Source organism: Schistocerca serialis, chromosome 9 (assembly GCF_023864345.2).
Source record: "Schistocerca serialis cubense isolate TAMUIC-IGC-003099 chromosome 9, iqSchSeri2.2, whole genome shotgun sequence".
Taxonomy (NCBI): domain Eukaryota; kingdom Metazoa; phylum Arthropoda; class Insecta; order Orthoptera; family Acrididae; genus Schistocerca; species Schistocerca serialis.
In genome coordinates this window covers 482,861,475-482,933,563 of record NC_064646.1, presented here as the reverse complement: position 1 = coordinate 482,933,563, position 72,089 = coordinate 482,861,475, and the positions used below count along the sequence as shown (strand labels likewise).

Here is a 72,089-nt window from a genome sequence, read left to right as displayed (position 1 = left end):
TACATTTCTGGTGTGTTACGACGCGTGGCTCTACCCTTCATTCGATCCCTGTGAAACCCTACATTTCAGCAGGATAATGCACGATCGCATGTTGCAAATTGTGTACGGGCCTTTCTGGATACAGAAAATGTTCGACTGCTGCCCTCGCCAGCACATTCTCCAGATCTCTCACCAATTGAAAACGTCTGGTCAATGGTGGCCGAGCAAGTGGCTTGTCACAATACGCCAGTCACTACTCTTGAGGAGCTGTGGTATCTTGTTGAAACTGCATGGTCAGCTGTACATGTACACGCCATCCAAGCTCTGTTTGACTCAATGCCCAGGCGTATCAAGGCTGTTATTACGGCCAGAGGTGGTTGTTCTGGGTACTGATTTCTCAGGATCTATGCACCCAAACTGCGTGAAAATGTAATCACATGTCAGTTCTAGTATAATACATTTGTCCAATGAATACCCGTTTATCATCTGCATTTCTTCTTGGTGTAGCAATTTTAATGGCCAGTAGTGTAATAATGTAAGTATGATTTATTCGGTTTTTTACCAAGTCACCCTGGTTTCTGTGAATCTGCCTTGTGACCAGAAAGAACTCTGTATGTGGAATAACCAAAACGTGCGACACACAGCACGGTCTAATGCAACAACCCTCAGATGCAAAACAAGTGTAACGTAGTTTCCGTCGGTGCGGTAACAGCTCAGCACGGCGTCGTTTTCTTGCTCTTCCATAGCCGAGTGTGCTCAGCACTCCGGCTTCCCCCACCACTGCGCTATTCCGAGCAGGTGTGTGAGTGAGCTGGCTATTTATGAAATGACAAAAGTCATGTGCTGAAACGTCCCCTTTGAACAATTATACACGACTGTCCTTAAACTGACACACAATATTTTGTTAGCGCGACGCAATCTGACTTTCAAAATTCCCTACAAAAGAATGGCCCTGATTAACATTAAACTATACCTTTCACAAATCACTTACCTCAAAAATCTTCGCTGCTCAAGCTACTGCAATACAGCGAGCGCCACTACTGCCAGCTAAATAAAAGATTCAAACTATGGAAGGCACTAACTACTGATAGGGATAGTTAGCAAATGAAAGATATTAATAGAGAACAAAGAATGTATTTACCTTGATATCATCATATATAAATATAGCAGTTCATGACAAATTACAAATCTCCGCCATCTCTCTCCCCACATCCACCACTGCTGGCTGCTCACCTCCAACTGCGCAACGCTACGCGCTGTTCACAGCCAGCTGCCTAACACTACAATGGCAGACAACAATGCAAACTAGCCACAGACTGCACACAGCACAGCCAGTGATTTCATTTTCATACAGAGAGCGCTACGTGGCGGCGGCGTTACCAATATAAGAACCTAAACAGCCTACTTACATAAAGAAAACATAAACAGCCTACTTACAGTGCTACCTCCTAAAATCGAGTCGGTCCTCCTTTTGCTCGGGGTAGTGCAGCAGCTTGACACAGCATGGACTCAACATCACGTTGGAAGTCCCCCGCAGAAATATTGACCCATACTGCCTCTGTCGCCGTCCATAACTGCGGAAGAACTGGCTGTACAGGGTTTTGATCATGAACTGACCTCTAGATTATGTCCCATCAACGTTCAATAGAGTCCATGTCGGGCGATCTGGGTGTCGAAATCATTCACTCAAACTGCCCAGAACGTTCTTCAAACCAGTCGAGAATAATTCTGGCCCAGCGACGTGTCACATAAATTCCGTGGTTGCTTGGCAACATGAAGTTCTCGAATAGCTGAAAATGGTCTCGAAGTAGACAAACATAACCATTTCCATTCAATGATCTGTTCAGTTGGACCAGAGGCCCCAGTCCTTTCCATCCGAAAACAGCCCATTCCATTATGGGCCCACCATACCAGTCCCCTGTTGACAGCTTGGGCCTGCACCACACTCGTACCCTATCGTCAGCCTTTACCAACTTAAATCGGGGCTCATCTGACCAGGCCACAGTTTTCCTGTCGTCTAGGGTCCAAATGATATGGTCATGAACCAGGGAGAAGCATTGCAGCCAATCTATTTGCTGTTATCAAAGGCTCTCGCATCGGTCGTCTGTTGCCATAGCCTGTTAATGCCAAATTTCGCTGCACTGTCATAACGCGTACGATATTCGTGCGTCCCACGTTCATTCTTGCCGTTACTTCACACATTGTTGCTTGTCTGACAACCGCACGCAAACATCGCTGTTCTCGGTCGTTAAGTGAAGGCTGTCCATGGTGAGACGTGATGCCTGAAATTTGGTATTCTCGGCACACTTTTGACGCTGAGGATCTCAGAATATTGCATACTCCAACGATTTCCGAAAAGAAATGTGCCACGTATCTAGCTCCAACTATCATTCCGCATTCAAAGGCTGTTAATTCGTGCTGCCATAATCATGTCAGACGCCTTTTCACATGAACCACCTGAGTTCAAATGACAGTTCCACTGATGCACTGCCCTTTTATACCTTGTGTATGCGATACCACCGCCATCTGTATAAATACATATCGCTATCCCATGATTTTAGTCACCCCAATGCATCACTTTTATAGAAGGATTTTGTTACGTCTGTGTGTGTGTGTGTGTGTGTGTGTGGCGTGTGTGTGTGTGTGTGTGTGTGTGTGTGTGTGCGTGCTTTTTTCAACTTTTTATTTTTCTGCCAAAGCAATAACTTTTATTTCTTGATTAATTAAGTACTCGTAGATAGCGCTGATGCAGTGATCCGAACAATGAAAAGCTTAACATACAGGCATTTAACACTAAGTTCTGATGTTTGTAAATTTATGCACAAAATTTGATTTTAGAATCAATACATATTACAAAAATGGATGTTCGTACTTATGTATGTATGTATCTGTGTTCCACATCTCAGCTTAACCCACTGGACAGATTTCAACCAAGCTTGGGACGCATATCAGTTAGAGTCTGGAAAAACCCACCTACCTATGAAACGGTCTGGTTGGGGATGAAAGAGCAGTGTTATGCACGACACGCGAATATCCATACTTTATTCACCCAGAACTTGAGAATAAGAGCACTTAACGATTTGCAATAAACTTTACACTTAGTTTGTAAACTTAAACAATATTATTGTCGCTAACAACCCCTGTTAAATGATGAAAGGAAAAAAATTTAGCACTTACTACTAATTCGGTGTTCAAGCAGTAAAACTGCCGCACGAAGCATATTTAATCGATTAGTTCTTTATTACTACTTGTATTCGCGACATATTTACCAGACATTATTCACACATACTAATGAAGGTACCTCCAGAATTACATCATTGTACGATACATAGTTCCAGAAATGTGACGTCGTAAACATTGAGCTGCATGAAAATGAAACTGCAGGGCGAAATTCGCTAGATATACAGGTAAATACGAGGGTCGTTCAATAAGAAATGCCCCACATGTTTCTTCTCAGAACATATTTATTGTTAAGAGTCAGAATTTGGTGACAATATACATCAACATGCCTCGTCCATGTCCTATTTTTCTACGTAGTCTCAATCACGCTCTATGGCCGTACGCCAAAGTTGTGGAAGACCATGTATTCCCTGTTGCTAAAAGCTCTTGTCCTGTAGGCGTAGCCATGTTTTCTCTGCATGACTGACATTCTCATCATCTTCAAAGTGTGTTCCCCGTAGACAATCTTTAAGTATCCCAAAGAGATGGAAGTCCGAGGGCGTCAGGTCTGGACTGTAGGGTGGATGAGGTAATGATATCCAACCCAATTTGGCGACGTGTTCCCGGGTTCTCCGAGGGCCTCGATCACTGCGGACGCACTTCCATTGCTGACAGACAACTGTAGAGCCCATTGCCGAGTTGTGATGCGCCGGTCGGCACGAATAAAGGCATCCGCACGATTCAGCATGTCTGGAGCAGTGGCTGTGACAGGACGTCCCGAGTGTGGCTGATCGTGGAGCTCTGTTCCTGTATTTCCTGAGGCTGTATCTTTCTTTACCCATCGCCCAGCTGTACTCCTATCGACTGCAGCATTGCCATACACTGCACACAAACGTTTATGGATGTTCACTTCGGTTTCTTTTCTGCACGCAAGAATTCAATAACAGCACGCTGCTTGTAACGTGAGTCGTGTGTGTAGATGCCGTTTTGACGCTGTACTACGGCTCTGTCATCTGCTAGAACGGTTCGAAACTTCACCGGCGCACAGAACAAACATCAAATGTGAAGTACCAACAAGGACGTTTGTCTATGTATATTAATAACTTTTTTTTTAATGTGGGCATTACTTATTGAACGACCCTCTTATGTGTAAACGCTTGAAATATGTTAAATATATGTGAAATATATTTTACATGTGCGTACACGGGTAAACTCACGGGTAAGCCCCTGTAATGATTTCAATCAACTTTGGTACACGTATTAGTTACGATCCGTTAAGGAATACTTTGGGCGTAAGAAACACAGGCCTCCTATTGGGGTCGGGGTGACAGCGTAGAGAGAGAAGGGGGAGGAACGAGATGGACAGGCAGGGAAAGGGAAAGGGAAAGGGTAGATGCACAGGGAGAGGTGGAGAGAAGAATCGACAGAGAGAGGGGAGAGGACAATGTGGAGGAATAGAATAAATATATTATAAGACAAAAAAACGTCGCACCGCAAAGGAGTTATGCAAACTGGTGAACTGATATTCATACATGTATAGAGGCACACTACATAATTGTAAACTTCGGCAGCCGATGGATAAATATATGATGCTGCAGCACAGTTTCACCGCGCAGTGGGCAAGGATAGTAAACAGAGAACATGTTGATGGCTTTGCGTTTTTCATTCCGTGTACTCAGTTGGACAGTAACTACGTGTACAATATACGCGGATGTCCGCATTTCTACATCTACATGATTACCCTGCAATTCACATTTAAGTGCTTGGCAGAGGGTTCATTGAACCACAATCATACTATCTCTCTACCATTCCACTCCCGAACAGCGCGCGGGAAAAACGAACACCTAAACCTTTCTGTTCAAGCTCTGATTTATCTTATTTTATTTTGATGATCATTCCTACCTATGTAGGTTGGGCTCAGCAAAATATTTTCGCATTCGGAAGAGAAAGTTGGTGACTGAAATATCGTAAATAGATCTCGCCGCGACGAAAAACGTCTTTGCTCTAATGACTTCCATCCCAATTCGCGTATCATATCTGCCACACTCTTTTCCCTATTACGTGATAATACAAAAACGAGCTGCCCTTTTTTGCACCCTTTCGATGTCCTCCGTCAATCCCACCTGGTGAGGATCGCACAGCGCGCAGCAATATTCTAACAGAGGACGAACGAGTGTAGTGTAAGCTGTCTCTTTAGTGGACTTGTTGCATCTTCTAAGTGTCCTGCCAATGAAACGCAACCTTTGGCTCGCCTTCCCCACAATATTATCTATGTGGTCTTTCCAACTGAAATTGTTCGTAATTTTAATACTCAGGTACTTAGTTGAATTGACAGCCTTGAGAATTGTACTATTTATCGAGTAATCGAATTCCAGCGGATTTCTTTTGGAACACATGTGCATCACCTCACACTTTTCGTTATTTAGTGTCAACTGCCACCTGCCACACCATACAGCAATCTTTTCTAAATCGCTTTGCAACTGATACTGGTCTTCGGATGACCTTACTAGACGGTAAATTACACCATCATCTGCGAACAACCTAAGAGAACTGCTCAGATTGTCACCCAGGTCATTTATATAGATCAGGAACAGCAGAGGTCCCAGGACCCTTCCCTGGAGAACACCTGATATCACTTCAGTTTTACTCGACGATTTGCCGTCTGTTACTACGAACTGCGACCTTCCTGACAGGAAATCACGAATCCAGTCGCACAACTGAGACGATACCCCATAGGCCCGCAGCTTGACTAGAAGTCGCTTGTGAGGAACGGTGTCAAAAGCTTTCCGGAAATCTAGAAATACGGAATCAACTTGAGATCCGCTGTCGATAGCGGCCATTGAAAGAGAACGTGTAGTTCAGCTCAAAGAAGCCGTTTGAAGTAAGCGTCGACATTTGAATAGGAGCGATGACACTATTCGACGACGTTGGCAGCAATGGGTGAACCATTGTCAGCGTCAAGAAGGAAGCAGTCGAGCCAGAGAGAGAGGGCAGAACGTGAGGACTGAGCAATCGTCAGAGAGGCACTCAGAACCCCGGATTCATCATTGTCATCGATCCGACGTGCAGATGGTGTTTCAGAGAGCACAGGGACCGTTAATAGGCGCTCACAGAAAGCGGACTGCGCTCACAGCGACCCTTACGCCAACTACCATTGACTTCAGTGCACCAAGAAGTCCGTTTGCAATAGTGTCGGGACATTCTGCCTGGAATCTCGTTGATTGGAGCAGAATTGTCTTCAGTCACGAGCATCGCTTCGAACTTATGTCCGATTACCAGCGAAGTGTCTGATGAAGCCTGAGACAGCGTTAGTAGTAAACCAACCTGATTGTTGCCATCATACGGCCCGACAATGGAGATGCCATTTCTGTTTTAGCAGGACCACTTCGGTTGTCATCCGCGGTATCATTACAGCACAGCGGTACGTCGACGACGATCTGCGCATCGTTTAGTTGCCCTTCGTGGTAAGCCATCCTGTGCTTACATTTCAGCAAGATAACGCACGCTCTGTCGAGAGTTTCTATTGTGTTTGCCAAACCCTTCTTTCACCAGCCACGTCACCGTATCTCATCCAACTTGAGAACGTTTGGAGCATTATGGGCAAGTTCCTCCAACCAGCTCCTGATTCTGACGATCTAACTCGCCAATTGGGCAGAATTTGGTACGATTTCCCTGAGGAGGACATCAAGAAACTCTAACAATCAAACCCAAACCGAATAACTGCTTGCATAAGGGTCACAAGTGGGTCAACGCGTTATTGACTTGCTCACTTTTTGAAGCTCTTTCTCTTGAATAAATTTTCTATTTTTTCTTAAATTGTGTTCATTTGTTTGTATGCACACATGCATCAGATCTATTAGTTCTCACCCCATTCCGAAAATTTCTGTGCGTTGCGTGTCTTTTGTGCTACAGTGTACATACCGAGGCAATGTCGGATACTTAGCTAGTATGTAATGTATCTGGAACTATCGTTCGTGATAGTGAGACACGTTGCTTTAAAAGAAGCAGTGTATTTAACACTAAATTCTTCTAGAATCTTCATACGGAAATGATGCTCTAAGCCCCCCCACCTTTTCTAACTCCGACTTTTGCTGTTGCACATGGATTAAGAAGAAACGCGAACTGACTGTAATCGACCCTGCAAGTGGAGTAGAAAAGAGTTTGGCACCTGCAATAATTTAATTTCATAGAGATTAACATGTTAAAGGGAAGTTTCATTAACGTAGTGAGAAATGAAAGGGTTGCTCTACCGATCAACAGAATGAAAGTTCTGTCCAAAATAACAATTTCATTTATTATGACTAAACTCAAAATAATAAACAAAACACATGGAACATTTACAATACGTCAAATTGGATACTCATTAAATGCTGTGAAGGTGAAGTTGTCCATAAACTAGATTGTGACATTTATGACCAAGTGGTATGTGAAGCCAATCCCTTGCAACTCAAATCTTAAGAGAAACACCCAGCCAACATTAATTGCTGCTACAGTAGTGAGAACTCAGACAATGAACACCCAAGACAGAACCACGTTAGAAAAGACAGGAACAGGCGCACGCTGCTGAGCTCTGTTAGCCACATAGCTGAATTCCCTAATCTGCCGGTGCTGCGGACATACATTATCAAGCTGTCTTCTTAAATGCAAGGACACGATCTGGTATACCGGAGGCGATGGCTGGTTGCTTCGACGTCCCGTCGTGGTGATGATGATGTCGCGAGTATAGCCCGAAACAAAGTATCCTGGTCTGGTTGTTCCAGACTAAAGACTTCCTAGCAACACAAATGCGCTTCTGAGGGAGACGAAGGAGGCTCGCTACACAATCACTGACGATACAGTGATTGATTTTAACAAGCAAAGTCACACAGTAACTCCGATACAGTCAACTTTAGCCAAAACTGTTCAAGACGGACAACTGTACTCGGAAAGTTACCTTGAAGTCGAAACTTCAGCAACTTTGTCAAACAGTTACAATTAAATGGATGTATATTAGACAGCCAGTGGAAGTCAGGCTGTCCAGAGCAGCGGGAGCTCAGTCTTGTAACCTACTCTGACCAAGAGGCGAGAGCCGACTCTCTTAAGAGCACCTGTACAAGCCGAACACAGAACATTCCCACCCCCACGACAGTGGTCGTGGTTAAAACGTGCCAATCAGCAACTCGAAAACCGGCGGAAAATTCCACTCTATTGCCGAAGCACTACTATTCCACCAATGGAGATACTTGGCGCCAATTTCTGCATCGATTTTGCTATGTCACGGAGCTATCCCCTGAGCAAGCCAATCACAGTTATGATTTTGCAGAAAACGCGGGAATTTGCCCACCAAGACTGCCTGGGAACACAACGTCATTCCCACGCCTCTCTGGTAGACCGTCAGAAAGTGTTTTCACTAAGTTTCTGCGAAGTAACGTAATCTCTAGCCCCAGCCGCTCCTTCTGGCCTCTGTGGGCGTGTCACCCCCGCTCTTACGACAATGTCGGCGTCTGGAAAGCATCCACTCAACTCCCTCACGGCCGCCGGTATAACCCTTTCAAGATCAACAGAACCCGACTGTCACCGGGCCACCCGGGTGACGAGAGATGCTGTGTGGGAAGTCTGCGTTGGGAAACAATAGCAACTTTTCACCACATGCAATTAGATAGGAAAGTATTTATATCTTCTGAGTTCTCAATGCTAGCATTGTAATGACAATACTCGGCCATACTTCCCCAAATCGAATTACTCAAAGATATAAATATGAGAGGGGCAAGTCACTGTGTGCATCTAAAGGCATGCCGCCTCTCAACTCTTAGAGTAGCATTTTATAAAAGTCTTGTAAATTCCTGGATGGGAGAAACTGTTCCTTGAGCTGGGTGCTACACTTTACGTCTATCAGATCAAGTTGAAAATAACGAGGCACATTACCAGACGAAAGGAGAGCGATATGACAAACAAACCGGATTCCCTCTTTAGTCGTGCAGTCTTTGAACTCACGACGAAGTGTTTCAATTACTGAAACGTCACAGTCAAGTCTGGTCCACAAATGACTACTTTTGATTACTGTAGTCTTGAGGCTGATTTTTCCACAGGATTTCTATTTTTTGATGGCATCAATCTTCTCCGCCATATCTGTTACCAGTTAATTCTCCCCTATTTTAAGACATTTGACGAATTCAAATCATTGGTGGTGTCGACCATAAAAGATTTTGTCACCACTCTACGTACCCTTAACTCAGTCTTTTCAGCAATGGCCGCCTTCAGGTCTGCCAGCATTCACTTTCGGTCGTCACAAGGCAAGTGTGTCACATCGTCTTTGAGGCTGGTGTCGTAATGACGTTCCAATAAGTTCCTTTTTTTGCAGCTTATAATCGTGCGACGGGATGTTAATCACTTTGCATGGCCTTTAAATGATACGAAAAGTAAGCTAAGGGAATTCCCATGCAGCATTGAACAGTGTGACTTCTCTATTTCTCTTATTTGTAGAATTGCGTAACGCTATAGTATTCCTAATGCACAACTTACATCTGATTTAACGCGAGTAGCACTGTCCGCAAACTGCTAGGCTGCTGAAAAGGCGACTGCTTTGTTTCAGCGGCGTTCGACCAGGCCTGCGCTAGACCGAATCCAGCAGTGCTGAGTGGAAATTCAGGGCGACGACTTCAAGAGGGCATTGCTGTTATCAACACTACGTACGTGAGCGAACGTTAACAAGGCACATAGCGCACTCTACCGTCTACTTTTGCATTGTTATGCACTATGTTCGGTGTAATACAGACACAAAGCTAATCGGGACAAGTAACCAATCGAAATACATAACTGTGTGAGGAGCAGTGGATCCCTTGAAACTTCCTGGCAGATTAAAACTGTGTGCCGGACCGAGACTCGAACTCGGGACCTTTGCCTTTCGCGGGCAAGTGCTCTACCAATTGAACTACCCAAGCACGACTCACGCCCCGTCGTCACAGCTTTACTTCTGCCAGTACCTCATCTCCTACCTTCCAAACTTTACAGAAGCTCTCCTGCGAGGTAGGAGACGAGGTACTGGCAGAAGTAAGGCTGTGAGGACGGGCCGTGAGTCGTGCTTGGGTAGCTCAGTTGGTAGAGCACTTGCCCGCGAAAGGCAAAGGTCCCAAGTTCAAAAAATGGCTCTGAGCACTATGGGACTTAACATCTATGGTCATCAGTCCCCTATAACTTAGAACTACTTAAACCTAACTAACCTAAGGACATCACACAACACCCAGCCATCACGAGGCAGAGAAAATCCCTGACCCCGCCGGGAATCGAACCCGGGAACCCGGGCGTGGGTCCCAAGTTCGAGTCTCGGTCCGGCACACAGTTTTAATCTGCCAGGAAATTTCATATCAGCGCACACTCGGCTGCAGAGTGGAAATCTCATAGTGGGTCCCTTATATCTAAATACCCAGAAGGTTTGTCGATGGAGTTCTGGTTCACCCTGTAGCGATATGCTGTACCAAGTGACTTTGTTTTTCTTTGCTAGCTCACGCAATTAACTTAGCTTACGGAGCCTTGTTGTACCGTGTGCCTCACACCACGTGCTTCCTGTGCATCGCTTATTTTCCTTTCTGCAAGATCCTAGTACGTTTTGGTATCTGATTACAGAAAGCTGACTATCAACATGGCTACAAGAAATAAATATAATTTCTACTTATTTTTAGCAATTTTGAATTATAAGTCGTTTCGAATAAACTGCAATATACTAACATACCCTGCGCTATCGAATAAGTGATTGTTTATTTCCTCGTAACAATACAGCGATTCATTTTTTCGATGTCAACATTCGGTCACGACCTTTACTTTCACATTCACAAGAGAAAGCGCAAGAAAAAGCAGAGAGAGAGAAGGAACGATGAGCAACAGGATGCAAACCAAAGAGAAAAAGTTGCAGAACACCAAAGCCTGTGCCATCACCGACAGTGAGAATGTTACACGCCATGCGTCTACCTCGGATGATGAATAAAACCCAGGAAAGTAGTTTCAAATGCGGGCTGCCTCGGTGTAAGAGTTCCACATTCGTGCAGTGCACTAAATGCAAAATAAAAAATAAAAAACAGAAAAAAAGAAACTGTTTTCTTGCAATTTCCTAAAAAACGTCAAATTATGAAAATTCTTCTGATTTTATTTTCAGATATAATAAGAAAATAACTTTTCGTGTTACTTACATAACTATGTTTATATATTTCAATTGTCAGTTTATAAATGAAATCCATTAAAGCAATCCCTGAAAGCATGTTATTTCTGGGATAAAAACGTGTCTGAGTCCTGATGTGGTATACAGTGTGAATCAGGTGCCCCTACCTATGCATTTTATGCAACCTGCAGCGCCTTCACATACCACATGCATGATCTTCATATTCTCTCTCTCACTGTGCCCAAGCTATTAGCCCTACAGAGAAAATGACTTTTGTAGGATATTTGACGTACTTAAGCTCTGTACTGAGATACGTTTCCCCTAGATGGTTCAGTTTTGTTATTATTCAAGAAAAACTAACAAAAGCGACTACCAATCGCGTTTTTCTTGAATAACTCGAAAACCGTAGTCTCCAGCGAAAACGTATACAACTAAAAAATTTAACTACATTAAATTTTCTACAAAAGTATCCTGTTCATTTTTCTGTAGGACTAACAGTTTTAACGTAGTGAGCGAGAAAATAAGAAACTCTTGTACAAGATTTTTGAAGACGTTGCTGGTTACATACACTCCTGGAAATTGAAATAAGAACACCGTGAATTCATTGTCCCAGGAAGGGGAAACTTTATTGACACATTCCTGGGGTCAGATACATCACATGATCACACTGACAGAACCACAGGCACATAGACACAGGCAACAGAGCATGTACAATGTCGGCACTAGTACAGTGTATATCCACCTTTCGCAGCAATGCAAGCTGCTATTCTCCCATGGAGACGATCGTAGAGATGCTGGATGTAGTCCTGTGGAACGGCTTGCCATACCATTTCCACCTGGCGCCTCAGTTGGACCAGCGTTCGTGCTGGACGTGCAGACCGCGTGAGACGACGCTTCATCCAGTCCCAAACATGCTCAATGGGGGACAGATCCGAAGATCTTGCTGGCCAGGGTAGTTGACTTACACCTTCTAGAGCACGTTGGGTGGCACGGGATACATGCGGACGTGCATTGTCCTGTTGGAACAGCAAGTTCCCTTGCCGGTCTAGGAATGGTAGAACGATGGGTTCGATGACGGTTTGGATGTACCGTGCACTATTCAGTGTCCCCTCGACGATCACCAGTGGTGTACGGCCAGTGTAGGAGATCGCTCCCCACACCATGATGCCGGGTGTTGGCCCTGTGTGCCTCGGTCGTATGCAGTCCTGATTGTGGCGCTCACCTGCACGGCGCCAAACACGCATACGACCATCATTGGCACCAAGGCAGAAGCGACTCTCATCGCTGAAGACGACACGTCTCCATTCGTCCCTCCATTCACGCCTGTCGCGACACCACTGGAGGCGGGCTGCACGATGTTGGGGCGTGAGCGGAAGACGGCCTAACGGTGTGCGGGACCGTAGCCCAGCTTCATGGAGACGGTTGCGAATGGTCCTCGCCGATACCCCAGGAGCAACAGTGTCCCTAATTTGCTGGGAAGTGGCGGTGCGGTCCCCTACGGCACTGCGTAGGATCCTACGGTCTTGGCGTGCATCCGTGCGTCGCTGCGGTCCGGTCCCAGGTCGACGGGCACGTGCACCTTCCGCCGACCACTGGCGACAACATCGATGTACTGTGGAGACCTCACGCCCCACGTGTTGAGCAATTCGGCGGTACGTCCACCCGGCCTCCCGCATGCCCACTATATGCCCTCGCTCAAAGTCCGTCAACTGCACATACGGTTCACGTCCACGCTGTCGCGGCATGCTACCAGTGTTAAAGACTGCGATGGAGTTCCGTATGCCACGGCAAACTGGCTTACACTGACGGCAGCGGTGCACAAATGCTGCGCAGCTGGCGCCATTCGACGGCCAACACCGCGGTTCCTGGTGTGTCCGCTGTGCCGTGCGTGTGATCATTGCTTGTACAGCCCTCTCGCAGTGTCCGGAGCAAGTATGGTGGGTCTGACACACCGGTGTCAATGTGTTCTTTTTTCCATTTCCAGGAGTGTAGAACCCATTGGTATACTTTTTTCTTTTCTGCCTTACGGCAGGTCTTGTTATGGGGAAAACCTCGTCAGAGAGTTCCACCGCATGAGCGTCTAGGGAAGTGATTCCAGTGGTGATTTACCGTTGCCTTTCACTGATGATGATGAAATGATAATGAGGACAACACCCAGTCACTGAGCGGAGAAAATCTCCGACCCAGCCGGGAATCGAACCCGGACCTCTTGGCGTGACAGACCGCCGCGCTGACCACTCAGCTATCGGGGCGGACAAATGCCCCAGCTATTTTGAGAAATCACAGATTTTTTTAAAGATTGTTTTAACCCCAGTTTGTTTGAAAACAAAGCATTTACCATCAATATAAACTTTTAATTCACAGAATCAAAGCTAAGGAGGGTAAAATAAACGCACATTTAAAAATACTAAAATTTTACCACAAGCTGTAAAACCTACCATAGCACTTCCACATGCAGAAGACAATGGCAGAAAGAAAACAAAATGAGATTTTCACTCTGCAGCGTAGTGTCTGCTGATATGAAACTTCTCGGCAGATTAAAACTGTGTGCCGGACCGAGACTCGAACTTGGGACCTTTGTCTTTCGCGGGTAAGTGCTGTACCGTCTGAGCCGTTTGATGTCTACGCAATATCCTTTCTTCCAGGAGTGCTAGTTCTGCATCTGTGAAGTTTGGAAGGTATGTGTCGAGGTACTGGCGGAAGTAAAATTGTGAGAACGGGTCGTGAGTCGTGCTTGGGTAGCTCAGATTGTAGAGCACTTGCCCGCGAATGACAATGGTCTCGAGTTCGAATCTCAGTGTGGTAAACAGTTTTAATCTGCTAGGAAGTTTCAGAAAGAAAACAGATTATAAACGAGTAGACAACACTACGCAACGGTACACTGTTTAAATGAAGTATACATAAAAAGCGCGAAAAACATAAAAAATAAGTAAGAAGACACAGACAGACACACACACACTCAAACACAAAGAGAGAGAGAAACAGAGAGAGAGAGAGAGAGAGAGAGAGAGCACAGCATCAGCTCAAAGATTGTGCTTTATGAAGTTCGAAACTGTAACTAGACAGAGTGGTCTTTCCCCAAGCGTTCATTTCGCTTAGTATGGGCACCACTTTTTCAGTATTTGGCAAATATCATTTTATCACTTAACTTCGTAGCCAGATGCTCTTCCTTATGCCACAATCGTCAAGGTAACTGAATGGAGCCAAGTGGTGTTCTGTCATATACCGGTGAATCGTGTAATCTTTGTTCCGTGTGTGATTGTATTTTAACTGTTTCCGTGTCGTGTTCTTTGAAGCTGAATTTGGAGACCAGCCCGGCATCTGTCTAAAAGAGCGTGGGAAACCACCTAAAACCCGCGGTCAGACTAGACGGTGTGCCAGGCCAGGGTCGTTAATCCGCCGAGGGACTGTGAACACTCTCTGGGTCACTCCCTGTCTCGCAAGCTAGAGCGCTGCGCGTTACGCTAGACCGGCCGGTCATAGCTAGCGAATACGCTCCGTCAGAATCATGTGGTCGGATACAGACAAAAGATGGATCGCAATACGAGGGCAACTGTTTGTGTTGCACATTACACCATCCGTAACGATCAATGTGCATCAGTGCGTGAGTTCGCCCTTAAACATTTGTGGCACTGTTGTCTGCGTAAGCTCATCCATCACGGCCAGGTCGTACCACATCGGATTGGAAAACCCGGTTTCTAATTGTCGTGAGGCTAGCAACCACCTAAAAAGCCAAATGACATAGGTTTATAATTGTACTGGTGCCAAAACCTGCATAAAATGCAAAATGAAATCAGTTTTTATTTGTCCTAGAACCACAAATCTGTTAAGAAGCAAAAAGATATAGGTTTTTAATAGTCCTCGGGCCAAAAACCTCATCAGAAGCAAAATGAAATCTGTTTCTAACTGTCATGAGACTGGCGCAAGACATGTGCAATATGCTGCCCACCGTTTTCTGCCACTACTTGAAACAGCGTGTTCCACAACAGATCGGAGTATCTCGGGGATCACGTTCAGAATATATTGTGCAATGAGTGCCTTCAGTTCAACTATGTTCGTAATTGGAGCAATGAACCAAACACATTTCAGATAACCCCACAGCCAGAAGTCATACGGATTAAGATCAGTTGATCTGGACGGCCATATTGCAAAGAAATGACAGCTGATAATTCTAGGAATTCTGAAATGCCCCTATGTAACGTGTGGAAAAGCGCCATCTTGCATAAAAATGATCCTACCCACACATCGAAGGGTTGGAATGACGTTGATGCACAGAAGACTCTCAAAGCGTTTACCAGTGACGGTATAGGTAAAAGGACCAACTGGACTCATCTCCTCGAAAAAATCCGACCCTATGATAAACGATACCGTCAACCCACACCATACACTCACCTTTGCTGAATGAAGTAGCAGCGGTTGATGTGCGCGTGGATTTTCCTTTGCCCACATGGCGCAGTTCTGCATATTGACGTGTCCTTGTAGACTATAATGGACTTCGTCTGTCCACTTCCATGCCAACAATAAATTCCAGGGCGAATCCAGAATGAGATTTTCACTCTGTAGTGGAGTGTGCGCTGATATGAAACTTCCTGGCAGATTAAAACTGTGTGCCAGACCGAGACTCGAACTCGGGACCTTTGCCTTTCCCGGGCAAGTGCTCTACCATCTCAGCTACCCAAGCACGACTTACGCCCCGTCCTCAGAACTCTACTTCTGCCAGTACCTCGTCTCCTACCTTCCAAACTTTACAGAAGTTCTCCTGCGAACCTTGCAGAACTAGCACTCCAGAAATGAAGGATATTGCGGAGACATGGCTTAGCTCTGCCAGGAAGTTTCATATCAGCGCACACTCCGCTGCAGAGTGAAAATCTCATCCTGAAAACATCCCCCAGTCTCGGTCCGGCACACAGTTTTAATCTGCCAGGAAGTTCCAGGGCGAATGTTTGTCTTGCTGGAACGTCAGAGGAAGCAATCCTGAGCATGGCTGACTTTGTACGGTATCAATGCACGATTTTATGCACTACGGTCGCAGGCATATCCAACGTCGGGGCAATTCCCCGTGGACTGCATGTTTGCACAACACCGCTTGACCCGTCCTGCCAAGCTGTGCCACACCTTCGACAGACGTCGGATCAACTGCTTCCACCCTCTGCCACATTGCACTTCAGAAGAACCAGTCTTTTCAAATTTTGTACTCATTTTTTCCAGACCCTTAGCAGACATCGAGCCAATGCCTTTTCTCGTAGCCCTGAGTGCCCGGATCTTCTGCGGGACTCCTAGCGCACCGTCACCGTGTTTGTAAAAGAACTTTACCAGCTGCGCGAGATCCTTCGTGGAGATAGTCATGTTGGGCGTCTCGAACGCAGAATGTGGAACAACAGTGTGCCATGCGTCTGTTGACGTGCGTATTCTGACGCTTACAGCGCCACGTATTGGTCAAATTTCCGTTAATTTTTTTTCCATGATGTTTCCACTTGCATCAATAATATGCTGTTTAAATTTGACTTCTTTTTGAGCAGTGGTACTCTTCCTACGTTGTTCTGAATTGGAAACTTTAATCATGAACACCATATACAGGGTGGTGCATTGATAGTGACCGGGCCACACATCTCACGAAATAAGCATCAAACGAAAAAACTACAAAGAACGAAACTCGCCTAGCTTGAAGGGGGAAACCAGATGGCGCTATGGTTGGCCCGCTAGATGGCGCTGCCATAGGTCAAACGGATACACCTACGTTTTTTAAAATAGGAACCCCCTTTTTTATTACATTTTCGTGTAGTACATAAAAAATATGAATGTTTTAGTTGGACCACATTTTTCGCTTTGTGATAGATGGCGTATAAGTACGTGGTATCACGTAGTAGTCCGCCAGTGCGGACGGTATTTGCTTCGTGATACATTACCCGCGATAAAATGGACCGTTTACCAATTGCGGAAAAGGTCGATATCGTGTTGATGTATGGCTATTGTGATCAAATGCCCAACGGGCGTGTACTATGTATGCTGCTCGGTATCCTTGACGACATCATCCAAGTGTCCGGACCGTTCGCCGGATAATTACGTTATGTAGGGAAAAAGGAAGTGTTCAGCCACATCAACCACGACCTGCAACAAATGATGATGCCCAGGTAGGTGTTTTATCTGTTGTCGCGACTAATCCGCTCATCAGTGGCAGACAAATAGCGCGAGAATGGGGAATCTCAGAAACGTCGGTGTTGAGAATGCTACATCAACATCGATTGCACCCGTACCTTATTTCAATGCACCAGGAATTGCATGGCGACGACTTTGAACGTCGTGTACAGTTGTGCCACTGGGCTCAACAGAAATTATGGGACGATGACAGATTTTCTGCACGCGTTCTATTTAGCGACGAAGCGTCATTCACCAACAGCGGTAACGTAAACCGGCATAACATGCACTAGTGGAACATCAGCGACCTTGGCGGGTTAATGTATGGTGCGGCATTATGGGAGGAAGGATAATTGGCCCCCATTTTATCGATGGCAATCTAAATGGTGCAATGTATGCTGATTTCCTACGTAATGTTCTACCGATGTTTCTACAAGATGTTTCACTGCATGACAGAATGGCGATATACTTCCAACATGATGGATGTCCGGCACATAGCCCGCGTGCAGTTGAAGCGGTATTGAATTGCTTATTTCATAACCGGCGGATTGGTCGTCGAAGCACCATACCATGGCCCGCACGTTCATTGGATCTGACGTCGCCGGATTTCTTTGTATGGGGAAAGTTGAAGGATATTTGCTATCCTGGACCTCCGACAATGCCTGACAATATGCGACAGCGCATTGTCAATGCATGTGCGAACATCACGGAAGGCGAACTACTCGCTGTTGAGAGGAATGTCGTTACACGTATTGCCAAATGCATTGAGGTTGACGGACATCATTTTGAGCTTTTATTGCATTAATGTGGTATTTACAGAAATGATAAGTTAAAAACGGTACATTTATCACAGTGGAACAACCGAAATAAAATGTTCAAACGTACGTATGTCCTGTATTTTAATTTAAAAAACCTACCTGTTACCAACTGTTCGTCTAAAATTGTGAGCCATATCTTTGTGACTATTACAGCGCCATCTATCACAAAGCGAAAAAAGTGGCCCAACTAAAACATTCATATTTCTTTACGTACTACACGAATATATAATAAAAAATTGGGGTTCGTATTTTAAGAAACGCAGTTGATATCCATTTGACCTATGGCAGCGCAATCTACCGGGCCAACCATAGCGCCATCTGGTTTCCCCCTTCAACCTAGACGAGTTTCGTTCTTTGTAACTTTTTCGTTTGACGCTTATTTTGTGAGATATTTGGCCCGGTCACTATCAATGGACCACCCTGTATACATAACTCCGCGACCAGGCCCAGAGGAGCGCGTGGTGCCGACCGAGGACCGGTCCTCCTTTGCCATGTGGCGTTGCGAGTATACCGTGCGCTGGGCATGGGTCAACACACCGCTCTCCTGTCTGTTGTCGGCTGTCCGTACCTTGGACAGTCCACTTCTTCTCTTACATGCCTTCAGACATTCTGTTATGTGACGAGATTATACAAGGTGTCCCAGAAGGAACGGTTAATATTAATGCATAATGGCAGGAAGAAGAAGAAGCAAAAAGAAGGAAGAAGCAAAAAGGTCTAGTGAACAAGGGCTATAAAATGGATACCTAAGAGCTATGAGCACTTGTTGGATACAAGAGATGTTTCACAGTAGTGAAAAAATCATATATCATAAGGTATGCACTTTAGATGCCATAATTACTGATTAATTTTTTCCTGTTTAGGTCCGTGATACATCCTGCCAAAATATCGTAAGCAAAGAGCTTGCAGCAGAAGAGATTTGTTTCCACAGTATCGAAGGTGAAGAAGTGGTCATAGCTCTTAAATTATACATTTTAAAGCCCATGTTTTCTAGACTCTTTTACTTCGAATGATGGTGCCTCTGACATCCCTGAATATTGGCACCCTCCTGGTACACCCTAATATGAAGCTGCCTATTAAGTAATATAGTCTAGCGGAACCGCGCGACTGCTACGGTCGCAGGTTCGAATCCTGCCTCGGGCATGGATGTGTGTGTGATGTTCTTAGGTTGGTTAGGTTTAAGTAGTTCTAAGTTCTAGGGGACTGATGACCTCAGATGTTAAGTCCCATAGTCCTCAGAGCCAATATAGTCTGGTTGCTTATTTAAACCAGTTCCGTAGAACATTAGATGTGAGTTTTTAGTCAATTTTGAGCACTATGGACAGGTGTAATTGTTGTGTTGATTAAATTGGAATGTCAGAAATTCGGCAATAACTTTTTTGTTTTCGATTATTATTTATAAATTAGCTCTTTGCCTTGCTATGGTTTTCGTTGCCAATCCAGTTATCTGAATTTAATTAATAATATCTAGCTCAAATTGCTGCAGGCGTTTCTAAGCTGTGCGGAAATATTAACGCCCACCCACAAACATAATATATGTAATTATTACATATTGGGCTTTTTTCCATGTATTATGTTATTCAGCTTTACGCACCCATGATGCCTCTGAATATTTTCTAGCGTCATCGACCCACCTTGCACTGGATATTCGTCTGGTTTTTCCTTGTGTCTTCGAATCTATCAAAACGCTTCCTTGGTCCACATGTTACACAATCGTTTAGTTAAACGAATTCCCCGTCCACTCACCCACATTACGTCTCCCGCTTCGATCTGTTTTCCCTTGTCCTCTAGTTATTTGCAACACGCATCTATCTGCTGATCACACAAAAACCCTCAGTTTTTGGATGTTTTTCCCATTAGACGTGCTCATTTCACTGCCATAAGTCAGATTTGGTAGTACACATTGAGTGAAAGGTTTTTTTCTCAGTCGCAATGAAAGTTCAGTTTTGAAAACCCTGCTTAATTTACGCAAAACGCCTCAGAAAATTCATTTATTTTCTGACCATCTACTTATTTTCTTCAAATACCCTGTATGTGCGTTACTTGAGCACTTTTTCCTGTCGAATCCGACCAATTATGTACTACGTACAACAGTTATTGGTGATTTCAGTTTGAGGACATTTCTCGTGGAGAATATCGGCGGTCTTGACAAAATATTTTAAAATTGAATTGGAATCAGTCTTTACCAGGATGAAATATTTATTGGCAACAGTAATCGGTGACCATCTACAGGCCATAATACACAGAAATATAAGTGTAAAACGGATGTAGAGGGGTATTTGATAACAATAGTAAAACTTAAAATACATAAAACGTAGACAAATTCAAATGAAAGAAATTACATTCACAATGGCAGGTGTCAGCAGTGAACGGAATATGGATCGTGGATCCACGATCGTAAACTTCTGAAGAGAGTTGTCGAGTTGTTGCACGAGCACACGATGCTCTGCCCACCGCGTACTCCACTTCATCAGCAGTAGTCAGTCACGTATGCGAAAAGTAAAACTGTTGTTACGATAATGCGTACATTTTAATGCCAGCCACTGTCGGAGCTCTGAAAGCGTCTTCTACTGGATTGTACACATCGATACTTTCACGCCGTCTCCATGGGAATTGTCAGAGTAAGTCAAGCTCTATCTTTGCTGGCACATGATCTACGAGTGTTTTGCAAGTCCCCACAGATGGCAGTCTACGTTCTCACGTTCGATTATCCTTGAGTGTCTCTCTTGTGTATAACTTTATTGTATTATGACAAAATAGTTACCCTGTACTGTTTTCCGCCGCAACCTGCCATCATGGGTATAACTTTTAACTTTGATTATATTTTTTATACTTTATATTTTGCTATTATGGAAGCTGTCTCTCTAATCATTTCTATAATTTCATTTCAATGTAATATGGTCTGCAGATGCCCAAATTTTGACCGAAAAAGGTTGCCGTTGCCAATCAATATTATGTTCAAGAGTATTTTTAATTCAACTTGTTATTTCGTATTGTAGTGAGATACCTTTTTTCTTACTTCCTAATACACAACTGGCCATTAAAATTGCTACACCAGGAAGAAATGCAGATGATAAACGGGTATTCATTGGACAAATATATTATACTAGAATTGAAACGTGATTACATTTTCACGCAATTTGGGTGTATAGATCCTGAGAAATCAGTACCCAGAACAACCACCTTTGGCCGTAATAACGGCCTTGATACAACTGGGCATTGAGTCAAGCAGAGCTTGGATGGCGTGTACTGGTACAGCTGCCCATGCAGCTTCAACACGATACCACAGTTCATCAAGAGTAGTGACTGGCGTATTGTGACGAGCCAGTTGCTCGGCTACCATTGACCAGACGTTTTCAGTTGGTGAGAGATCTGGAGAATGTGCTGGCCAGGGCAGCAGTCGAACATTTTCTGTATCCAGAAAGGCCCGTACGGGACCTGCAACATGCGATCGTGCATTATCCTGCTGACATGTAGGGTTTCGCAGGGATCGAATGAAGTGTAGAGCCACGGGTCGTAACACATCAGAAATGTAACGTCCACTGTTCAAAGTGCCGTGAATGCGAACAAGAAGTGACCGAGGCGTGTAACCAATGGCACCCCATACCATCACCCAAGGTGATACGCCAGTATGACGATGACGAATACACGCTTCCAATGTGCGTTCACCGCGATGTCGCCAAATACGGATGCGATCATGATGATGTTGTAAACAGAATCTGGATTCGTCCGAAAAAATGACGTTTTGCCATTCGTGCACCCAGGTTCGTCGTTGATTACACCGTCGCAGGCGCTCCAGTCTGTGATGCAGCGTCAAGGGTAACCGCAACCTTGGTCTCCGAGCTGATAGTCCATGCTACTGCAAACGTCATCGAACTGTTCGGCAGATGGTTGTTGTCTTGCAAACGTCCCCATCTGTTGAGTCAAGGATCGAGATGTGGCTGCACGATCCGTTACAGCCATGCGGATAAGATGCCTGTCATCTCGACTGCTAGTGATACGAGGCCGTTGGGATCCAGCACGGCGTTCCGTATTACCCTCCTGAACCCACCGATTCCATATTCTGCTAACAGTCATTGGATCTCGACCAATGCGAGTAGCAATGTCGCGATACTATAAACCGCAATTGCGATAGGCTACAATCCGACCTTTATCAAAGTCGGAAACGTGATGGTACGCATTTCTCCTCCTTACACGAGGTATCACAACAACGTTTCACCAGGCAACGTCGGTCAACTGCTGTTTGTGTATGAGAAATCGGTTGGAAACTTTCCTCATGTCAGCACATTGCCACCGGCGCCAATCTTGTGTGAATGCTCTGAACAGCTAATCATTTGCATATCACAGCACTTTCTTCCTGTCGGTTAAATTTCGCGTCTGTAGTACGTCATCTTCGTGGTGTAGCAATTTTAATGGCCAGTACTGTAGGTTAGTTGTGACGACAAGACGACAAGCCACAATGATAATGGAGAAGAATTTCTTTTAAGGCCACTATGGGCTGCAGAACACTAGTAAATTCTTATTTACTGTTAAAAACAGTCTTGATCACATTTTATTTATTACGGCGACCGGTTTCGACCACTACTGTGGTCATCTTCAGACCAATGAGAAGGAACCTCCTTCTGCTGAAGAATCACTACTAACTAAATTGTGATCAAGGCTGTTTTTAATAGTAAATATTTGCAACACATTGATCACTGTCACTCCCATAATGTATTCACTAGTAAATTCGGTAGTTTTGACGGAATTTTTACCTGTATTGGTTTATCATGTTATTTCTTATAAGTGGGGCTGCATCAAGCCACTGCGTACGTGGTTGGCGTCATTGTTCGATGCCAGGTGACCCACCAAACTTGTTCAGTTCTTATTAGAAAATGTTATATGAGATAACAAAAGTTATCTGCAAAAAGTTGTCTTGGGGGTTCTCGTTCCAGTTAAGGCAAGTCGGAACGCCCTCTCTCGCCAGTGTTAAATTTGCTAACTTTTCTCTGGAACTGTTGTACCTAGAACACTGAAATTTTAACAGCTGTTTCCAGTGTGTATTGGTAGCTCGCTGAACTAGAATCAATGTTTTGTTTTCGTTCGTATAATATTTATGAATTTTTTTACCGTTACACCATTTTTTATTGGAGAAAATTTGGTAAGAATATCTCTCATCCAGAGAAGAAGACATTCCTTGCTATGATTCTAGTTCATGGTACCTTTTATTTTATAGCACTTCTGACAATTTGAATGTGATTGGTTTACAGATTTGTATGAGAAAGGTACATAAAATATTGAAGCTATCAGACGCTGGAAAATGGTATGAAAGTAATTTATTATGAAAATTCGCAAATGTCTAAAAGATCATTTACTGCTTATTCAGTTTCGCATAGACGCTTTCTTCTTCTTGCCGTCCTTGCTTTCTTCGTATTAAAATCAGCTGCATACTGACAAGGGGAGGCCACGACATTTGGAACGCGGATTTGCTTCAAACTTCGTACACTCGTAGCACTGCAAGAGGAAAACAAAATGTGTAAGCAGTAGCGCGTACTTCTCAAGCGTTACTGAGAAAATCGCAAGATAATTTCGGTCGTCAAATATATACCTAGTAATACAATAACGCTTGAGAAGTACGCGCTACTGCTTACACGTTTTGTTGTCCTCATACAGTACTACGAGTGCACGAGGTTTGAAGCAAATCCGCGTTCCAAACTTTGTGGCCTACCCTTGTGAGTCTTGCTTACTTGCACTGTGTAAGGAAGCTCAAGGCCTTTGATGGTGTTAACATCACGAACACCATCAAGCCTTTTCATGACCTTTAATCTACCCAGATAACTATCTTCAAGTGCAATAACAGGCCTCACTCACTCCCCATCTGGTTTTTTATCCCGACAAAAGCATTCTTAGACACATGATTCCATGTGAGGTGGTTCTAGGTACAACTATAAAGACATTGTCCCAGATGGTCAGGATGCCCCAGGTCTCTATATATTAGCTTAATTGCTTCGATAACAGCCACTGCAATAGAATTTTTACGGTGATAAGGAATCTTAATAGACTGTTATTATTATTATTATTATTGAGACATGTCTATACTGCGAGAGCGGAAAGTAATTCCAGCAGAATCACATAATCAAAAAGTGTCTGTAAATTGGTTCCCGCAGAACTTGCCGTTTATAGTCCGATTGTTTATTAGAATAACGTATAAAAGTTTGAAGTAAATCGATGAAGAACGTTTCCCCTTTGCATATTAGTATAGGAGGAGATCATGTTACGGAGGTTGGCCTTCGCCTTCGGGCTGCAAGCCGGCTGGTCATCTGGCCGGTGTGACGTCACGGAGCCGTGAACTGGTTACTGGTTGCTGGTTAGCGGGAGCCGGAGTAGGTCAGCTGCCTGCTGGAGGCCAGGCACTCGGCTGGAGATTGCGAGTGTTGTGTGCCTGCCGCTGGACAGGCTGGCTGCTCCGTGGATAATCCTCTCTCTCGCCTGACGCAGTAAGTAGAGGAGGCCAAGGAAGTGGAATCGTTGGACACCGTGTGTTAGATAGCAATAGCCAGTATTAATCGTGGATAAAACTTAAATTAAAAATTTAAAAAAAGACAAAAACCTCCAAAAATTAATATATTGCCCTTTTAATTTTAATGTAAGTAGCAATATTTTGATCCAAGCGTCGTCGCGTCGGGGAGCGGGTAAGGAAATTAAAAAAATAAGTTACCAGCACCTATCCTTTCTAGAAGATCATAAAAAATGGTTCAAATGGCTCTGAGCACTATGCGACTTAACTTCTGAGGTCATCAGTCGCCTAGAACTTAGAACTAATTAAACCTAACTAACCTAAGGACATCCCACACATCCACGCCCGAGGCAGGATTCGAACCTGCGACCGTAGCGGTCGCTCGGTTCCAGACTGTAGCGCCTAGAACCGCACGGCCACTCCTGCCGGCAGAATATCATACTTCTGTTGCTGTTGGGTACAAGCGTCTTCTGTTTGCCATCATCTCTTCCACTCCTGCGCGTCCCGAATCCACGACTCAAAACAGCTAAAAATGGTTCAAATGGCTCTGAGCACTATGGGACTCAACTGCTGAGGTCATTAGTCCCCTAGAACTTAGAACTAGTTAAACCTAACTAACCTAAGGACATGACAAACATCCATGCCCGAGGCAGGATTCGAACCTGCGACCGTAGCAGTCTTGCGGTTCCAGACTGCAGCGCCTTTAACCGCACGGCCACTTCGGCCGGCTCAAAACAGCTAACCCTTTTAGGAATTATTTTCGAACACCCCGGATCATCAGTCAAATTGGTTTCGTTGTAATTCGACGCATTCTCACGTGGAAGACGTATCTCTATCTTGAAATTGTAAAATAATGCATTCACGTTTTCTTCGTCGTTTGCAACTCTTGCGTACGTGATGTTTTTCGCCGCCTTGTGAGTCAAAATAACATTGTACCCAGATTATTGCAGGGAAGTTGTTTTTAAACTCGGCTTCCTACCTACCACATCCGTCAAGGCACACTTTTACCGTACATTGGAGCTCGAATGTCTGCATGGGAATCCAGAACTTGATAAAGCTATTGCATGGGAAAAATCCGTTCCTCTTTTGACTCCGTAAATACACAATGCCTGCGAATTGTTCCCCAATGCTTTCTTTAACTTGTAGTAGAAGTGTGTTCTTTGGGTTCAAAAATGGTTCAAATGGCTCTGAGCACTATGGGACTTAACATCTGATGTCATCAGTCCCCTAGAACTTAAAACTACTTAAACCTAACTAACCGAAGGACATCACAGACATCCATGCCCGAGGCAGGATTCGAACCTGCGGCCGTAGTGGTCGCGCGGTTCCAGACTGTAGCGCCTAGAACCGTGCGGCCACTCAGGCCGCCAACATGCACCGCCCTACTTCAGTGAGGGCGTCCGCAACCTTGTCAGTGCTGTTATTTCCTGGTCGCTCAGTTGGAAGGGGAAGTCCTATTCCACGGCCTGCGAGATCACCTGGCCTGGACCCACCTGATTATTTCCTATGGGGACATCAAAAGTCACTTGTGTATTAGACCCCAGTGGATACACAGACGGAATTAGTTGCGAGAATTGTAGCTGCCTTGCCTGTCGTGTGATTCGAAACCCAGCAGAGATATTTGTCAAGGTGCGTCAGAATCTTGTCCGCCGATGTCGCACTGAGATTGATGGCCGTCAGTTTCAGCACATTTGGTAAAATACAGTACAAATGGTATCTTCATTGTGTCAATGACGGTATTTGCAGTTAACTGTAACTAATGTAGATAAAGAAGTACACAGTAATGTGATTTTATTCCTATTATCTCCTTAAGCTAGCTTCTCCGCCCCCAGATTCCCTACCTCAAATTGTTCAGTGGGGCATCCTGTACGTCCTGTTAAAATTTTGCACGTTCTTACGGAAACATCCTGTATATTCAACTAATTTAGCTAACATAAGCAATAAGCATTGACGACAATTCAAATGAAGTCTGAACAAAGTGGGGTGCCACTGCGATCTCTTGCAATAAGCTGCCCAGACTATGAGAGCAAAATCATTTGCTTTAGTATTGAATTGTAGACCTCAAAAAGAACTGCAAAAAAGTTGGTGAGAGCTTATCTTTTACAGTTGAGTCACAATTGTCCATTTTCTGCTTTGTAGGTACTGAAACGGGAGACTTCAAAAGACAGAAACCATCGTTGTTGGTCAACTGTAAAGGATAAACATTTGTTCTCGGAGACTTTTATTTAGATTTTTTGAGCTCTATAATCTGCTGCTACGTAACTTTAAGTAGCTCTTACGTATTACGCAGCGTATATCAAGAGAGAGTGCTGACAGAACACGCTTTTACTTAATTTAGCTGAATAGACTTTCTTGGGCACCTAAGAACCATCCCAATTATCGGACCTTTCATTTGGACGCTACAGTGTCACATACAGATACGCAGATACACGTGTTAAACTTATATAAAACCCCTCTGTTTGCGTCAGGGATTAAAAAGTGCTGCGGAGAGCTCGGTGTTGCCTAAAACTCAAGCGCCAACTAAGTGACCACGTGGCCCCTGCGCTCAGTGAACCAAAGTTTCACCAAGCTTGATCACCTAACTTTTCTTCGAAAATGTATTTGGGAAAAAATTATAAACCTCAACAGCGCACGTCTCCTCGTTCCACAAATCCGTATGCGTAAAATACTTTTTGATTTGAAAATGGATACGGTAATTCAGCACACAAAATCTGGAGGTTAGGGTCGATGCACGCCTTTACACGATCGACATTCTTGTCTGAACTGACTGCTCGAGAACAGTGAGTCTACTGCAGCGCCCCCCTGGCGCTTTACTCCCGCACTTACAGACTCATCCGTATCGAGTGATCGTTGTTATTTACACGGCAGCACCAAAACTGAGTGTGCTGCGAGAGCTGATCGCTGTGCAGTTTGGCACTGAATGGTGAAACTGACGATACGAAAAAGTGAAAATACACTAACAAAATGCAGGAGCAAACTACGGTAATAGAGTTTGTTAATGAACAAAGCAAAATCTCTTATCAATGGTACTGTGGTGAATTCTCTACACTCTTAAGAACTCTCTCTTCTCGCTTTCCAGGAGCTTTCGAATGCTTTCAAAAATGTATATTATTCCGTTAGAAAAGACATACTTGCATGAACATAGGTTCATGCAAGAGTTAACACTATTACGCTTATAATAAAGTCATGTGCCCTTCTGCGTAGTACAACTTCCCTTCCAACCTCTAAGGCAGGGCTTAGTCTGAATCTTGGCACGTCAAACCAATACGCATTTGAAATATCCCTTAGGCAAATACTATTATTTCTAACTGAGTTATTATGGCTTTAGTCAACATCCATTATACGACTGACGGGTCGGACTTTTTTTTTTTTTTTTTTTTTTTTTTTTACTTTATTGTTATTTTAAAACCTGTACAACTCAGGTAGGCTGGCAGCGGCACACTACGCCGCTCTTCAGCCATAGCGTTTTACAAGAGTATAAAACATGGTGAATGACAATGAACAAAGTGACGGGCAAAAGAGAGAGGTCACAGAGACATAAAAAACACGGAGTCGTTCACATGTGACGATAACAACACTGAAAACACGTCGGCACGGCGCACAAAACACTGATGAGTCCGACGGCACAAGTGAACGTAGGAGTGGGACGGCGGACACCAAAAACACTATACGACGTAACACACACGAGACACAAAAGGCGACGATCTCCGGCGCGCGAATGTTCACTATACGTGTGCGAGTCCGGGGACCTGCCAAGAGAGGAGGAGGAGGAAGGGGAGTGGGAGAGCGAGAGGGGAGAGCAGAGATGCCACGGGCAGGGGAGATAGGGGGGAGGGAGGAAGGGGGAGAGGAAGCCCGGGGGAAGAGGGGGAAGGGAGGGGACAGGGAGACGGAAAAAGAAGGGAAGAGAAGAGAAGGGAGGGAGGGTGCCGAAAGGAAAGGACACGGGAAGTGGGGGGCGGGGCAGGGTCAAAGTTGATAGGAGGGGTAGATGGAGGGGACGAGGACATCATCAGGGAGAGGGAGCTGGCGGAAGCCACCTTGGGAGAGGGTATGGAGGGTGGAGAGATGGAGACCGGGTGGGACGTGAGAATACAGGCGCGGCAGCGGGCGGGGGTGGGAGAGGATCGGGAAAATGAGCGGGTGAGGAGGATCAAGTTTACGTGAGGTGTACAGGATACGTATCCTTTCAAGGAAAAGGAGGAGGTGGGGGAAGGGGATGAGATCATACAGGATCCGCGTGGGGGAGGGGAGACGGATGCGATAGGCAAGGCGGAGAGCATGGCGTTCAAGGATTTGGAGGGATTTATAGAAGGTAGGGGGGGCGGAGATCCAGGCTGGATGGGCGTAACAAAGGATAGGGCGGATGAGGGATTTATAGGTGTGGAGGATTGTGGAGGGGTCCAGACCCCACGTGCGGCCGGAAAGGAGCTTGAGGAGACGGAGTCGGGAACGTGCCTTGGCTTGGATTGTCTGGAGATGGGGAGTCCAGGAGAGGCGACGGTCGAGGGTGACGCCAAGGTACTTAAGGGTGGGAGTGAGGGCGATAGGACGGCCACAGACGGTGAGTTAGAAATCAAGGAGGCGGAAGGAAGGGGTGGTTTTGCCTACAATGATCGCCTGGGTTTTGGACGGATTGACCTTGAGCAACCACTGGTTGCACCAAGCGGTGAACCGGTCAAGATGGGATTGGAGAAGGCGTTGGGAGCGTTGCAGGGTGGGGGCAAGGGCGAGGAAGGCGGTGTCATTGGCAAACTGGAGGAGGTGGACGGGGGGCGACGGCGGCGGCATGTCCGCCGTGTACATAAGGTACAGAAGGGGGGAGAGGACGGAGCCTTGGGGCACACCGGCAGAGGGGAAAAAGGTGTAGGAATCGGTGTTATGGATGGTGACATAGGAAGGACGGCGGGAGAGAAAGGAACCGATCAGACGGACGTAGTTAATGGGAAGGGCAAAGGTTTGGAGCTTGAAGAGGAGACCGGAATGCCAGACGCGGTCATAAGCGCGTTCGAGGTCAAGTGAGAGGAAGATGGCGGAGCGACGGGAATTAAGCTGTTCAGAAAGGAGATGAGTGAGGTGAAGGAGAAGATCGTCGGAAGAGAAGGATGGCCGAAAGCCACACTGGGTGACGGGAAGGAGGCGGTGCTGGCGGAGATGCTGGTGGATGCGGCGGGTGAGGATAGATTCTAGGACCTTGCTGAAGACCGAGGTAAGGCTGATGGGACGGTAGGAGGAGACGGCGGACGGCGGTTTGCCAGGTTTAAGGAACATGAGGATACGAGAGGTTTTCCACAGGTCGGGGTAGTAGCCGGTGGACAGGACTACATTGTAGAGCCTGGCTAGGGTGGAGAGGAAAGAGACAGGAGCTTCACGAAGGTGACGGTAGGTGGCACGATCATGACCAGGAGCGGTGTTGCGTTTTGTGCGGAGTGTAGCAATGAGATCCTGTGTAGTGATAGGGGCATTGAGTTCCGTGCGTGTAATGTTGTCCAAGTACTGGAAGCCAGGAGCGAGGGGAGGGGAAGAGGTGTCAGTTCGATCGCGGATATCTGGGAAGAGGGAGTAATCGAACTGGGGATCATCGGGGACGGAAAATACATCGGAGAGGTAGGAGGCAAAGTGATTGGCCTTACTAAGGGAGTCAGGGAAAGGGTGATCATCATGGAGAAGAGGATAATAGGGGGAGGGTTTAGTTCCGGTAAGGCGACGGAAGGCCGACCAGAACTTGGACGAGTTGATTGGTAGGGTTGCATTTAAACGGGTGCATGTCTGTCGCCAGTCCCGGCGTTTCTTAGCCGCGAGCAAATTACGAACGTGTCGCTGGAGTTGCCGGTGGCGTCGTAGTGTGTCCGGGTCACGCGTGCGGAGGAAGGCACGATAGAGACGACGGGATTCATGGAGGAGGAGAACGGCCTGTGGGGGTAAGGTAGGACGGTGGGGGTGGATGGCGACAGTAGGAACGTGGGCCTCCACGGCCTCAGACAAGGTCCGCTGGAGAAAGGAGGCGGCATGGGTGACATCGTCAGGGTGGTAGTAGGTGAGAGGGTGGCTATCGACCTGGGTGGAAAGGGTATCCCGGTAGGCATTCCAGTCGGCTCGGGAATAGTTGTGGACATACTTAGGGGGAGGGTCAGTACGAGGGTCGGGGCGAGGGCGACGACCGTCTGAAATGGTGAGGAGGACAGGGAGATGGTCGCTACCAATAGGCTCCAGGACATCCACCGTTATGCGGCCAAGGAGGTTGGGGGAGGAGAGGATAACATCAGGAGTGGAGTTGGATTCAGGACGGGTATGGCGGGGGATGGGGACGAGGTCACCTTGAAGGGTGGAGAGGAACCGATGCCATCGCCGTAACTGGGCAGCGGAACGACTATGGATGTTGAGGTCGGCGGCGATCACGTAGGAGGAAAAGGTACGATCGACGTGGGAGAGGAAGTCGAAGGGAATAGGAGCGTTGGGGCGGACATAGATGGTGGCGCAGGTAACGGTAAGGCCGGGGAAGAAGAGACTAAGGATCAGGTGTTCGGTGGGGTCGGGAAGGAGAGGTTGGAGCCGAACGGGGATCTGGCGGTGGTGACCAATGGCAACTCCGCCACGCGCAATCGGGAGGGGATTATCGGAGCGGTGGAGGAGGTAGGGCGAAGTGTGGACTGTGTGGTGGGGTTGCAGGAAGGTTTCATTGAGGAGGAAGGCATCCACGCGGTGGGTGGCAAGGGTGTGCAGGAACAGGTTTTTGTTGGCGGGAAGGGAGCGGATGTTGTTGAAAAGGATACGTTGCTGTCGCGCCATGACTGGGATTTAAACGAGGGTGTCAAGACGGGAGAAGGTGAAATGGGCCTGGTTGTTGGAGTAGGTGGCGTACATCTTGAGTTGGAAGATGGAACGGGCAGCAAGGGAGATCTGCTGGAGGGTGTGAGGGCGCTGAAAGGGATGAACATTCTGGAGGACGATGGTGAGGAACCTGATGATGTCCTCAGCGGTGGGTGGGGGACGAAGGGAATTGCCAGGAGGGGTGGGGGCGTCCAGAGGACGGACAGGTACGGTGAGTTCAGGAGTGGTTGGAGGGGGTCGGGCTTTACACTTTTGGGAGTAGGTGGGATGAGGGAGATTGCAGGTATTACAGGAGGGAGGGGATTGGAGGTTAGGGCACTGCCGGAGGAAGTGCGCCTGCTGACAATGCGGGCAGGTGGGGGCCTCGCGGCACTCAGCTGTGGGGTGCGCATTATAGCGCAGACACCTCTGGCAGCGCAGGGATTGAGGAGGGGAACGGGAAGGGTCGACCTTGTACCGCTGTTGGAAGAGGAGGGCACCCTCCTTCAGGAGACGGTCAATGGAGGGGGCGTCCTCAGAGAAAACCCGCATAAGGCGGGTGGGGCCGGCCGAGTTGAAAATGGGGCGGACCGCCCGCACCTCCAGTGTGGGATGGGCCTGGAGCTCCGCCAACACCTCCTCCTCCGTGATCGACGGACTGAGCCGCGTGATCACGGCGGTGAGGGTCGGCGGGCGATGCGGGGGTTGGGGTTGGCGGGTAGGAGATGGAGAAGGAGCAGGGGTAAGGGAGGCGTTGGGACCAAAACGGGTGATGGGGAGACGGGAGAGGATGTCAGTATGGAGGGTTGGGCTGGGGGAGGAGATGAGAACAGAATCTCGGCGAGGAGTGAGGAGGGAGATGGGGGCACCAGGACAATGCTGGCGAAGGAAGAGGGTGAGGTTCCGGGCTTCAAGGAGAGAGGGATCAGGACGGGAGAGGAGGTAGCGGTAGGAGGAAGGGGGAGAGGAGGAGGATGAGGGGGCAGGGACAGGCGGGGAGACTTCCATGGCATCATGGGTGGGGGAAGGAGGACGAGGCGCAGCCTTTTTGGAAGCAGAGGAAGCAGGGGTGCCACCGGGGCGCATGACGGCGGTGGAGGAGGTGTGGGGGATAGGAACAACGGGAATGTGGCGGGGAGGGGCAGGTCCCGGGGCCGGAGTCGGCGCCGGAGATGGTGACGGTGACGGTGAAGGCGACGGCGACGATGACGATGACGGTGGCAGTGGCGACGTTGATGGCGAAGGTGACGGGGAGAGCTGGGCGTGGGCAGTGGCCCGACGGGCCACCACCCAAGCTGGAGCTGCAGTGACAGACTGGGGGAGTGGGGGGAAGGGATCAGAACGAGAGGAGCGGGAGGAAGAAGCGGGAGAGGGGGCGACAAAGATAGAGGGTGAAGGGAGAGTGAGGAGAGGTGGAATGGAAGGAGGGGGGGTGGGACTGGGCACACCAAGTTATAGTGGTGGAGGCGGCGGAAGGGGAGGTATAGACAATGGCGGTGGTGGTAGTAGTGACAGTGGTGGTGGGGGCGGACATGACGGGAGAGAGAAACAAGAACGAACAGAACGAAGAGGAGAGGACAGAAACTGGGGACAGACAAAGACGAAGACGGATGAAGACGAAGACGGCCGTAGACCAGGGTCAGGACGGCGGCACCGGATGGCGGCGGCGGGCACCGGACGGCGGCGGCGGCGGCGGCGGCGGCGGCGGCGGCGGCGGCGGCGGCGAGCCCCGGCAGGCGGCGGCGGCGGCGGCGGCGGCGGCGGCGAGCACCGGCAGGCGGCGACCAGGCGGGGGCGGCGAGCCCCGGCAGGCGGCGACGGCGGCGGCGGCTGCAAGGACCGGAAGGCGGCGACCAAGCGGCGGCGGCGGTGACGGCAAGCAGACGACACGGCAGGGATCTTCCACGTCGAAGGCGCACCCTGAGAGTAGCCCAGGCAGTGAAACTCTTCGATGAAGAAGAGAGGGAATCCAACCCTCGAATGACGGGTCGGACATCTGAGAGCGACTTATATATCGTAGAAAGTGGGCGTGACCAGAGTTACACGTGATATGCAGAGATAATCTTTGTCAGAGATAAAACTTAACTATCGATCGTAATCTCGTCACGGATAAAACTGTCTAGCAATTCTGTAGTGGTACTGTTCAAATATCACTAAGTTTCATGGTCTCTTCTTTCCGATTAAAACTATCCCTATGTTTACATATTTCAATTGCTTCTCTACAAAGCCGTGGGTAATAGTTCGTCGTCGTAGATAAAATTTTTGTTTCGGAAAACTTCACTCGATGATTTCCTGACTGAAAAGCGTGTTCTGCTACAGCCGATTTATCTGCTTTTCCTTATCGGCAAAGACTTCTGTGTTCTTTTAACCGTGTATTTACGCTTCTTTTTGTTGTTCCAATATAAACGTGCTCCTCTATCAGCCAGTGGCGTATATAAAATTCCGTGTACATGTGGTAAAGTTTATATTGGAACAACAAAAAGAAGCGTAAATACACGGTTAAAAGAACACAGAAGTCTTTGCCGATTAGGAAAAGCAGATAAATCGGCTGTAGCAGAACACGCTTTTCAGTCGGGAAATCATCGAGTGAAGTTTTCCGAAACAAAAATTTTATCTACGACGACGAACTATTACCCACGGCTTTGTAGAGAAGCAATTGAAATATGTAAACATAGGGATAATTTTAATCGGAAAGAAAAGACCATGAAACTTAGTGATATTTGGACAGTACCACTACAGAATTGCTAGACAGTTTTATCCGTGACGAGATTACGATCGATAGTTAAGTTTTATCTCTGACAAAGATTATCTCTGCATATCATCTGCATATATATCTATACAGACTCAGCATTAACTTTGGTGCAAATGGTTCAAATGGCTCTGAGCACAATGCGACTTAACTTCTGAGGTCGTCAGTCGCCTAGAACTTAGAACTAATTAAACCTAACTAACCCAAGGACATCACACACATCCATGCCCAAGGCAGGATTCGAACCTGCGACCGTAGCGGTCACGCGGTTCCATACTGAAGCGCCTAGAACCGCACGGCCACACCGGCCGGCAATTAACTTTGAGTGAAGGTAACTTGACAGTAGAAGCTCAGTACCGTGGATGGCACAATACACACGATTTTTAATTGTATTGAACGATGATAGAGAGCGTGTTGATTCAACACCATCAAGACCACAAGGTCTTGCAGTTTTCTGCCAGTAGGTGAGTGACGTCAACATCTCCAAGTTCGCAGGCAGTGCCACCTACCTGTGGCAGCGAACCTAATTCTCCGTAGCAGAGCCAACCATATGGAGGCATATAAACGGCCGTTCAGCAGCAAGATTGCTAGTGAATTCGTTTGTCAGATCCTCTGTGTTTGTGCTCTTTGAAGCGTCGTTCATGTGGCGCAGGTTAATTACGAAGTGGGACGTGCTGAGGGGTTTGTCGACCAAAAATTAACGTTTCTTTCAAAACACATTTTTGTTTTCAATTGAAAGGGTACGGTACCACACGACATTGAAAATAGGTTCAACATTCTTCGTTATTCTTGTCAGAACAACATATTTTTTGTAATAATAACTCAATTTCACTTAATACACCGAAGCCAGATATCAGTGTAGGAAATAATGACAATTTATTTATTCAATTGATCACATGTGCACTCCCACAAAATAAATCCCTACATCCAATTTGGTGAGATTTGCGAAATGAATGAATGTATGGTTGTCTGCTAACCGCAGATAGTGAAGGTGCAATATATGATCATCTTTGAGACGGTCCTCTGGTCACCTTTGGTGGAACCAGAGAGATGAAATTTACCTGAGCTTTGAGCACCTGAAATCTGGCTGACCAATACAGTAGCAAGGTGCTCCCCCACCGCGACGGTGCGAGCTGACCTGAAGAACGGCCATGATTTCAGCAGTCTGGCACTGTATCTTGTGTTGGTAAGACCTGTCTTAGGTGTGTTCCGTAAAGACAAAAGAGTGGATAGAATGGTATGCATGTGGAATACTTAAGGGTAGTTTGGTATAATAATTTCTCTATTTCAGGAACTTTTGTGGGGAGAATTAAATGTCAGGCAGGTAATATTAAGGGCATCGTAGTAAGCTTCGGAAGTGACCAACGGTCACAATGAAACCACGTGTAGCAATAAGTTGAAATACTTCCGATTGCTTAACTTAAGCTGAATTACTAGCGTGTGTACTATAAGTTGAAAATATTTAAGAAATGGCGTGTGCAGGACTTCAAATTAGAGACGAGTACTTCCACGTGGTGAGTACTGTGTGAGTCTCAGTCTATGTATGAGACAAAGGACAAAGAGAAGTACTCGTCCATGGTATCAGTTGAGGACTCGCGTGTGTCGTGAATATGTTCTTAATATTACTTTGCGTGTTATGTTTCCGTGTGACGCTTGATTCAAACTATAATACTCTGAGAGAGAAACAAGGTGAGTCAGCTGTCTATCCAGCAACGCCACTTAGCTTGCATTGCACAGGAAGACGTGCATATATCCTCCAGAGTTCGTAGTAGGAAAGGAAAGTTACGAAGTGGGGCAGTGTCGTGTGAAACTGGGATGAATATTAATCGAAGTGGGAAAGCTGAAAGTGATGTGATTATAACGTTGTGACCATTCTTGGTGTTGTATTGTATGTTGCCAGTGTGATGTATTTCATGTAATATAAGTATGTGTGGTTTGCATGGGAGAGTAGCAAGATAGGTTCAGTGGCAGTGGGTTATGCATGTTCCTTTTTGTACCGCACGGTCTGGAGGAAATTTTCGTAATGATGGGTGTGAGAGTCGAACTGTAGGATATAGCAAAAGATCCACCATCCTATCCAGAAAGTGTACTGTAGTATTAGATAATTACGAGACCATAAGATAGAGAATCACCAATGTAAAGCCATGCCCACTGGGCGGAGTTTCTCATGTGCAATTGTTGTACAAAATGTAATGGTGTGTTTAGGTTATAGAATTTATCGAAATAAAAAAGATAGTGAAAAGAAAAAGATTGGTGGCCTTTTCCTTCGAGTAGTATGTTGTCAGGATATCCAGAATTTATAATGTGTGCGCCATCCATATTCAGTGCAATGGCCACGTGTTGATCAAAGTCGTTGGGTAAGAAAGAAAATGTGATATTAGTATGAAGGCTTTCACGACCGGATGACATATCTTCTGGTAAACGTTCTGGGATGTAAGGTCGTGGTCCATGAAACTCTTCAGCTCCTAACGTTTCGTCCAGAGCTGCGCTGGACATCTTCAGAGGGTTGTTTCTCCTCCGGTGAGTCTTGCCGTTGACGGGTCGGACTTTTTTTTCCCTTTATTGTCATTTTGAAACCTGTATTACAGGCAGGCCAGCAGCAGCACACTACGCCGCTCTTGGGCCGCAGAGAAACACAAATAGACAAATGAAGACATTTCGAGAATAAACAGGGTGGACATATAAACGGAGACAAACACTTTTTAAAATACAAGGTGCCAAGATAAAATTGTGCATACACTTGGACACAGACAGAGACGAAAATTGTCACACGTGAACGTAGGTGCACAAAACGAATAACACTGAAGCACTTAAGCACAAAACGACGGCACACACAGAACACGAGGCGTAGATCTCCGGCGCGCTAATGTTCACTAACCGTGTACAAGTCCGGGGACCTGCCAAGAGAGGAGGAGGGGGGGGGGGGTGGGAGAGGGAGAGGGGAGAGCAGATGCCACGGGCAGGGGAGATAGGGGGAAGGGAGGAAGGTGGATGGGAAGCACGGGGGAAGAGGGAAGGAGGGAGGGGATTGGGGAAAAGGAAAGAGAAAGGAGGGAGGGTGCCTAAAGTAAAGGACACAGGAAGAGGGGGGAGGATCAAAGTTGATAGGAGGGGTAGACGGAGGGGAGGAGGCCATCATCAGGGTGGGGGAGCTGGCGGAAGCCACCTTGGGAGAGGGTGTGGAGGGTGGAGAGATGGAGACCGGGAGGGACGTGGGAATACAGGTGCGGCAGCGGGCGGCGGTGGGTGAGGATGGGTGAGACAAGCGAATGAGGAGGATGGAAATTGCGGGAGGTGTACAGGATCTGTATCCTTTCAAGGAAGAGGAGGAGGTGGGGGAAGGGGATGAGATCATACAGGATCCGCGTGGGGGAGGGGAGACAGATGCGATAGGCGAGGCGGAGAGCATGGCGTTCAAGGATTTGGAGGGATTTGTAAAAGGTAGGGGGGGCGGAGATCCAGGCCGGATGGGCGTAACAAAGGATGGGGCGGATGAGGGATTTATAGGTGTGGAGGATGGTGGAGGGGTCCAGACCCCACGTACGGCCGGAAAGGAGTTTGAGGAGATGGAGTCGGGAGTGTGCCTTGGCTTGGATTGTCCGGAGATGGGGAGTCCAGGAGAGGCGACGGTCGAGGGTGACGCCAAGGTACTTAAGGGTGGGAGTGAGGGTGATAGGACGGCCATAGATGGTGAGATAGAAATCAAGGAGGCGGAAGGAAGGGGTGGTTTTGCCTACAACGATCGCCTGGGTTTTGGAGGGATTGACCTTGAGCAACAACTGGTCGCACCAAGCGGTGAACCGGTCAAGATGGGATTGGAGAAGGTGTTGGGAGCGCTGCAGGGTGGGGGCAAGGGCAAGGAAGGCGGTGTCATCGGCAAACTGGAGGAGGTGGACGGGGGGTGACGGCGGCGGCATGTCCGCCGTATACAAAAGGTACAGAAGGGGGGAGAGGACGGAGCCTTGGGGCACACTGGCGGAGGGGAAAAAGGTGTAAGAGTCGGTGTTATGGAGGGTGACGTAGGAAGGACGGTGGGAGAGAAAGGAGTCGATCAGGCAGACGTAGTTAATGGGAAGGGCGAAGGTTTGGAGCTTGAAGAGGAGACCGGAATGCCATACGCAGTCATAAGCGCGTTCGAGGTCCAGGGAGAGGAAGATTGCGGAGCGACGGGAATTAAGCTGGTCGGAAAGGAGATGAGTGAGGTGATGGAGAAGATCGTGGGAAGAGAAGGACGGCCGAAAGTCACACTGGGTAACGGGGAGGAGGCGGTGCTGGCGAAGATGCTGGTGGATGCGGCGGGTGAGGATAGATTCCAGGACCTTGCTGAACACCGAGGTAAGGCTGATGGGATGGTAGGAGGAGACGGCGGACGGCGGTTTGCCAGGTTTAAGGAACATCAGGATACAGGAGGTTTTCCACAGGTCGGGGTAGTAACTGGTGGACAGGACTACATTGTAGAGCCTGCCCAGGATGGAGAGGAAAGAGACAGGAGCTTCACGAAGGTGACGGTAGGTGACACGATCGTGACCAGGAGCGGTGTTGCGTTTTGTGCGGAGTGTAGCAATGAGATCCTGTGTAGTGATAGGGGCATTGAGTCCTGTGTGCGCAATGTTGTCCAAGTACTGGAAACCAGGAGCGAGGGGAGGGACAGAGGTGTCAGTGTGATTGCAGATATCCAAGGAGAAGGTGTAATCGAACTGGGGATCATCGGGGATGGAAAACACATCGGACAGGTAGGAGGCAAAGTGATTGGCCTTAGTAAGGGCATCAGGGAGGGGGTGATCATCATGGAGAAGAGGATAGTAGGGGAAGGGTTTAGTTCCGGTAAGGCGACGGAAGGCTGGCCAGAACTTGGACGAGTTGATAGGTAGGGAAGCATTTAAACCCGTGCATGTCTGTCGCCAGTCCCGGCGTTTCTTAGCCGTGAGCAAATTACAAATGTGTCGCTGGAGTTGCCGGTGGCGTTGTAGTGTGTCCGAGTCACACGTGTGGAGGAAGGCACGATAGAGACGGCGGGATTCACAGAGGAGGAGGACGGCCTGTGGGGGTAAGGTAGGACGGTGGGGGTGGACGGCGACATTAGGGACGTGGGCCTCCACAGCCTCAAAGGTACGCTGGAGAAAGGAGGCGGCATGGGTTACATCGTCAGGGTGGTGGTAGGTGAAAGGGTGACGATCGACCCAGGTGGAGAGGGTAACCTGGTAGGCATTCCAGTTGGCACGGGAATAGTCATGGATGTACTTAGGGGGAGGGTCATATCGAGGGTCAGGGCGGGGGGGACGACCGTCTGAAACGGTAAGGAGGACAGGGAGATGGTCGCTACCAATAGTCCAGGACATCCACCGTTATGCGGCCAAGGAGGTTGGGGGAGGAAAGGATAACATCAGGAGTGGAGTTGGATTTGGAACGGGTGTGCTGGGGGATGGGGATGAGGTCGCCTTGAAGGGAGGAGAGGAACCGATGCCACCGCCGTAACAGGGCGGCGGAACGACTATGGATGTTGAGGTCGGCGGCGATCACGTAGGAGGAGAAGGTACGGTCAATGTGGGAGAGGAATTCGAAGGGAATAGGGGCGTTAGGGCGGACATAGATGGTGGTGCAGGTAACGGTAAGGCCGGGGAAGAAGAGACTAAGGACCAGGTGCTCGGTGGGGTCGGGAAGGAGAGGTTGGTGCCGAACGGGGATCTGGCGGTGGTGACCAATGGCAACTCCGCCATGCGCAATCGGGAGGGTATAATCGGAGTGGTGGAGGAGGTAGGGCGAAGTGTGGACGGTGTGGTGGGGTTGGAGGAAGTTTTCATTGAGGAGGAAGGCATCCACACAGTGGGTGGCAAGGGTGTGCAGGAAGAGGTTCTTGTTGGCGGGAAAGGAGCGGATGTTGTTGAAAAGGATACAGTGCTGACCCGCCATGACAGGAATTTAAACGAGGGTGTCAAGACGGGAGAAGGTGAAATGGGCCTGGTTGTGGGAGTAGGTGGCGTACATTTTGAGTTGGAAAACGGAAGGAGCGGCGAGGGAGATCTGTTGGAGGGTGTGGGGGCGCTGAAAAGGATGGACATTCTGAAGGATGATAGTCAGGAATCGGATGATGTCCTCAGCGGTAGGGGGTGGGCGAAGGGAATTGCCGGGAGGGGTGGGGGCGTCCAGAGGGTGGACGGGAACGGTGAGTTCAGGAGTGGTAGGAGGGGGTCGGGCCTTACATTTCTGGGAGTAGGTAGGATAAGGGAGGTTACAGGTATTACAGGAGGGGGGGGGGGGGGGACTGGAGATTGGGGCACTGCCGTAAAAAGTGGGCTTGCCTACAGTGCGGGCAGGTGCTGGCTGCTGGCGAGGACCGCCGTTGGCGAGGACCGCCGCTGGCGAGGACCACTACTGGCTGCTGGCTGGACTGCTGCACGCCGACGGGCTGGCTGGCTGGCTGGAACCTGCAACACCTATCACTTCGATTGGTACCAGAACAGCACAAATCGAAGGGCGATATTCAACCGAATTACCGCCGGAGATGGACGGGTCGGACGTCTGAGAGCGACTTATATATCGTAGAAAGTGGGCGTGACCAGAGTTACACGTGATATGCAGAGATAATCTTTGTCAGAGATAAAACTTAACTATCGATCGTAATCTCGTCACGGATAAAACTGTCTAGCAATTCTGTAGTGGTACTGTCCAAATATCACTAAGTTTCATGGTCTCTTCTTTCCGATTAAAATTATCCCTATGTTTATATATTTCAATTGCTTCTCTACAAAGCCGTGGGTAATAGTTCGTCGTCGTAGATAAAATTTTTGTTTCGAAAACTTCACTTGATGATTTCCTGACGGAAAAGCGTGTTCTGCTACAGCCGATTTATCTGCTTTTACTAATCGGTAAAGACTTCTGTGTTCTTTTAACCGTGTATTTACGCTTCTTTTTGTTGTTCCAATATAAACTTTACCACATGTACACGGAATTTTATATACGCCACTGGCTGATAGAGGAGCACGTTTATATTGGAACAACAAAAAGAAGCGTAAATACACGGTTAAAAGAACACAGAAGTCTTTGCCGATTAGGAAAAGCAGATAAATCGACTGTAGCAGAACACGCTTTTCAGTCAGGAAATCATCGGGTGAAGTTTACCGAAACAAAAATTTTATCTACGACGACGAACTATTACCCACGGCTTTGTAGAGAAGCAATTGAAATATATAAACATAGGGATAGTTTTAATCGGAAAGAAGAGACTATGAAACTTAGTGATATTTGGACAGTACCACTACAGAATTGCTAGACAGTTTTATCCGTGACGATATTACGATCGATAATTAAGTTTTATCTTTGACAAAGTTTATCTCTGCATATCACGTGTAACTCTGGTCACGCCCACTTTCTACGATATATAAGTCGCTCTCGGATGTCAAAACCCTGACCAGAGAGCACCAATCACTACAATCCATCGCCAATTCAGGCGTTAGTCATATGAACCCATACGCAAACATACACTTACATCATCATCGCCGCCGCCTCCACTAACATCATCTACCCAGGGGAAAAACGACCCCTAACTATTACCGTATAACCCCCGAATCCGCACCACCAAGGACCAATTCGAAAGACAGAGCGTTTTCAAGGACGCTGGTTCTTCATACACAACATAGGTATAGACCCAGCCATTTCACTTTCGACCCGTCAGTCGGCAAGACTCACCGGAGGAGAAACACCCCTCTGAAGATGTTCAGCGCAGCTCTGGACGAAACGTTAGGAGCTTAAGAGTTTCATGGACCACGACCTTACATCCCGGACGGTTTACCAGAAGAAAATGTGGTATTGCCAGTGCGTAGTGAACAGTCAGAGTTGTGTAAATTACTAATAGTCAGATGTGCGTTATCCGTTTCCGTTGCGTAATGTTCAAACATGAGAATAATTTGTAGCTTAATTGTGAGTACTAGTGCTCATAATCAGTCATAGAATATGAATAAATCCACTCGCTTGGCAGACCACTCATCTTGCAGGCCTGACTGCTTGATGCCACAGTATGAGCAAGGCATGTGGGTGCCTCTCACAATGAAGCTCTGACTGCCAACGTTACAACTAGTGTCATCATTAAAAATTGCAAAATTCTGAAAAGGTAGTTTGTTACATGTGTAATCCTGAAGGACAGTTACTGAATACTTAACCCCAATAAATACATTAAACATTGAATATACCACAAAGAAACTTTAATGCGTTAACATTATAAACAACCAGCTTTCTTTCAAATTTCACTAAAAGACATTTGGTCTGAACACAGCTTGGCAATATCCAATTTATGAATGGAATAATTCCGCACGCTATTTTCGCCCCTATTAGGCACCTTGAACTTCCAGGTACTCTTACGACGACCTCTATCCTCTGGCAGAAACTTACACGATGCAGGATGAAAGAACGTTAATTTTAATGCCTTTAAATGTTTTATAAAAACGGAATTATCCTACAATTTGTCCCACTGCTGAAGGTGACGTACTCAGTCTAGAAGTGATCGCGTAATTAATACAAAATAATTCCAACAAAACTTCTAAAAGTGACCCTTTAATGATTACCAAATAATTCAAGGAACAATCGCGAAAGCGTCACGGAGATTCTCAAAAATGGCTCAAATGGCTCTGAGCACTATGGGACTTAACATCTATGGTCATCAGTCTCCTAGAACAGAACTAGTTAAACCTAACTAACCTAAGGACACAACACCCAGTCATCACGAGGCAGAGAAAATCCCTGACCCCGCAGGGAATCGAACCCGGGAACCCGGGCACGGGAAGCGAGAACGCTACCGCACGACCACGAGTTGCGGACGGAGACTCTCAACCAAGGCAACTGGCAGACTAAAATGGAGTCGTTTTGCATCACGATGCGGTTAAGCGTTAAAATTCCGAGTTCGTACGTTTCTAGGAGAAACAACGAACGTTGATCCTCCTACGTATAGTTCTCGAAGAGGCCGTCAAGACAGAACTACAGACCTTCCATCACCCCACGGAACTCCTGCAGGTAGAACAAGGAAGAGACGAAGTGACATTGTTGCACAAAGTACCCTTCGCCACGCAACATCAAGTCGCCTGCGGGGTGTCGGTGTATATGTAGAAGGGACAACCAAATGAAAACCAGACAGATGAGAAAAAGTAAGTAAGTTGGTTATTGTTTCAAAAGTAGTCTACACGTACATAAGACACTCCGCAAGCCACCGCGCGGTGCGTGATGAAGGATATGCTGTACCATTACTATTCACTGTTCCACTCACAGACAGAACGAGGGAAAAACGACTGTATGCCTCCATACGAGCTCTAGTTTCTCGTAACTCATCCTCGTGGTCCTTACGTGCGACGTATGTTGGTGGGAGTAGAATCGTTCGGCAGTCAGCTTCAAATACCGACTCAATAGTGTTCTTCGAAAAGAACGTCGCCTTTCCTCCAGGGATTCCCATTTGAGTTCCCGAAGCATCTCCGTAATACTTGAATATTAGTCCAACCCACCGGTAACAAATCTAGCAGACCGCCTCCGAACTATGTCTCTTCCTTTAATCCGACCTGTTACGGATCCCAAACACTGGAGCAGCACTCCCGGTAAACCGAAGTCGACCATTCGCCTTCACTACCAGAATCCTCACATGCTAATTGCATTTCATATCGCTTGGCAACATTACGGCCAGATATCTAAACAACGTGACTGCGTCATGCAACTCACTGCTAGTGCTGCATCCGAACATTACAGGTCTGTTCTTCCTACTCATCCGCATTAACTTACATTTTCCGACATTTAGAGCCAGCTGCCATTCATCACACCAACTACAAATTTGTCATATTATATCTTCCTACAATATCTCAACCTCGGCACTTTACTGACTCCACAGCATCATCAGCAAACAACCGTAGATTGCTGCCCACCCCGTCCTCCAAATCATTTATGTATATAGAGAACACCAACGGTCTTAACACACTTCCCTGAAGCACTCCTGGCGACACCCATGTCTCTGAAAGCCGTAACTGTTAATAGATTTACCCATTTACCCCACTGTGAAACAAGACGGTTAATGACTTCGTGGAAAAATGTCTGGAGTTGCCTACGGAACAATGGTTATAGCCGGGCACGCACCTCTTCAGCCGAAGCAAATCGAAGCCCACAAATACCTCAGGGCTTCAAAAATGTGGAAATTGCATGGGGAAAGACCGGGACTGTATGGAGAATGTGTAAGGCCTTCATAGCGAACCTTCTGAAGCGTAGCCGAAACAACCTGCGGACAAATTCGCCGCTCACATGTTGACAAGGCCCTTTAGACTACGCTGGGAAGCCCTTACATATGCTCTATCCCAGTGGTAGATAACATAATCCCTACCGCCCACTAATGGGCGTTCCAGGTACCATGGAGGGCAGTAGGCGGCAGTGGTTTTAAAAGAATTTCATTAACTTTCCAAAAAATTTTGACATAGAGTACACTGAAGAGCCAAAGAAGCTGGTATTCCTGTCTAATATCGTGTACGGCCCCAGCGAGTTCGTGGAAGTGGTGCAGCGCCACGTAGCATGGACTCGGCTAATGCCTGAGGTAGTGCTGGAGAGAAATCATTGATCCTGCAGGGCTGTCCATAAATCCGTGAGAGTACGAGGGTGGAGATTTCTTCCGAAAGGCGCGTTGTAAGCCATCCCAGATCTATTCATGTCTGGGGAGTTTTGTGGCTAGCGGAAGAGTTTAAACTCTGTTCCTGGAGCCACTCTGTAGCAATTCTTGACGTGTGGGGTATCACATTGTCATGCTGGAAACACCCAAGTCCATCGGGATGCACAGTGGTCATGAACGGCTGTAAGTGATCCGAGAGGATCCTTATGTTAGAGTCGTATCAGTATCAGGGGTCCCACTTTAACTGCACACGCCCCACACCATTACAGAGCCACAGAGCCTCCACCAGCTTGAACAGTCCCCTGTTGACATGCAGGGTCCATGGATTCATGAAGTTCTCTCCATACCCGTATACGTCCATCCACTCGATACAATTTGAAACGAGACTCGTCCGACCAGACAACATGTTTCCAGTCATCAATACTTCAATGTCGATGATGACAGGCCCAGACGAGGCGTAAAGCTTTGTGTCGTGCGGTCACCAAGGGTACATGAGTGGGCCTTCCGCTCCGAAAGCCCATATCTATGATGTTTCGTTGAAAGGCTCGCACGCTTACACTTTCTGATGACCCAGCATTGAAATCTGCAGCAATTTGCTGAAGGGTTGCACTTCTGTCACTTTGATCGATTCTCTTCAGTCGTCGTTGGTCGCGTTCTTGCAGGATCTTTGTCCATCCGCATCGATGTCGGAGACCTGATGTTTTACCGGATTCCTAATATTCACGATACTCTCGTGAAATGGTCTTACGGGAAAATCCCCACTTCATCGCTACATCGGAGATTCTGTATCCCATCGCTCGCGAGCCGACTATAACACCACGTTCAAAATCACTTAAATCTTGATAACTGTCATTGTAGCGTCATTAACCGATCTAACAACCGCGTCAGACACTTGTCATATATAGGCGTTGCCGACCGCAACGCCGTATTTTTCCTGTTTACATATCTCTCTATTTGAATACGCATACCTATACCAGTTTCTTTGGCACTTCCGAGTGTGCCGTAAGTAATTATTATGTATGCTTTAACTAGCCCTAAATCTGTCTCATTTTTTTTGTACAAGTAATTTCACTGCTTTATAAATTACCATTACTGTGGAAACGGTGGGCCGTTAAATTGTACTTCTAATAGAGATGCAGAAGTTGGCGGTTGGTAAAAAAGATTGACTACCCTTGACCTGTATAGCCCCGATCGATCCAAAAGCGATTTCCATGTTTTTGAAGCCGTGAAGAAAGACATTCGTGGCCGTCGATTTGCCTCGGACAAAGAGTAGAATCAAGGTTCCATAGGCAAACGCAAACATTTTTCAACGAAGGCAGTTTTGGAATAATTATCAGGTTATATAGTAGGCGAGCCAACGGCCTTGCCGCAGTGGTAACACCGGTTCCCGTTAGATCAGCGAAGTTAAGCGCTGTCGGGTTGGGCTAGCACTTGGATGGGTGACCATCCGGTCTGCCGAGCGCTGTTGGCAAGTGCGGTGCACTCAGCCCTTGTGAGGCAAACTGAGGAGCTGCTTGATTGAGGAGTTGCGGCTCCGGCCTCGGAAACTGACATACGGCTGGGAGGGTGGTGTGCTGACCACATGCCCCTCCATATCCGCATCGAGTGACGCCTGTGGGATGAGGATGACACGGCGGCCAGTCGGTACCGTTGGGCCTTCATGGCCTCTTCGGCTGGAGTTCAGTGTTTATGTACGAGGGGCGTTCAAAAAGTAATGCAACAAATTTTTTTCTCGGCCAATTTCAACTGAAAAAATGCGGAATTTGTTTCATGAAGTTCCTATAGGAGACAGCGCTATACAGATTTGTTGGTTGATTTGGGGGAAAACAGCGTGTTAATCGGTCTCATCGGGTTAGGGAAGGATGGGGAAGGAAGTCTGACCTGCCCATCCCAGCCTTTGCCTGGCGCGATTTAGGGAAATCACGGGAAACCTAAACAGGATGGCCGGGCGCGGATCTGAACCGTCGTCTTCCCGAATGCGAGTCCAGTGTGCTAACCACTGCCCACCTTGCTCGGTAGCGCTATGTAGAGCCTTCCTATTAGCCTCTGTAACTGAGGTACGTTCCCAGAAGAAGAACTGTCATTGCGTTTCTTTTGGCGGAAAATCAGAGCATTGCAGATATTCATAAGCGCTTGCAGAGTGTCTACAGAGACTTGGCAGTGAGGAAAAGCACAGTGTGATTACGAAAGCTTTCCCGGCGTAATAATTGATAATATTCTTCCCGGGTGTGCAGTCGGATCATAACGTCATCTCGACACAATATTTCAGCGGTCCAACGCGTTCCAACGCCTTCTTCAGGTGAGTGTGCTGGTACACGATCTCGCCGGAAACGACTTCTCAGCGCAAGCGGCGGCCCGTGTATAGACCGCATAAGGCCCACAACGCAAGCGCGAGAAGGTGCCGTAACTGTCCTCTAGCATCTGTTCTTGGCCCTCACGTCGGTAAATGTGAACATCACATCCCCAATTCTACGGTATTTATTTAGAGATTGAAGTCCTTGTCTCTTAGTCCCTGGGATTTGCTTGTGAGTTTTGCTGTCACGTCGCTATTTACCCGGGTTCCTCTGGAAGAATCCTTGCAATTAATTAGTGAGAAACTGGATGAGGAAACAACCAAGCTTTGTCGCCATGTGTTGGCGTCGATGTACTTTTTATTCAATGACAAATATGTTGAACAGACTGATCGAGTGGCTATGGGGAGCCCATTGTCCCCAATAGTCTCCAATCTTTTTATGGAGGACATTGCGCTGAAGACGGCGTCTTTAAAACCAACCTGTTTCTGGAGGTACGTCGACGATACTTTTATGGTGTGGCCTCGTGGGAGAGAAGCTCTTAACCGCCTCCTAGATCATTTTAATTCCCTGCATCCTAGCATCAAATTTACCATGGAGGTGGAAATTGATGGAAGGCTTCCGTGTGTACAGAAAGGATGATGGGACACAGTGTTTATCGAAAGCCTACGCACACGGACCGTTACCTGCATGCTTCTAGCTGTCATCCATCGTTCCAGCGTACGGGGGTCCTGCGGACGTTGGCGAGAAGAGCTTATGCCATTTCAGACGGAGAAAGCTTAACCTTGATCCAATTCTCGTGTCGTGTTCAAGCAGAATGGCTATGCAGATAAACAGATGCGTCGTGCTTTCAGTTTGGACCTTCGCCTGAACCACCAGAAGATACCTGCAAATCGGTGGCTTTTCTGCCTTTTGCTGGGAGCATTTCCTCGAAAATAGGAAGATATTTTAAAAGATATCATATCAAAAGTAGTAGAGCGCTTCTTGGCTCAGTTAAGGATGACTTGGGTTTGAGGAAGCCCGGTGTGTACAAGATCCCTTGCCAGTGTGGGAAGGCTTATATTGGTCAGACAATCCGGATCATTCAGGACCGATGCGTTGAGCACCAGCGGCACACACGGTTGCTTCAGCCTGAGAAATCTGCAGTGGCGGAGCACTATCTCACCGAGGGACATAGAAGGCTGTATGACGAGACACAAATGGTTGCCGCTGCGTCTCGCTATTGGGACTGTGTTTTAAAAAATTCCATAGAGATTCGATTATCTGGTAATCTTATTAACAGAGACAAGGGTTACCTTTTAAGTAAGACTAGGAACCCAGTGTTATCAGACATTAAAAAACAATGGTCTGTTTTCGATCGTCGGGATAATTTTTAATTTTTGATAGCGATATGTCGATTTCGCCTGTTTCCTTGATTGGGGCGCCGTATGTTTACTTGCGCTAGAGGGCAGTTACGGCACCTTCTCGCGTACGCGTTGTGGGCCTTCTGCGGTCTATATAGGGGCCGCCGCTTGCGCTGAGATGGTGTACCAGCACTCTCACCTGAAGATGGCGGCCAGTTGGACCGGTGAAATATTGTGTCAAGATGATATGATCCGGCTGCACACCCGAGAAGAATATCATCAAAAGCACGGTGAGTCGTTGGGCGAGAAGTCTGTCATCATCGCAGTAAGGTTGTGCAAGCTTTTCCGATCTCCCGCGTGCCGGCCTGCCGCACAAGGCCGTGGGTCCTGCAGTGCTGGGACGTGCGGACACTCTCATTCGAGGTGATCGACGGATCATAGTCAAACACCTCGCTGCACAGCTGGACGTCTCTGTTGGTAGTACTGACACATTCACAAAACTTCAATGGACTGGTTTTCCTCATCCACCTTACAGGCCAGATCTCGCTTCTTCCGACCTGCTCTTGTCTGGCCCAAAGAAGGATGCACTCCGCGGGAAGCAGTGCGTGGATGATGGGGAGACTACTGATGTAGGAAGACGCTGGCTCCTACGTCGACCAGTAGCGGAGTACCGTGAAGGTGGACAGGCCCTCCCAGTAAGGTGGCGTAAGACCGTCGCACTGAACGGTGGTTGTACAGGGTGGTTCATTTATCGTGACAGGGCCAAATATCTCACGAAATAAGCATCAACCGAAAAAACTACAAAGCACGAAACTTGTCTAGCTTGATGGGGGAAACCAGATGGCGCTATGGTTGGCCCGCTAGATGGCGCTGCCATAGGTCAAAAGGATATCAACTCCGTTTTCTCAAATACGAACCCCCATTTTTTTATTACATATTCGTGTAGTACGTAAAGAAATATGAATGTTTCAGTTGGACCACTTTTTTCGCTTTGTGATAGACGGCGCTGTAATAGTCATAACCATATGGCTCACAATTTTAGACCAACAGCTGGTAACAGGTAGGTTTTTTAAATTAAAATACAGAACGTAGGAACGTTTCTGCATTTTATTTCGGTTGTTCCAATGTGATACATGTACCTTTGTGAAATTATCATTTCTGAGAACGCATGCTGTTACAGCGTGATTACCTGTAAATACCACATTAATGCAATAAACGCTCAAAATGATGTCCGTCAGCCTCAATGCATTTCGCAATACGTGTAACGACATTCCTCTCAACAGCGAGTAGTTCGCCTTCCGTGATGTTCGCACATGCATTGACAAGCGCTGACGCATGTTATCAGGCGTTGTCGGTGGATCGCGATAGCAAGTATCCTTCAGTTTCCCTCACAGAAAGAAATCCGCGGACGTCAGATCCGGTGAACGTGAGGGGCCATGGTATGGTGCTTCGACGACCAATCCACCTGTCATGAAATATGCTATGCAATACCGCTTCAACCGCACGCGAGCTATGTGCCGGACATCCATCATGTTGGAAGTACATCGCCATTCTGTCATGCAGTGAAACATCTTGTAGTAACATCGGTAGAACATTACCTAGGTAATCAGTATACATTGCACCATTTAGATTGCCATCGATAAAATGGGGGCCAATTATCCTTCCTCCCATAATGACGCACCATACATTAACCCGACAAGGAAGCTGATGTTCCACTTGTCGCAGCCATCGTGGATTTTCCGTTGCCCAATAGTGCATATTATGCAGGTTTACGTTACCGCTGTTGGTGAATGACGCTTTGTCGCTAAATAGAACGCGTGCAAAAAATTTGTCATCGTCCCGTAATTTCTCTTGTGCCCAGTGGCAGAACTGTACACGACGTTCAAAGTCGTCGCCATGCAATTCCCGGTGCATAGAAATATGCTACGGGTGCAATCGATGTTGATGTAACATTCTCAACACCGACGTTTTTGAGATTCCCGATTCTCGCGCAATTAGTCTGCTACTGATGTGCGGATTAGCCGCGACAGCAGCTAAATATCTACTTGTGCATCATCAATTATTGCAGGTCGTGGTTGACGTTTCACATGTGGCTGAACACTTCCTGTTTGCTTAAATAACGTAACTATCCGGCGAACGGTCGGGACACTTGGATGATGTCGTCCAGGATACCGAGCAGCATACATAGCACACGCCCGTTGGGAATTTTGATCACAATAGCCATACATCAACACGATATCGACCTTTCCCGCAATTGCTAAACGGTCCATTTTAACACGGGTAATGTATCACGAAGCAAATACTGTCCGCACTGGTGGAATTTTGCATGATACCACGTACTTATACGTTTGTGACCATTACAGCACCATCTATCACAAAGCGAAAAAAGTGGTTCAACTAAAACATTCATATTTCTTTACGTACTACACGAATATGTAATAAAAAAAGGGGGTTCCTATTTTTAAAAAACGCAGTTGATATCCGTTTGACCTATTGCAGCGTCATCTAGTGGGCCAACCATAACGCCATCTGGTTTCCCCCTTCAAGCTCGCCTCGTTCTTTGTAGTTTTTCGTTTGACGCTTATTTGGTAAGATATTTGGCCCGGTCACTATCAATGGACCTCTCTGTGTATATCTAAAAGTGTGGTGAATAACATGGTGTGTTGGAATCCTTAATGAAAGCAACCTGATTTCAGAAAACGTGGTGTATTACTTATCGTGCACCCTTCGCATTTTTCTCCATCTGCCTCGCTTCCACGTGACTTCCCCTTATAGATGCAGAGGATGCTGGGGGGAGATATCTGCGCCTGCGCAGGAAGCACGTGTGGCTGGCGGCGGGCAGGAACTGGCGTCTCCCCCCATTAGTCGCGGCTAGATGGGGCGACGAGTCGCACCTAACAAGCGCTGCCAACATTCCAAGACAAATTGCCCTCGCTCGCTGACTGCCTTCCACACCTCGCACATGTGCGACGAGCGATAACGCCACTCACTCCCGCGCGCGGCAAAAACGTGGCGACAGCAGACACCGACTGCCCCCCACTGCTCCGCCTCCGCAGACTTGGACTTGACGAGCAGCGCGTTAAGCCGTCCATACACGGACCGTACTGTCGAACGCCAACGTTGAGAGTGCCGAGTTCAAAGCGCTCTGAACGCTGGGAACGATGCGACTTGTGGTATAAGGTACGTGGGCCCCAGCGTGATATACGCGATTGCAACACGCTCCAGCGTCAGTAGTCGGCTATATCTCACTCTTAAATCACACTGTTTACGAAATGGACGGGCGTAAAATGGTTCAAATGGCTCTGAGCACTATGGGACTTAACTGCTGAGGTCATCAGCCCCTAGAACTTAGAACTGCTTAAACCTAACCAACCTAAGGACATTACACACATCCATGCCCGAAGCAGTTCGAACCGGGGACCGTAGTGGTCTCGCAGTTCCAGACTGTAGCGCCTAGAGCCGCTCGGCCACCCCGGCAGGCGGACGGGCGTAAAATTCCTATGATAGCTCTATTAACACATACATACCCTTGTCCGTATGCTAGTCAGGTTGTTGTGGCTGTAGCATTCATAAATAAAAACTTTAATATGTGTGTAAATGTTGTAACGCAAAAAGGAAAGTACCACGTCCAGTCAATAAGGACATCGATTACTGTCCCTACTAAGTAGCAGAACTCTACAACACGTGAATTACGAAACTTAAAAGAAAAAAGGGGCAAAATATCTCACTGCAATTAGTGCAAGGTGTCCTGTAGATTAGGCCAATCGAAAACACTCTCTCCTCAAAAGGAGCGCACTTACATTAATATTTGAATATTATAGTACATATTTTATTAAACTAATAAGAAAGTATCAGAACCTATCAAAGACGCGCAGCTTATAAAAGAAATTGAATGCAGAGGGACGCGAAGCATCCAACGCATCTTATGTGTCGAGACGTAAAGTGACCACGAATTGCTGATGTTCATATCAAGCTCATTACCATGCCCCGAAAGGTTGTTCGGAGAAGCTGTAGAAATACAAAAACACGCGAACAGCTTCAACAAGAAAGAGGAACGCCTTAAGGTAAACGGATCCTGGCTGCCCGTACTGCAACGAACGACCGTCGCAGGTAGCAACAGGAGAACCGCATCGGAAATGAACGCGGAGAAGCCCTCGGACGTTGGTGCGCCAGGTATATATAGTCTGCGGCTGCTAGCTCGGCTCAATTTCACCACCGGCAATGGAGGGTGAAGCTTTCACAATGCCAGCCACTCGTGCTGGCGAAACGTCAGTAAAATTATTAGATGAACGTCGGCCGAAGAACCCGAGTCAGGAGCCAATAGGCAGTTTGTCAACAAGTGGCCACGAAAGCCTCAACAATTTTGTAATTGACGTATGTCTGCACAACTTCAAGTAAATTCAGAAAAAATATAGTGTATGTAATGTTCCTTTTCAACGTCTGCAACAGCCATTTCGAGTACATAATGTGGGATCCTGCCCACTTGCGTAATATAGGGTGCCTAGGAAGCCGTTTACTCGTATAGCTAGGCAACATACAAGCAAATCATATTAATGGAGTTATTACAGTAATTGAATTGACAGCACCTAACTTTTGTTTCTACATGATGGGTCGCTAGCAATTGGCGACATGCAAATAATGCCCTTCGCTATATATAATTTCCATGCAAGCACAAGTCTCGGCTAACTAGGAGGATAACGCCTCGTCTTCTAGTGTGGCCGCGGCCGGGTTGCGCGTCGCTTTTTTTCTCTTCGTGTAGAGGCCCTCCTACCGTGGTGTCGTGCTAGTCAGCGTGCTATTGGCTCACGTCGTCTCACAGCCTTCTCTGCGGTTACGTTCCTTGCCGACGTGCCGGCGCTTGATGTTACGCCAGAACACCCAACAGAACGTTTCGTCTATATATATAAAAGGCAGTGTCCTGACTGTCTACTCATCGTCGCCCAGCCCTGACCGCTAAGGACATAATCTTGAAAGTTGTGCGGATCTTGTATTGTAGGCAACGTTGAAGAAGGGACAGTTCGAAATTCCTCTCCTAAGCGGGTGAAATAGGGGCGAAAGGCTTTTTCGAAAATGTCGCTGTTAAGGCAATATTGAAACTAGAACTACGAAAATTAACATTTGGTTTCTGAGTTAAAAATAAAAAATACCTGTTTCAGCATTTGGAAATTAAACCACCAAAGGGGTAAAATATTGGGCAAAAATGTTGTAAGTAGGCTGTTTATGTTTTCTCCATGTAAGTAGGCTGTTTAGGTTTTTTATTGGTAACGCCACCTCTGTATGAAAATCACTGGCTGTGCTGTGTGCAGTCTGTGGCTGCTTTGCATTGTTGTAATACTCGCCATTGTAGTGTTAGGCAGCTGGCTGTGAACAGCGCTTAGCGTTGCGCAGTTGGAGGTGAGCCGCCAGCAGTGGTGGATGTGGGGAGAGAGATAGCGGAGTTTTGAAATTTGTCATGAACTGCTATATTTATATATGATGATATCAAGGTAAATACATTGTTTGTTCTCTATTAATATCTTTCATTTGCTAACTATCCCTATCAGTAGTTAGTGCCTTCCATAGTTTGAATCTTTTATTTAGCTGGCAGTAGTGGCGCTCGCTGTATGGCAGTAGCTTGAGCAGCGAAGATTTTTGTGAGGTAAGTGATTTGTGAAAGGTATAGTTTAACGTTAGTCAGGGCCATTCTTTTGTAGGGAATTTTGAAAGTCAGATTGCGTTGCGCTAACAAAATATTGTGTGTCAGTTTAAGCACAGTCATGTATAATTGTTCAAAGGGGACGTTTCATATGTCGACCTTTGGCCTAGGATACCTCACTGGAGTCTTCTGATTTTTTTTCTTGTAGTTTGTGTAATTAGTGTAGCCTTTGTTTATTGCTAGCGCGTAATTGTAGAGAGAATCTCCTTTGTAGTTGCAGCCTTTCATTGTGGTACAGTAAAACAGTTGTAGCATGCATGCAGTTTTACACCAAGTATTTCTCAGCAGCGCGTGCAATTAACTAGATATTTTTTCAGTGTTATGTTAATGTGTTCTCTTATTTTTGCTCTTCAAATTGTGCTTTTCTGTGTTGTCGTGTGAAATATTGTGACAATAATGGCGTGTGAAAAACGTAATACTAGGCTCCAAAGTAAACTGAGAAATGACAGTGAAGACGAAAGCAGTGTGTTAGCGCCGCAGAGTAATGAATTAACAGACATTCAAAGTAGTAATTTGGTAACTGTGCATAGGGAAATGGAGCGGGCGGCAAACAATGGCGTGGACAGTGAAACAATTAGTGAAGAGGGACGCATTATCGATCGATCGGTCGGCAACAGCTCGCCTCAGGAATCGGGAATGACAGGACACAATTTTGCAAATACTGTAGACTCAGGTTTTGGGTTCTCACCGTTTTCTCAAATGAGTCAAGACACATTTTCCGCTTGTCAAAATGTGAATGTTGCTGGTGTAAATTCACTGCCGAAAAGCACTGAGGAACATGTTTCAGACACCAGTGCATTGTTATTACAATTAATGCAACAAATGGAACAAAATCAGAGACAAATGGGACAAAAGCTTCAAAAGTTAGACACAATGGAACAACACCAGAGACAAACACAGCAACAGTTAGACACAATGGAACAAAATCTTCAAAAGTTAGACACAATGGAAGAAAAGCTTCAAAAGTTAGACTCAGTGGAACATACGCTTGAACAAACACGTGAAGATTTAACTACTGAGTTACATAACATTGAATCGAAATGTCAAAAAGTCTGTAATGACTTAAAAACACAAATTTGTGAGCATTTTCAACCTATTTTTTCGCGGCATGAAAATGCATTACAGAATCACGAAGCAGCCATAAAAGAACTGTAAATTATTGTTCATGAAAATCATGAGACCTTGCAAGCTAAATTTGACTCAGTTGCATCTACCGATTCGGTTACGCAACTTGCAAAAACTCAGCAAAACTTTAAGGACACAGTAGATACTCTGAAACTTGGTTCAGAAAAACACACTGAGGAAATAAGTACACTATCGGAGAAAGTAGCCGAACTTTTGGATCAGTTCACTAATTTATCTACGAAGGTAGATGATAATCTGATTGACGCAAGACCGGTAGTCTTTAATGACACAGAAGAGTACGAACAAATTAGAAAATTCAAACAGAATCAGAATCAAATTAATACGCAACACCAAAGAGAAATCCGGGAAGTACAAGATCAGCTGACACAGGTAATACAAGAATTACGTATTTCAGAGGACACTCGCGCTCCAATACGGGAAGAGGGACATAGAAATACGGAACAGCCACAAAATAATAACACAGCGCATTTCGGAAGTTATGAAAGAAATTGGCAAGGTGCACCGAATTTTGAAATGGAACCGCCGACACGAACTAACAATGACCGATATGCTACTCGCCGACACGATGATTTTGACTATAAGCTGTTCATTACTACACGTAAATTCAAAACATTTAAGAATTCTGGCAACGACATTCATCCACAAGCGTGGCTCCATCAATTCTCTCATTGTTTTCCTCCCAACTGGTCGTTAGAACACAGATTAGAATTTATGTGTGGCTACTTGGAGAATGAACCAGCTGTAAGAATGCGATCGGTAATTCACGATTGCCACAGTGAAGGAGAGTTTTACCATGCCTTCCTCTCAGCATATTGGTCTCAAGCCACACAAGACCGAGTAAAACATAGCATCATAATGATGAAACGTTTCGAACAATCTGAATTTTCCAGTCTTATGAAATATTTTGAAGACATGTTGCATAAGAATCAGTATCTTTCAAACCCATACAGCCCCTCAGAACTTATCCGCATTTGCTTAATCAAACTGCCTGAACATTTACGACATATTATTTTGGCAGGACGTTGCAAAGACGACATTGAAGCATTTCAGGGACTCTTACAAGAATTAGAAATTGACACTGACAATCGCGGAACGCGAAACCAGGAACACAACAATTACAGGTCACATCTGTCGCAATTCCGCGATGAAAGAAGTAATAACTTGACACGACAAGGCTATTCTCACAACACAAATCGTGACCAAAACAGACACCACCCATATGACAACCGTTGGCAGAGTAGTAATAACTACAGGGAAAGATCACCTCTCCGTGGTAATGACTATCACAGAGACAATAAGAGAAACAGACAATATGGGAACCAAAATAAATACTATCAAGGGAGACAGAATAACTTTAGACGCAACGGACCAGCGCGCAGTTACGATTCAGGGAGAAATTCTCCACCATGTGACCGACAAGAAAGAAACTATGGAATCTACCGACATGACGACAGACGATATGATCGTAACGACAGACCTGAATTGCATCAGAACTGGCGAGCTTTAAACAGAACTGGGCCCTCTCGGCAAGGCGAATTTGTGGAAGTTAGGCCTCCTAATCCCAGTAACGACGCGCGGCAACAAAGAGACAGACAATGACTCGCACCGCAGGCATACACGTGCGCCGGCTGGCTCCGAGAAAAATAACATTATATCTGGTACTGCTAATGAGATTTTAATGCAACATTTTGGTTTACTTGAAAATATATTCTGGATTTAAAGTACTTTCAGTGAGATACCAGATGGCACAGTGGTTAGTTTATGTGACAGCTACACGATTTTATCACGACGCTACTAATGAGTGACAATTTACAATGTTGCTTTTGCAGTGTTTCTGTTTTATATCTGCACAGTTTTCTGTTTTATTCTGGAAAGAACAGGTTTTAGTAGTAACTTTTGTGGTATAGCTACAATGAGACGGCCTTTTCCGTAGCACAACAATACGTTACAGCACAGTACTTTCCTCATCACGGCAATAAGCGTAATAACTAAGACATTTATACGCAAAGCATTTCACTTTTGTGTATTATGAGGTAAGTACATTGACTTCTGCAGAACTTAGCTTTCGGAGGACGATAACTACGACACTTCCACACAGATTATGTTGCAACAAGACGCACATTTAGCGCTACAGTACACGTATTTGAGTGATTAATTGTGTACTTAAAACATTTATTTTCAAAGATTTTTGAATTACAAAGAAAGTTTTCCGTGATACATTTCATTCCATTGCTGTAATCTGTAACACCTGAGGGTATAATTACATTAATCCTCAGGGGGGTACACGCCTACTTTGTGTACCATGTGTTTGGCAAGCACAAGGAACCCTAGCTAATATGGTATTTGCTTATACAACTTTACACATCGGTACCATATTTCTCTAACACACAAATTACACAGCTATCTGATCATTTAACTGAGAGAGACAAACATTTATTTTACTATATGAGTGACAGATGTTTACGTAATTACACAGTTGGATAACTTCACACTTCTGAAACTGTATTTTGTCTGTACTTTGTAAACTGTTCATATTTTTTCGGAATCATTGTGATACTATGATAGCTTTGAATGATGTATTTGGTATGAGATCATGATTTTTAAAGTACGTTTGAGGCAGCTGACACTTTTGACATGAGCAGAGAATTTTTTTAGGCTTAGAAATTATTGGAGGAAGTTACAACGATTTTGAGATTTGACTGAAGTGTTATGATGTTATTATTACGACGACGATGTGTATTATGTTGTTGAGGAATGTTTATTATGCTACGTATTTCTCACGATGAAATATTGAAGAAGTGTCGACGAATATGTATATGTATAATGAGGTAAGGAATAATGAGTAGTGTTTAGGGACTCTGATTTATGAAAAGGATGTTGGAAACCAAGAAACGTACTTTAAGAGTTATGAAATGTGTGTGTATATGCGTGAATATATTACAATGCAGACGAAAATTTTTTTTAGACACTGTTATATCAATAGCATTTTGTTTCTACAGATTTATAACGCAAATTCTTGACCTGTGAAATATTTTATGTGAGACTGTCACTGTAGCGGAAACTGCTGTCGTAAATATTTCCGTAAGAAAGTTAAGTGACCACCTGCACGTGCGTCGTCGGCACACCGCTGTGTCAGACACCTGGAGAACAAGCCATTAGGATGTGCCTTTCAGGAAGCACAGGTAGAAAAAAAAAAAGGGGAGGCCATTATCCTCGGGTACTGTGGAGCTCGTAATTTATGATATTTACTGAAATGCCTAATGAAACGACGAGAAATATTTTTACATCTGCACACCTGATTACGACAAGCGTCTTTCTACGAGAGTTGAGAGCTACTGACTTACGAAATGCCACATAGCTATTGAATGATGTTTTTATGCTTTGGTTTGCGTAATTGCTTATTTCATTTGATACCTGTTTTTCAGCTGTGTTGCAGCATTGCTTTTATAAAATGAAATGCATTTGCTAATGTGAACACTTTCTGTCAACAGATCTATTAAATAATTATTTTATGATCCACATTCTTTAAAAAAGGAGCACTTGGAAAGGAAAGAACAATAAGAAGGAACTAGTAACAGTAACACATAATTTTCTTTTCAAGTACATGGTAATATTTTTTTTACAATAAGTTGTTGTGGTGCACCACTTTAATTTACATAGACATTAAGATGTGAATATACACTTCCCTTATCTGCATTGTTGTTTTTACTGTAATATCTTTTCTGCTTGAGCTTTGTCATATATAGATATAAGTTTTATATTTTTTATATTTTTTATATTTGCTGCTGCTGTTTGCCAGGCATAGTGTTACTGAATTTTAAATTGTGTTACTCTGTTAAGCTAGTTTTACTACTGACTTATTTTTCTTGCTACTGTACATTGGCTCATATTAGTTGTAATGTTGAATTGCTTGGTAATTTATATTTACTGTAGCTTGCTTTGCAATTTTCCATTTTTTTTGCATTGCTGCTTGTGTTAATTGTTTTATGTGCTGCTGCATTGCCTCGTCCCTTAGTTTAGCATCTGAGCTCAGTAGATTTAAGTTAGCTTAAGAGGGGGTAGACTATATAAGAAACTAACTATTATAAATTTATAAGAAATAGGATACTGTACAGTGGAGAAAAACTATTATTGACAGAGGATGTGAACAAAATACAGAAAGCAGGCTTAGATAGGACTTTTTGGGACTAATGATGAACAAAGGGAGATCTCCATGCAAAATATTGCAGTAAAACAAACCCTGTCCTTTCCCTTTTGTGTTATCCCACTATATGTTTGTGTACCCTTGTGTATTTGTTTTCTTCCTGTCTCTGTGTAGTTTCATAGAATTTTAATTTCTTCTTTTAATATTAAGCTACATTCACTATGATGAGGAATACTGTTATCCTCAAATATAATTTGCATTAATAATATGTTATTTACCTTGTAAATATGCTTAGACATTATTTATTCTGGTTTGTTGCTCACATGTGAAGGTGATGTTCCAAAAGTTCTTGTGATCTTTATGTATTTACTTATGTCATAATTCCTGTAACACTGATGTATATGTCTATTTCTATTCTTTTGTAAAGCCTGTACTACAAATGTTATCTGTATTATTATGTTCTTTAATGATGTATTTTGTACCTTTGTTATTGTATTCTTATGTTATAAAATTGTAACTGTCACCAGTTCATGATATTATTATCTTGTTAGTTACATTTCACTGCACACGTTTCTGTTGGTCATAGTATATGGACAATATGTGAGAAGTAGGGACTGATAGTGTTTGCACGTGTGTTAATGATTCAGCAAGGAACTGGATAACAGCATTGCTGGTTCTAAGGACCATTTCAAAAACTTTGTTAGTGCACAAGTGGTGGTTTATGGACTTGCTATATTGTCCGCAAGACTCTTCAGTGGTGATTGTGCACCTGCACAGTCACAACAGATGGCTGCTGGCCATCTCTTCAAGGACTACAGTGGGTCTACATCTTTGATGATCCATCAATACCATTATTTCTACAAGGACTGCAGTGAGTCTGCACCTCTGGTGGCCCACCAATACCGTAATCTCTACCAGGACTACAGTGGGTCTGCTCTGTGATGACCTACCTACAATATTCTTCAAAACGTCGAATGAACTCTGCTGTGGGTTTTCTCTGTTGTGGCCCATTACCTGTATGCATGTCAAGAGTCAGCACTGTCTTTCCGTTGGAAGGACAACACTACTTGTTCAAGACTGCATGGAAATCCACTACTTCTGTGTGCATTCTCTTTTACTGTTCAGACTTTTTTTAAAAAAAAAAAGAAAAACACTGTAATTTTACTGTGATGAATCAGGACTATCTTTATGGACTGTGAGAAAATTTTAGCTTTTGACCAACATTGTATCAATAAGTGTGTGCATTTGATTTCTTTGTTATTGTAATTATGAAAAATTTTTTTCAAATCTGTATTGGCCACTGCCCAATACAATTTGTAAAATTTTTTTGTGAGGAGCATGGGGGCTATGTAAGTAGGCTATTTATGTTTTCTCTATGTAAGTAGGCTGTTTAGGTTTTTTATTGGTAACGCCACCTCTGTATGAAAATCACTGGCTGTGCTGTGTGCAGTCTGTGGCTGCTTTGCATTGTTGTAATACTCGCCATTGTAATGTTAGGCAGCTGGCTGTGAACAGCGCGTAGCGTTGCGCAGTTGGAGGTGAGCCGCCAGCAGTGGTGGATGTGGGGGGAGAGATGGCGGAGTTTTGTAATTTGTCATGAACTGCTATATTTATATATGATGATATCAAGGTAAATACATTGTTTGTTCTCTACTAATATCTTTCATTTGCTAACTATCCCTATCAGTAGTTAGTGCCTTCAGTAGTTTGAATCTTTTATTTAGCTGGCAGTAGTGGCGCTCGCTGTATGGCAGTAGCTTGAGCTGCGAAGATTTTTGTGAGGTAAGTGATTTGTGAAAGGTATAGTTTAATGTTAGTCAGGGCCATTCTTTTGTAGGGAATTTTGAAAGTCAGATTGCGTTGCGCTAACAAAATATTGTGTGTCAGTTTAAGCACAGTCATGTATAAATTGTTCAAAGGGGACGTTTCAATGTTTTTAAAAATAAAAAATTATTAAAGAACTACTAAAGCATTTTTAAAATTACGTCGATGAAAATAGGTATTTGACCTCTCGGTTACAAATAAAAAATCCGTGTTTCAGTATTTTTGGAAATTCAGCTCTTACGGGAGTGAAATAGGAATGTTTTATGAAATATTTAATTATGAATGCATTATTAAACCGTAAATCTATGAAAATTTGTATTTGGCTTCTCTGTTAAAAATTAGAAGAATGTGTATGGTGGGCTCCATGTGGTTCCCAAGTTGTGCAGCGACCATACACCATAAAATTACGAAATAAGCAGCAAACAGTCGCATAATCATGTTTTATTTATTCACTTTTGCAAATCGATTTCAACTGATTAACAGCCAACATCGGTGCTTTCTACGAATATGTGCCCTGACTATTACTACTCAGGGCACATATTCGTTGAAAGCACCGATGATGGCTGTTAACCAGTTGAAATACATTTGCAAAAGTGAATAAATAAAACATAATTTTGCGACTGGTTCCTGCTCATTTGGTATTTTTTTTTTAATATGTGTTTCACTGTTTTCAGAAATTAAACTCCTAAGGGGATGAAGTAGGCCATCAAAATTTTTAAGAAAATATTTCGACATCATGAAAGAAATTGTATAGGTAAATCTATGAAAAATGGTATTTCGTTTCGCGGTTAGATATAAAGTAATATGTGTTAGTGGATGAAAGTTTCTACACAAATGTCACCAAAAGGTCGCAAAAGGTACGATTAACAAAAACCATGGACTCCAGCTACCAGAACCGCTTTTTTCTCAGAAGTACCTCCGAAAACGACGATGCTTCTATGGCCTTAGTTAGCGTGAAAAGTTTAGAAGGTGCTGCAGTTTGCGAAAAACGAGAAAATTTGATTAAACAAAAACAAATAATTCCTTGCAGACCACTCAACTACGCGAGTGAAGCAGCGGGAGCTAAGCTAATCTACATCTACGTCTACAGGGTGTTACAAAAAGGTACGGCCAAACTTTCAGGAAACATTCCTCACACACAAATAAAGAAAATGTTATGTGTACATGTGTCTGGAAACGCTTACTTTCCATGTTAGATCTCATTTTATTACTTCTTTTCAAATCACCTTAATCATGGAATGGAAACACACAGCAACAGAACGTACCGGCGTGACTTCAAACACTTTGTTACAGGAAATGTTCAAAATGTCCTCCGTTAGCGAGGATACATGCATCGACCCTTCGTCGCATGGAATCCCTGATGCGCTGATGCAGCCCTGGAGAATGGCGTGTTGTATCACAGCCGTCCACAATACGAGCACGAAGAGTCTCTACATTTGGTACCGAGCTTGCGTAGACAAGAGCTTTCAAATGCCCCTCATAAATGAAAGTCAAGAGGGTTGAGGTCAGGAGAGCGTGGAGGCCATGGAACTGGTCCGCCTCTACCAATCCATCGGTCACCGAATCTGTTGTTGAGAAGCGTACGAAAACTTCGACTGAAATGTGCAGGCGCTCCATCCTGCATGAGCCACATGTTGTGTCGTACTAGTAAAGGCAAATGTTTTAGCAGCACAGGTAGAGTATCCCGTATGAAATCATGGCGGTGAATCGAGGAAGTACAGTACATACTGACTAAACTAAAATGAGCTCTAACATGGAAATAAGCATTTCCGGACACATGTCCACATAACATCTTTTCTTTATTTGTGTGTGAGGAATGTTTCCTGAAAGTCTGACCGTACCTTTTTGTAACACCCTGTATATCATACTCCGCAAGCAACCTAATGGTTGTGTGGCGGAAGGTATTTTCGGTACCATTATCTGATTCCTCCAACCCTGTTCCACTCGGGAATAATGCGTGGGAAGAATGATTGTGGGTAAGCCTCTGTATTGGCTCTAATTTCTCGAATTTTCTCCTCATGGTCAATACGCGAGATGGTTGTGTGGGGAAGTAAAATATTATCCGACTTGTCCTGAAAAGTACTGTCCCGAAATTTCAATTATAAATCTCTCCGTGATGCACAACGTCTCTCTTGCAAAGTCTGCCAGTGTGTTTAGCATCTCCGTAACGCTCTCCCGCCAGCTAAACGATCCCGTGACGAAACGCGCCGCTCTTCGTTGGATCTCTATATCAGTCCTATCTGATAGGGATCCCAGATAGATGAACAATACTGAAGAATCGGGCGAACAAGAATATACCCGAGAATATGTCTGGAAGTATGGTTCGTGATACTCACACGTGGTGTTACGCAGGTTACAATCTGTTATACCCAGTCGTTGGGTTTAATTTCATAACACACGTACGTTGAACCAAACATTGAACTACCTTTACCGCTTTTCCGTGCAGTCGAGGATATGGCTCTTGGGGAAACATTTTACAAGCTTCTTGTATATTCCTGGCTTGGATTAACAAGTTATTAGGCCGGGTGCTGCACTGTACGTCTTTCATATCAAGTCGGTGATAGTGAGGAGAAACAACTGCCAGAAACGAGAACGATCTGACAAATAAATCGAAATAAGTCGTCAACGTGCAATGTCCTGAAACCTCTTTGAGACGTCATAACAAAATTTTTCAAGTACTGAAGCGAAGATATACAAGTCTGATCGAGGTATGACTGCCTCGAGTAATGAGAAATGTTCCACGTCACGAATTCGAAGCTGACTTTTCCATAGGATTATGTTTTGTTTCGTAGCATCAGTGTTGTCCGCCATATCTGCCAGCAAATCGTACTCCCCTTGTATTAAAAGGCTTGATGAAGTTAAATACTTGGTGATGTCGACGATAAAAGATTTAATCACTGCTCTATTTTCCTGTAACAGTTTTTCTCCCAATAGCATCGTCTCGGTAACGAGCTTCCAGTGAATGTTTTTCCAGCTCATAGTAGTGCGATGGTGTAAACACTTTGCATGGCGTTCGAAAAGCAGTTTCAATTCAGCACTGAATGATGTGACTCGTCCATTTTTTATTTTTTATTTTCATTTTTTATTTTTTATTTATTTATTTTTTTAACACGTGCGTAGACACTAATGTGTCCCTAACTCAGAACGTAAATGTTATTTAACACAACTGGTATTTCTGGAAAACTGTGAGAAGCCGACTGCCCGCCCCTGGTGGTGTCCAGCTTCGGCCTCGCTTTCTTTCCTCCCCCTCCCCGCCCATCAGCAACACTCACCGTGGCGCTCTTAGCACCAGGCAGGAGTGCGGTCTGAGCGCTGTTTGGCCAGGCCTGGTCTGAATAGCGCCACTTCGTTTTTCTTTAAATATATAGAATTCAGTCAACATCTTCCTTCAGGGTAGTGCGTAAATTGACTCTTTAAGTGATGTTTTGCAAAGGGTAGTGAAAAAATATAAGAAATGTTCTCAATATGGTTTCCGGAAACAGCGATCGTGTGAGACCCAACTCGCTTTATTTGTTCATGAGACCTAGAAAATATTACATACAGTTACCAGGTAGATGCCCTTTTCCTTGACTTCCGGAAGGCGTTCGATACAGTTCCGCACTGACGCCTGATAAGCAAAATAAGAAACTACGGAATATCAGACCAGCTGTGTGCCTGGATTGAAGAGTTTTTAGCAAACAGAACACAGCATGTTGTTCTCAATGGAAAGGCGTCTACAGACGTTAAAGTAACCTCTGGCGTGCCACAGGGGAGTGTTATGGGACTATTGCTTTTCACAATATATATATAAATGACCTAGTAGATAGTGTCGGAAGTTCCTTGCGGCTTTTCGCGGATGATGCTGTAGTATACAGAGAAGTTGCAGCATTAGAAAATTGCAGCGAAATGCGGGAAGATCTGCAGCGGATAGGCACTTGGTGCAGGGAGTGGCAACTGACCCTTAACATAGACAAATGTAATGTATTGCGAATACATAGAAAGAAGGATCCTTTATTGTACGATTATATGATAGCGGAACAAACACTGGTAGCAGTTACCTCTGTAAATATCTGGGAGTATGCCTACGGAACGATTTGAAGTGGAATGATCATGTAAAACTAACTGTTGGATCGGCGGGTGCGAGGTTGAGATTCATTGGGAGAGTCCTTAGAAAATGTAGTCCATCAACAAAGGAGGTGGCTTACAAAACACTCGTTCGATCTATACTTGAGTATTGCTCATCAGTGTGGGATCCGCACCAGGTCGGGTTGACGGAGGAGATAGAGAAGATCCAAAGAAGAGCGGCGCGTTTCGTGACAGGGTTATTTGGTAGGCGTGATAGCGTTACGAACACGTTTAGCAAACTCAAGTAGCAGACTCTGCAAGAGAGGCGCTCTGTATCGCGGTGTAGCTTGCTGTCCAGGTTTCGAGAGGGTGCGTTTCTGGATGAGGTATCGAATATATTGCTTGCCCTCAGTTATACCTGCCGAGGAGATCACGAATGTAAAATTAGAGAGATTCGAGGGCGCACGGAGGCTTTCCGGCAGTCGTTCTTCCCGCGAACCATACGCGACTGGAACTGGAAAGGGAGGTAATGACAGTGGCACGTAAAGTGCCTTCCGCTACGCACCGTTGGGTGGCTTGCGGAGTATAAATGTAGATGTAGACACAGTTTTGACCACGGGCTGTTAAGATATACAGGAGGTATCAAAGATTTTCCAGCACCAAACGCTTACTGGAATGCCGGCACGGTAGCTCAGCGTGTTCGGTCAGAGTGTTAGCTGTCCCATGAGTGAACGGACAACAATGAACAGGTGTCATGTGACGTCCGCCCAACAAATGCAACGAACAGTAACGTACAAAATATAGTTTACAGGTAGATAGAAAACTGTTCTGTTGGTTGCTGTAGGACAGCCGCACCCTCGCCTCGCTGGATGCGTGGGACTTTCGATTATTTCGGAAACAGTTAGGGTATTTACTGTTCTGGGATCCACACTGACAAGAGTGTGCCAGGAACACCAAATTTCAGGCATTACGTAAGGCAGGTCTTGCACCTGTTCTAGAGCAAGGAGGTGTATTTCAGCTCGAATCCACTCACCGTTCTGTTTGTTCAGAGACACGTCTCTCTGCTGGCGCCTAAGCCGTGGCGCGGCTGGCGCCAGTGTTCTCGCACTTAGAATGGCATCGCTGCCATTGATTATAGGGTCAGCATCTTTGCCTTCAGCGATTCAGGCCGGTAGTCGGGTGGTTAAGGGAGAGAGAAAAGAGACTGGAGTGGATTCGTAGTGTCGGAGGTGGCTTGTTGACGTTTACCGTGAGGCCTGTGGTACGACGTCTGTACGCTATGGGCAGGGTCACCGAGAGATCCCAGCAGTGACTTGATCGGACCTCGGGTTTGGTATCGCAGTGGTGCACTGTTGTGTTTTTTCTGTTGCGAGGGCATGTGTAGGTTCTTGTTACTGGTCACTGGGAAGTATTTTACGTGTTATTAATATTCTGCTGTTTGCTTTTTCTAAAGAGCAGCTAGTTCTGTGAAGTAGTCGTTTGAATTTTTAGTGTGTTACGCGTTGTGCCTTTTCATGTTAATTGTTTTTAAGAAGCTACAAATGACCCTGTGTATGTTGCAGGTAGCTGAAACTGACGTGTTCACGGGGATCGCGTCCTGACGGGGTTGATAGTGGCCCTTTTTACATATGGCACATCCGGCTATTCTGCTTCAGTACATTTGTCTCGCTTATATCGTTACTACGTTTGTCGAGTGGAATTACTGTAATCACCTCATAAGTTGAAGTTAAGTATCTCCCTTGCCAGGGCGCGAACCTACGTGGATATAGTCGTATTCTCATCTGTAAAGATTGATAGCGTTATTCATTTGTTCTCGTCACATGTATGATGATTTATCTTGTCAGTAAAATGTGTTAGCGAGGTCCGAATTAGGACGTTGTATTCTCCTCTTGTGGAATTAAATTTAACTGATTGTATTCCTTTTTTTAAGTAGCGTTTAGATGAGTACATTTTGCCTCCATGTTTGGTGTTTTTATGGCTTCACGTTAATTAAAATTACAATAAAGGTAAATTTGGCAACGGAGGGTTTCGTGTATTTATTAGTTGCTAAGTGGATCCTAAGTTAAATCCAGAAACCCTACCAGCGTTGACGTATGGCGTGGCAGGAGATCTAGAAAATCCTGTGTTCATGTTGCTTTGTGGCAGCTATTGGTAACAGCATAAGTGACAGCTGTTAATAGAAACAAAAGTGGGGTGACTGAGGCACAGGGTCAACTGCTGGAGTGGCAGAAATACGATGTGTTGTGTACGACTTCGTACACAATGATGAGGAGAGATGGGCTACAGAGAGCTGTGGCAACTGTAGTCGTAGGAAAGCTGGATGGGAGCAGAAAAGCTGGACTAGTAAACGAGATAACACAACGAAGACATAATTTACTTAACTTTTTTTCTCCAAGTGAACGAAGATTCGTTGCAAATGATGCAGCAAGAAAAAAAAACCAGCTTTCTCAATGTCAACAAGGATGAAACACGAACAAGGGTGTCGCAATGTAGTGGCTCCAAGCAGAGGCGGGCTGAACAGCTGACGCTGGCTGTCCTATATCGCGGTGGCAGAAGGAGCCCGTGGCACAGAGCTACTGGAGGCGTGACTTAGTGGGTGCGCTCTGTCCTGTGCGACTGCAGTTCCGTTACTAACCTAAAGACGCCCTTTGGGTGGTATCGATACACGATACCATACGATGTACGTGTAATTGCACGAAAATCATGAGGAAGTTCAAGTCACCATCTTTATAGCCTTTATGGACGTCACTGAAGCATCTACGCTCACCAGGACAGTAGGCATTCCAGCCGACATAGTGGCATTCCGTCCCGAATGAGTAGTAACAACGACTTAAAACAACAAGAATTACTATCAGTCGTTTGTAATGCAAATAGACAAAAGTCAGATTGACACTTCCCTTCGACTTTTGGTTATAGAGTAATTATTGTTATCGACATACGCAGGTACACCTGCACATATGGGCATGGGCGTGGGCTTTTGTTCGGAAACTAATTATTGCTGCTGATATCGCAAGAAGCACAATTCCTGCCCCTCCTCCCCCCTTCAAAAAAAAAAAAAATATTTTTAGCAGTTAACCTCGCTTTTGTCAATACAGAAGGCGAATCAAGTCCAAAAATTTATTTTAATCGTTCTGGATTCCTGTACAAATACTCTAAGATGATACTTCAGTGTATCCAAGAGCATCGCTAGCACCAAATTTCGAGGGACTCTCACTCTGTCTGATATCGTCTTTGTGCAGGTAAAATGTAGACTACTCATTATATAATAGTCAATACGTATAGAACGCAATGAAACATAGTTACCACTCTTAGTGACTATGCCATCGAAGTGACCATATTCATTAACAGACAACGCTTCTGCCACGGAAATGCTGACTAAAGAAGACCTGTCGCTTTGATCTGTGCAAGGGCTTCACACGGCCTTTCAAATTTTTGTTAGTTTAAATCCATTTGTTTAATTATATTACCTCAAGTCTAGACGATAATGCACGTCATACTCTACAAAATATTTCCTTCCAGAGTGTGAATGTACAGCTTCTCTCTGTCAACTAAAATTAACCTTAAATGAATATGTCTCGAACAATTACAAATGAATTCCTTTACTACACCTAAAGTAAAACTACTCGTGTATCTGAAAAGTGAAAGACAGAAAGGAAGAGAGATACGGTATTCTTTGGCTATGTGAGGTACACTTAAAAATGGTTTTCTACACCTGCACTCATTGGCGTCTATTAGAACATTTTTTTTACTATACCTACAACAAACGTACATTTGATAGACAAACTGGAGCTGGTACAAAAATTAATTATAAAATATCGTAGTTATGTCTACAGCGTACATATGAGCATACAACTACTGATGTTAGGAACATTAGCCTCAAGTCCCCATCATCTGGCTATCTGTGTTAACATTAGATAAACTTGCGCTTAAAAAGCACACAAAGTGCAGTCTGTTGGTGCTGTATACATTTTTTTCTGAACTAGCCGATGAACAGAGAGGCAGCTTATGGAACTTGTAGCAGATGTGTCTGGTGTTTACTGCTGTACCATAGGAATGCTTGGCAAGTGGACAGCAGCAAGGGTAAGTGGAGCAGAGAATCTAGTGCTGCCGTTTATGTGTGAATAACTTCATTTGTTTTATTTTTAGACTTTCCGTCCTTTTGAAGTTTATGTACCGCCTGATCAAAAAGTCAGCATAAATTTGAAAACTTAGCAAACCACGGAACAATGTAGATAGAGAGGTAAAAATTGACACACATGCTTGAAATGACGTGGGGTTTTATTAGAACCAAAAAAAAAAAAAAATCACAAAATGTCTGACAGATGGCGCTAGACAGCAAAACGTCAGTGACTGCGCATGGCAATCGTGTATAAAACGATCTGTAATGAGAGAGAGAATCAGATGCGCCAGCAGTCGCAGCATGTTGACGTTACCTGAAAAGGCACTTTTAGTGAAGCTGTATTATCAGAATGGGGAATGTGCTACTTCAGCGTTACGATCCTATCGCCATAGGAAGGGGATTCGAAAGGGTAAAGGTCCGTTGACAAATGCAGCTGTGGCGAGAATGATTTCGAAGTTCGAAGCCACGGGTTGTTTAGACGATAGACCCCGTAGTGGCCGCCCGAGCACAAGGCGTAATGCTGCTGAGAGAGTTCAGGAAGAAATGGAGACTGTAGCGGGTTCGTCTATGCACGGGGAAGTCAGCGCTCGTGCAGTCACACGTCGCACCGCCATTCCATACACTACTGTTTGGTTGGCACTAAGGCATACCCTCCGATGCTATACGTACAAAATCCATCGGCATCTGTTACCTGGCGATTTAGTGAAGCGGAGGGCATTTGCGGTGTGGGCGTTTCAAAAGATGGCGGAAGTTGACAAATGGTTGAGTGACGCGTTGTGGACCGACGAAGCTCATTTCACGCTCTGAGGGTCTGTCAACGTCCACAACTGCAGAATTTGGGCTACCGAAAATCCTAGAACTGTCGTGGAAACTCCATTGCACGACGAGAAAGTCACGGTATGGGTTGGATTTGCCACATCTACCGTTATCGGGCATTTTTTTCTTCGAGGAAATGCGTGATTCTGGTTTTGTAACTGCTACCGTGACGGGTGAGAGGTACGCTGATATGTTATAGAATCGCATCATCCCTAGCCTGGCTGATAAACAGCTGCTGGAACGTACGATGTTTATGAACGATGGCGCTCCACCCCATATTGCTAGACGACTCAAAGATCTCTTGTGCGCGTCGTTAGGTGGTGATCTTGTGCTCAGCCGCAACTTTCGTCATGCTTGGTCTCCCAGGTCCCCAGACATCAGTCCGTGCAATTATTGGCTTTGGGGTTACCTGAAGTCGCAAGCGTATCGTGATCGACCGACATCTCTAGGGATGCTGAAAGACAACATCCGACTCCAATGCCTCACCATAACTCCGGACATGCTTTACAGCGCTGTTCACAACATTATTCCTCGACTACAGCTATTGTTGAGGAATGATGGTGGACATATTGAGCATTTCCTGTAAAGAACATCATTTTTGCTTTGTCTTACTTTGTTATGCTAATTATTGCTATTCTGATCAGATGAAGGGCCATCTGTCGGACATTTGTTGAACTTTTGTATTTTTTTCGTTCTTATAAAATCCCATGTCATTCCAAGCATGTGTGTCAATTTGTACCTTTCTATCTACATTTTTCCGTGATTTATTCAGTTTTGAAATTTATACTGACTTTTTGATCACCCAGTGTGTTTAGGATTATCATAGGTAACCATATTATGCTAGCTTGACTCCAGAAAAGCATTGTTTGATGTTATAGGAAAGGATAGGACAGCAACTTTATAGGCTTTGTAATGCACTTCATCGTGTTGTTGAGTCGCTTCAGAACACTGAGGTGACGTAAGTCATGGGTCAGCGATATGCCCATATACAGATGGCGGTAGTATTGCGTACACAAGGTACAAAAGGGCACTGCATTGGCGGAGCTTTGAGTTGTACTCAGGTGATTCACCTGAAAAGGTTTCCGACGTGATAATGGCCGCACTTCTGGAATTAACATACTTTCAACGCCGGATGGCATTTGGACCTGTTTCGAAAACCGTTAGGGAGTTCTACACTCTGAGATCTACAGTGTCAAGAGTGTGACAAGAATATCAAACTTCAGGCATTACCTCTCACCACGGACAACACAGTGGCCGACGGCCTTCACTTAAAGGGACCACACCGTGGTTCAGGTCGAAAAAAACTGATTTTCGGTTTTCATCATATTTCGATAGATTAAGGTTTTATTTAAGTACTCTGAAAAGGATTTTGCTGAATTTTTTTTTTCGAACATTTAAAGAGCATTTTCCTACCACTTGTGTTTATGTGCCACGCCCACTTTTCTGTCACCCACTTTTCTGCATATATTGTAGATCTTTTTACGCCTTACATTGCACGTTAGGGATTTTTTTTTTTACTTCCGCGTGTGTTGGCTATCCTTGGAATGCAACGGTCGGTATTCTTTTGTTTCTGCTGTTTGTAAACAACACGTTTTCAAAGACACGCTTAGTTTTGTTCAAGTGTGATTACGAGTAGTTGTTATGGAAAACTTGCAGGTATACTATGGGCAGGCAGTTAGGAGAAATAAAGAAAATCTGGAGGCAATGAAGAAAGATGTTTGGCCCATATTCTTCTGTAAGTCCTCTACTGATGATAAGCCATGTCATG

The 72,089-nt window shown here is 45.5% G+C and overlaps 1 pseudogene; it reads left to right on the top strand.

The window, feature by feature from the left end:
• The first annotated feature begins 46,251 nt into the window (after window positions 1–46,251).
• On the top strand, window positions 46,252–46,369 carry LOC126420226 (5S ribosomal RNA; annotated as a pseudogene).
• Window positions 46,370–72,089: the final 25,720 nt, after the last annotated feature.